At 42.4% G+C, this 72089-nt stretch overlaps 6 protein-coding genes and 1 long non-coding RNA gene across 7 annotated transcripts in view; 1 reads left to right on the forward strand and 6 right to left on the reverse strand.

Moving 5' to 3' along the window:
* Positions 1 to 7088: 7088 nt before the first annotated feature.
* On the reverse strand, positions 7089 to 8108 carry LOC131307015 (uncharacterized). The gene has a single exon (XM_058333442.1). It carries the CDS (start codon positions 8106 to 8108, stop codon positions 7089 to 7091), a length of 1020 nt encoding a protein of 339 aa, XP_058189425.1.
* Positions 8109 to 12094: 3986 nt separating this feature from the next.
* On the forward strand, positions 12095 to 12636 carry LOC131306586 (uncharacterized). Its single transcript, XR_009193936.1, has 2 exons — positions 12095 to 12408; positions 12502 to 12636. It is a non-coding gene; the product is annotated as an uncharacterized LOC131306586 (long non-coding RNA).
* Positions 12637 to 14015: 1379 nt separating this feature from the next.
* Positions 14016 to 14435, reverse strand: LOC131307016 (uncharacterized). The gene has a single exon (XM_058333443.1). It carries the CDS (start codon positions 14433 to 14435, stop codon positions 14016 to 14018), a length of 420 nt encoding a protein of 139 aa, XP_058189426.1.
* A 3623-nt stretch (positions 14436 to 18058) lies between these two features.
* Positions 18059 to 18979, reverse strand: LOC131307017 (uncharacterized). Its single transcript, XM_058333445.1, has one exon. The coding sequence runs from the start codon at positions 18977 to 18979 to the stop codon at positions 18059 to 18061; it is 921 nt and encodes a 306-aa protein (XP_058189428.1).
* A 9862-nt stretch (positions 18980 to 28841) lies between these two features.
* LOC131307018 (uncharacterized) lies at positions 28842 to 29762 on the reverse strand. The gene has a single exon (XM_058333446.1). The coding sequence runs from the start codon at positions 29760 to 29762 to the stop codon at positions 28842 to 28844; it is 921 nt and encodes a 306-aa protein (XP_058189429.1).
* Positions 29763 to 33069: 3307 nt separating this feature from the next.
* LOC131307019 (uncharacterized) lies at positions 33070 to 33896 on the reverse strand. Its single transcript, XM_058333447.1, has one exon. The coding sequence runs from the start codon at positions 33894 to 33896 to the stop codon at positions 33090 to 33092; it is 807 nt and encodes a 268-aa protein (XP_058189430.1). The 3' UTR covers positions 33070 to 33089.
* A 38172-nt stretch (positions 33897 to 72068) lies between these two features.
* LOC131307020 (uncharacterized) overlaps positions 72069 to 72089 on the reverse strand; it is a 1059-nt gene continuing 1038 nt past the window's right edge. The window contains exon 1 of the mRNA XM_058333448.1: positions 72069 to 72089. This exon is cut by the window's right edge and continues 1038 nt beyond it. Coding sequence (XP_058189431.1) covers positions 72069 to 72089 — 21 coding nt within the window.

Raw genomic sequence — 72089 nt, forward strand, 5'->3', positions numbered from 1 at the left:
AACTCAGCTCTGACATTGGTGTTTTGTCCGTTGGTTGGCTAAAAAGCGCCGTTTTTTGGTGTTTTTGTGCACCGGATATTCACGTGGGTGGAGTTTAAGGAGTTCTAATGGCGGAAGAAGAGTTTAAGGAGACCTCGGAAGTTTCTTCATCTGCAGAGAAGAATACCGAGCATCCCAAGGTCACTTCGAGCAGTTATGGGCAAAGGAATACGGTTTCCAATGCTAAGTTCGAGGTGGAGAAATTTGACGGAACAAGTAACTTCGGCATGTGGCAATGCGAAGTTTTGGATGTTCTGTATCAACAGGAGTTGGATATTACGTTAGAGGAGAGGCCGAACGACATTTCAGACAAGGATTGGATAAAGCTTAATCGCCAAGCTTGTGGCACCATCAGACTTTGTCTTACGAAGGATCAGAAATACTTCGTGATGAAGGAAACGTTAGCTAAAGAGCTATGGGAGAAATTGGAAAACAAGTACATGACGAAGAGTATTGAGAATCGGTTGTATCTCAAGAAGAAGCTCTACGGGTTCCAGTACGTGCAAGGTACGACTATGAACCAACACTTGAACAATTTCAATAAGATTTTGGCTGATTTGCAAAATCTAGACGTTTCCATAGAAGATGAGGATAAAGCTTTACTGTTGTTAAATTCATTGCCTGATACTTATGATCATTTGACTACTACTTTATTGTACGGTAAAGAAGAAATCAAGTTTAATGACGTTTCAAATGCTTTGATGAATAACGAGGTACGGAAGAGGGATCAGCAAGCTCACCGTGACCCGTCCGCATCAGCTTTGACAACAAGAGGCAGAACCGACACTAGGAGGACTGGTGGTGGAGGGCGAAGGAGGTCTCGCTCAAAATCAAGGGGGAAGTCTGTAGAGAGAAGATTGGGGAAAGACGAGTGTGCCCTTTGTCGTCAAAAGGGGCACTGGAAGAAAGATTGTCCGAACAAACAACCAGCTGCAAATGTTGCAGAGGAGACAGAGGATGATCTAGAGTCAGCACTATTAGTTTCATCATCACCTGACCATTCAGATGAGTGGATACTAGATTCGGGATGTTCTTACCACATGTGTCCCAACAGGGACTGGTTCTCGAGTTTTCAAGATCTCGATGGAGGAGTTGTTTTGCTAGGCGATAACACCGCTTGCAAAGTCCAAGGGATAGGTTCAATCCGTTTGAAGTTGCATGATGGGACGTTTAGGGTGCTAACAGACGTTCGGTATGTTCCGGACTTGAAGAAGAATCTCATTTCGCTTGGAGCCTTTGATGTGAAAGGATACAAGATTACGATGATGGGTGGAGTGCTAAAGATAGTTCGAGGGGCGCTCATTGTCTTGAAAGGTAGCCGAAAAGGAAACTTGTATTTCCTAGACGGTTGCACAGTCACAGGGAGAGTGGCCGTTACTACTAGCTCAGACGAAGACGATGCATCCAAGCTATGGCACATGCGTTTAGGGCATGCTGGCGAGAAGGCCTTACAGGGTTTAGTAAGGCAAGGCTTGTTGAAAGGGGCCAAGACAGGGAAAGTTGGCTTCTGTGAGCATTGTATATTGGGCAAACAAACTCGAGTCAAGTTTGGCACTGGAGTTCACCGCACAGAGGGGATTCTTGACTATGTTCATTCAGATGTTTGGGGGCCGACCAAAAATGTAACTTTGGGAGGCAAACGATGGTTCGTGACATTTATTGATGATTTCTCCAGACGTGTCTGGGTTTATACCATGAGGCACAAGTATGAGGTCCTTCCAATCTTCCTTCAGTGGAAGAAAATGATGGAGACGCAGACAGGAAGGAAAATCAAGAAGCTGAGGTCAGATAACGGTGGCGAGTACAAGTCAGATCCTTTTCTCCAAGTCTGTCGGGAGGAGGGGATAGTCAGACACTTCACAGTTGCGGGGACGCCGCAGCAGAATGGAGTAGCAGAGCGCATGAATCGTACTTTGGTGGAGAAAGTTCGGTGCATGTTGTCAAATGCCGGGCTTAGCAAGGCGTTCTGGGGTGAGGCTCTCAAATATGCCTCCCATCTTGTCAACCGTTTACCGTCAGCAGCAATCGGAGGGAAAACTCCGATGGAGGTATGGTTTGAGAAACCAGTTACAGATTATGATTCATTACATGTTTGGGGTTGTTCTGCTTACTATCATGTAACTGAGTCCAAGTTAGATCCACGAGCCAAGAAAGCTGTTTTCTTGGGTTTCACTTCAGGTGTTAAGGGATACAGGCTCTGGTGTCCCGAGTCCAGGAAGGTGATTCTAAGTAGGGATGTTACTTTCGACGAATCTGCTATGTTACAGCAGGTTCCTTCCAAGGAGAATGTGGAGCCGAATGCCCAGCAGCAGGTGGAGCATTCAGAACAGGTGGAGGTTGAGACTCCCCTTGTTCCAGCCAAGACTGTTCAGACAGTCAGCCGTCCTGAGGATCAACCCGTTGATCAGGATGTCATTATTGAAGAGGAGGCTTCATTACAGGAAATACCACAGCAGCCAGAATCCATTGCAACCAGCAGACCGAGGCGGGAAATCCGGAAACCTGCTCGATATGCTGATACAGTAGCTTATGCACTTCCAGTGACAGACGATGATGTCCCCTCCACTTACCGGGAGGCAGTGCAGTGTACAGATAGTAACAAGTGGAAAGAGGCAATGGATGAGGAGATGGGTTCACTCTCCAAGAATCAGACATGGGATTTGGTTCAACTTCCCAAGGGCAAGAAATCTATTGGCTGCAAGTGGGTTTATGCGAAGAAGGAAGGTACAGGATCTGAGAAAGTCAGGTTCAAAGCAAGATTGGTAGCCAAGGGTTACGCACAGACAGAGGGGATCGACTACAACGAGGTGTTCTCCCCTGTCGTCAAACATTCGTCGATCAGGATCTTGCTTGCATTGGTAGCACAGTTTGACCTTGAGTTAGCCCAACTCGATGTCAAGACCGCTTTTCTACACGTAGATCTGGATGAGGAGATCTATATGGCTCAACCAGATGGTTACAGAATTGCAGGAAAGGAGAATTGGGCTTGTAAACTGAAGAAGTCGCTATACGGGTTGAAACAGTCGCAGAGACAATGGTACAAGCGCTTCGATCGGTTTATGATGGAGCAGGGGTACACAAGAAGTCACTTTGACCATTGTGTTTACTTCTGCAAACTCCCGGATGGATCATTTGTCTATTTGCTCTTATATGTAGATGACATGCTGATTGCATGTAAGAGCAAGGTGGAGATTGACAGACTGAAGGCTCAACTCAGTAAGGAGTTTGACATGAAGGATCTCGGGGAGGCAAAGAAAATACTCGGCATGGAAATTCAGCGGGACAAGGCGAAAGGCACAGTTTGTCTGACTCAGACGCAGTATCTGAAGCGAGTGTTGCAGAGATTTGGGATTGACAGGAAAGCCAAACCTGTCAGTACACCTTTGGCCGCTCATTTTAAACTTAGTGCATCGATGTCGCCGCAGAAGGAAGACGAACGGAAGCAAATGGCTCAGGTTCCTTATGCCAATGCTGTGGGAGCTTTGATGTATGCTATGGTTTGTACGAGGCCGGACATTTCACATGCAGTTAGCATGGTCAGTCGATACATGCACAATCCAGGGAAAGAGCACTGGCAGGCTGTGAAATGGATTCTACGGTATTTTCAGGGTACTGTGGATGTTGGATTGAAGTACGAGAGAAACAGAAAACTTGGTCAGCATTTGGTTGGTTACGTGGATTCCGATTATGCTGGTGACCTAGATAAGCGACGGACGACTACAGGGTATGTGTTTACACTTGCTGGAGGGCCAATCAGTTGGAGGTCAACGTTACAGTCAACGGTGGCTTTGTCTACTACAGAGGCAGAGTATATGGCAGTGACAGAGGCTTTCAAGGAAGCTATTTGGGTACATGGTTTGATTGAGGACTTGGGAATTGTTCAAGAAAACGTGGAGGTTTTTTGTGACAGTCAGAGTGCCATCTGTTTGGCGAAAAACCAGGTTCACCATTCCCGCACCAAGCATATCGATGTTCGGTTTCATTTCATCAGGGAGATTGTAGAGGAAGGGGATGTTCTTCTTCAGAAGATTCCGACTGCAGATAACCCTGCGGATATGCTCACCAAAGTGGTTGCAGGGATCAAGTTCCAACATTGCTTGGACTTGATCAACATCTCTCGAGCAGTGCGCGCCTAAGGGCGCAGAGGGCAGTGTTGATTCAATGATTGTCGCCAAGGTGGAGATTGTTGACTTTTGTGGCTCCAACCCATGCCTGCATTTGCTCAGCAGACAAGGAGCCTCCCAAATCTTTGACTGATATCCTCCAGTATCCTTCAGCCTCCTTTGTGGAAAATGAAGGGAGACTACCGTGGCAAATGAACAGGGTCTCATCTGGCTATAAATGGAGACCTTTGGTTCAGAGTGTTGTATCAGAAATCAGAGAGAAGAGAGTGATACACGAGTAGATTGTGAGGCAATACTGTGTGAGTCTGAGTGATTGTTGTAATCCTCCTCCAGTAAATATAGTGAATCCGCTGCCCTTCCGTGGATGTACCCGATTATTGGGGAACCACGTAAATCCTTGTGTTTCTCTGTGTTGTGTGTTTGTGTTTGCTTGGTTTGACTCTGGTTTAGCACTACAATCACCAGAGTATCCAGCCTCGCCAGCCTCTTCCTCTTCGCAATCGTCGGCGAAGTAGTCGAAGCCCCGGCACTGTCCCCTCAGGACTTGTTCAGCCCATCTGCAGCCAAAACCTTAACGGCGAGGACGGAGAAGAGGATGGAACCCTAGCTGTGGAGAAGACGGGGGAGTTCGAGATTGCAACTGTACAAGACATTTTTGTTTGGGCTTTTTGTTTTCGTTTCTGTTCGAAATCTGTCGGAGCTTCGATCGGGGTCACCAGTCTTCCCGTGGGACTTTAATGGAACGTCTTTGATGGTCTACTGTTGCAGATGCTTCGTCCAAGCATAGTCGTCGAACAGCAGGGCAAAAAGTAGACTCAAAATAAATCTATTGTATTGAAGTCTACTTTTTTGTACACAAAGAAATCTACTGAAATCTATGTATTGTAGTGACGGGGCCTAATAATTTTTTTTTCTTTTATAAAAATCAACAGATAACACAAGCAGATAACATTATATATGTTACTTTGTTACACAAATAACATAAATAAATACGCACAGGTAACTGCATGTGTGACACAAAATAAATAGAAAACATTTTATATGTTATTTTGTCATCTTAATAACACAAAGCAGACAGATAACTGTATGTGTGTTTCTTTAAATATGGTTATATGTCCAAATTCATACATGTATTGTCTCAAAAGAAATTGACAAATAACATTTTATGTGTTGTTTTGTCGTATTAATAACACAAAGTAGCTGATCAACAAAAAAAAAAGTAACATAAAAGCATACCGATAACAATACGTGTGTTTCTTTAGATATGGTTATCTATCCAAAGTTATACTCTGTATTATCCCAGAATAAATTAACAGATAAGGTTTTTTTTTTTTTTTTGTCATACTTTAGGGAAGTGGATAGAAGTTAGATGTTGAGGGGAGGGTGGGATTAGAACCCCACACCTCTACATGAGGGCATAAAGTCGTAACAACTGCATTGGCGCCCCACTTATAATTAACAAATAAAGTTATCTATGCAATATTTAAACTTTTCAAGATCGCAACAAAACCAACAAATGTGGTTATCTTTGTTGAACAGTTTTTTTGTCACTCCAAATAAAGCAACAAATAATCTTATATGTGCTAATTTATTCTTTGTATCTTTCAAAATGAAAAAAAATATTTAATATCTCCAAAATAAAGTAAAAGATAACTTTATATGTGTTAATCTGTTTTCTTCACCTTTCAAAAAAAGCAATAGATAACGTTAACTGTGTCAATTTATTTTTTTTCTCTCCAAAAAATAAAGCAACAAATAATGGGTGAGTTTACACTAATTTTTTTTTTTGTCTTCAAGTAGACACCAAAATATCAATTATTTTCTCTAAAAAAAACTAAAAATACAATTTAGACAACACAAGTTAAAATCTCAACTTTCTAACGAATCAAACCAGATTCTAGTTTCAAAGAAATGATTGAACACTAAAATACAAAAATACACGAAAAGCTTAAAATCTCAACTTTTTCCATAAGGCCACTAAAGTTACAGAACCAAACCCAATTATTCGGCTCAAATCAGCTTCGCCGCCACCGTCTTCCTCAAAATCAAAGTCACCATCTTCCTCCTCAACTTCGCCGCCAACATCGGCCATCTCTCCGGCGACGATAACCACCATCTATTTGCGTCTTAAACATCGGCCATCTTAAGACATACCCAACCGGTCCAACCGTCTCTTCCCTCCTTCGTCGGCCCTCATCGTCTGTTTGCGTCGTTTTCTTCAGCTGTGTGTGGACTGTTTTGTTTGTTCTGAGGATATTTTTGAGAGACCGACTGCCAATTGTCCTAGCCACTATATTGAAAAAGTTGATGAACTAATTGTGGCATAAACCCATGTACTATGTCGTCCTCGCCGAAATGCAAAGCCCGAGTAAAGTTACGAGCGAAAGAGCAGATTTCAAACCCTGAGTCTTTTCCCATCAACTCTTTTCTACATTTTTAATCGTTTTAATTACTGTTTAATAATTTTAGAAAATCAACAATCAATCAATCCTTTCCTCGAATTTAATTTGAATTACACTAACTCAGCCTTATAACCTCTGTGAAGAGATGCTCGGAGTACTTACTACTATTCGTTTGAGTAGTATTAATTATTTTTCTTTATTAATTAATTATTTTTAATACAGTAACAACACGATTTTGGCCCGGATACGCCAATTGTCGACCAACAAAAAGAAAACGGCTAGAACTGGTATCCCTATATCAATAAACCATGACTTTCAGCTAATAACAGAACGCATAAGAAATAGCCAGACTCTGCCTTTAGGCATTCATATATTGATAAACATCTATAATTCTTTAGAAGTTTAATTACGTATATAATCTGGTATTAATATTTCATATGCTGATCGTCATATATATAATCATCCAGAAAAATCATTACAAACGAGTAATTATACCCAACAAAAACAAAATAGTTGTCAAATATCACACTTCGAATTGTTCAAGCTGAACATCCTTGGCCTTAAGAGGAACATACTCGCCTAGATAAACCTCGAGATGATCCGACAGCGACGACTTGTCGATGTTCTCATGGTGGTACGATTTGCACACGAAGTAGATCACCGTCTGGATAACGAGCCCGAACAAGAACACCTTGAAGAGCATCAATACGCACAGGAATCCGAACCCCAACCTGCCCGCGATGCCGAACGTTCCTCTCTCCGCAACGACGCTCTTGAAAAGTATCTGTATCCCCATCATGGCGAGATTCAGCTTGAAAAAGATGACCATGGCTATCCACATCTTGCCCTTGATCAAGTTTCTGCTCTTGATCATGGCCTTGAACCCTTTGATGTCTTCCAACACTGATACGACGCTGGCCAGTTGCCAGACCAAGGTCATGTACACGAACCCCACGGCGTACAAGATCATGATGACAAAAGAAAAAAATAGAACAATTTTGTCAGTATACTCAGTTGGGAAGCTCAAAATAATTATGAATAGCAGCACAATTATGGTTAGCCCAGCAACCACGTTGTAGAGGAAGAACGCTAGAAAAGCGCACAAGAAAGTCACCATGAGCCGTTTCCAAACCTTGGGAACGACGCTCATCACTTTTCTGAAGGTCACGTCGCGGCCAGTGTAGATACTGGCCACGGTGTAGACCACCGCGGAGGTGGAGAGGAGAGAGAAGACGAGGAAGAAGGTGAAGTAGGCGAAGTTGACGAGCCAGAACGCGGCCCGCTCGGAGGACAGGCGGTCGGAGAGCTTGGCGTACCGGTAAGTACCCTCTCGGACTCGGTATCTATAGTGCTCCGTGCGGATGATCTTGGAGAGGATGAACTCGGATACCTCGATGTGGGCGAGGAAGATGAGGGAGAGAGGGAGGATCAGGGCCAGGGTTATCTTGCTGAAGGTTCTTCTGAAGTTGAAGATGATCTTGAAGGACTCCAGGTAGATGCCGAAGAGGCCTAGGAATTGCATGTCTTCTTGTTCTCTGTCCATAGTGTGTGGTTTGGCTCCGATGAGTGGATGGAGAGAGATGGAGTGGTGAAGAAGAGGGTAAGGGGAGAGAGATGAAATGGGGATTGGAGAGTTGTTGGAAGGATTTTATTAACAAGTTAGGAAGATTGGTTTGGAGTTTTGTACAGTGAATAATTGTCCTTGGTCTTCGATGAAACTACAAGTCAACAATGACTCCCTGTTCAAACTTTATTTATTCTGGTTCTAAGACTTTTGGAGCAAAGAATTGACCTTTCATTTTTTAACTATGAATTCCAAGCTTAATATTTGTTGCGCTTGTTTTAAAATTAACTGTTAGGAGTATTACTTATTGTTTTTTTTTTAAAAACTACTTCTTTGAGCACATTGATACGGTGATGATCGGGATTTTTTTCTCCCTCATGCAAGGATGGACTGGACTGTACCAGCGCAACAATTGCCCAATTATTTGGTGATGATGACAATCAAAGTACTTGAAGAGATCTAAATGAGTTGATAGCTCCGTAATGTTAAACTTACGCGCCACACCTCAATAATATAAAAATATTTTCCTTTCGTATCTTTTTGAATATTCTGCCAATGATTAATGTATTTATCATTTTGAAAAGCTAGAAGATCTGCTCAAGGAATTGTTCTTCTTGAACTCGGAAGTGGATTCGTACTTTCGGGAAGTAGATTATCATGATGCAGAAGAATTCGTAATTGATAGAAGATATCTCTTAACACTTTCATTCATAGCGCGCTACCACTCCCTTCTTGACTAGATGCTCTAACTCAATCAGGCTGGCTTAGCTCTTGTCTCTCACGGCAGGCACTAGTAGCAAGAGTCCAGGCATAACAACAGGAGATCCCAACTCTCACTTCGAACTCGAGAACTCACTCGGGCACTCCCATCGCAGGAGAAGACATGCTAAATTTCTCATTAGTTTAAACTCCTCGAAGCCCGCGGTAGCTTGCTTACTCTCTTTAGAAACCTTTCCCGCAGCGGAACTGACTTAATTCGTTGTAGATGCTAAACTTACACGTCATACCTCACCAATGTAAACATATTTTTCTTTTGTACATTTTGTAATATTCTACGTATTATTAATGTATTTATCTTTTTTTTTTTTTCAAATGATTCCAGATAACGTGTATAAGATAAATTCTACTTATATTTTGTTTGTCAAGAAAAGGGTGTGACCAAAGAAAAAAAGGGGTGCGACAAGAAAAAGATGGGCGGAAATTTAACTGAGTTAAGGGCATAATCGTAATTAATCGAACATGCTGGGGTTGTTTTTGGAAAAAAAAACCCACAAAAGACGGCAACGACTTGGTCGTCGATCGGTTATTTTCACGCGGAGGCGAAGTTTCTGATGAAGTTCGAGTGGGGCGTCATTTTCACAAGTCTACGCCATTACATGAGTCCACACGGTCGGAAAAAATATTGGGTGCATGCCGGTAGGATACCACATAGGCGGTATCCGTCAGCGATCCGGATAGTCAAAACGTGTTTTTGACGGTTCGGATTTTAGAGAGGAAAAATGAGAAGAGAGAGTGGCGGGGTGAGAGGAGAGAGAGAAAATAAATCTGAGCAATTCAAAACACATTTGGACAGTCTGGATCACCGACTGGTGCGCCACGTATCACCCGCTCATCACCAAAAACTTCTCGGTGGGTCGTCCATTTAATGCGCAAGCACAATTATCACAGATTAATTACATAAATACCCCTGTGCCTCTTTATATTCTCGGATTGGGGATGGTGTTGTGCGCACCGTGCACATTCGGATCGTCCATCTCGGCAATCAATGATCCGGATGGAAGTTTGAGATTACACACAACACCATGTAATTCGGACTATTAATTGTCGAGACGGATGGTTTACGAATCATCCAACTTTACTTCAGAATTTAGGCTAAATTCTGAAGGAAAGTTGGATGATTCGTAATTGCTCTTACCGATATCGGATTGAGATAATTTTTTACAGGGACCCCAAACGAAATGTTTTAAACAAAATGAGCGACTCCGATCATCTTTGTGAGATCTGAGATGGGCGCAAAAGAGATTTGTACGCGGCTGCTGTACAGACTTTGCTGTACTCCTATCTTTACTGCAAATACTCGACATCACTACGCGGAGGTAAAGATATTTTCTTAATCTTCGTTTCAAAGTAAAATCTAAAGATTAGTTATTGTGTATGAGGAGAGATGAGTCTGGTGCCGTACGTCGTCCTCTTATGCCCAAAACTAGAAACAGTTTACCAAAACTTGATAAAAAAATAAAAAAGTGTGACAAAATTTGCACTATTGGTGGTCCAGTAATTGTCACTGACTCTGCGTTGTAGTGGTTGATTTCAAGTTTGAAAATCGAATAAAGTGTGTGCTACTTGAGGTGGTAACCCGGAGATGCTGTCGAGCAGCTCCTTGCCGAGCGGGTGTAGAGCGGCCGATCCGACTTTCATCTCGGTATGGATAACTCGGATCAAATCTGAGCACATGCATACCAATCGCATACAAATCTAAACCGTCCATTGCTCGGTTAAGATCCGAGTCGTCGATTAGCAAGATGAGCGGTTGGATCGGCCATTCTGCACCGCTCTACTAAGATATACTTCTCCCATTCCGGTACTACCCTACTAGTATAGGAATATCCGAATGGAAATCCAGGTAATTCAAGAAAGAAAGTACATCCAAAACCTTGAATAGTGTGTGTTTGATTACATTTTGAATTTTTAGATGTAGGACAAGATTTAGGAGTTTCACGGTTTTACTTTTAGTATTTTAAAAGTAGAATTTGATTGGGAATTTTTTTCTAGTTTAGAATAGTTACGTTGATTTCATTCTCCTATTTTATTTGGATTCATGATCTACAAGAATTAAAATTTTATTATGGTAATTTTCTTCCCGCTTATTTGACTAATCTCTACTAGCATCAGAATTACGTGTTTACTACTATGTATAAATAGGGATTTAAGTTTGCGGGCATATGATGATTAATTAGATCCAATCAATTAACTTTTCGAATTTCTCTATATCTATTTAGTGGTTATCCTAGCTAGGTGATTTTATGTTTTCTTGGGACTTCAAGAACCCATAAGTTCGGACGAAATGTAGCAAAACACACATGTAACAACCGCATCTGACTTATCAATTTACTAGAACGATATCCAAAAATACCATACAAATTACTACGAAAAACCTTCGCCGCGTTTACTCCTATGGATTGTCCGATCCCTAGCTATCATTTTGTTTCAAAGTGGGTCATAGAGTAAAAAGTACTCCAACTATTATTCTTTGGCTTGTGTGACATTTCTATGCTTGTTTTAAACTTTATACACATCCTCTTCAGAAAGAAAAAAAATGAAAAAAACTTTCCTACAGATGGCTTTATTAGGCTCCGTTCCAGAACACCTTCTTAAAAAATAAGTACTTATTTCACATTTTTAAATTCAAAAATAATATAAATGAAAAATTATTTTTCAATTTTTTTTTCAACGTATAAAAGATCTCAATAAAATTTATCAAAAAAGATTCATATTGATAGAAAAATTATTTACGTAAACACATAATTTTTGAGCTTGAAATTGTCTTTTTAAAAAATAAGTACTTATTTCCGTTTTCGGAACGGGACCTTAGATTGGGAGACCATTGTTGTTTACAATACCTGAATAGCTTCACAATTTTCTATAGTTTCCTTTTAGGCCCAAATCCAAGCCATATGGACATAACTTCTTCTTTTTTTAAGAATGAGATTTGTTTTTATTTCCCTTCGACTTTATGCGAAAGTTCAGTTTGGTCCTTTAAGTTTCAATTTCAACAAATAAAACCTTTAATTTACAAATTTATTTCAATGTCATCCATCCTTTAAGTGACGTTACTAATTTGAACAGAAAATGGGCACGTGCCCCAGCACTTGTGCTCTCCTCAAGGGCATATTTGCCCATTCCCCTCCTCTTTCTTCTTTTTCTTCTTCTCTCCATAAAACCCAGGAAAAAAAGAAGAAGAGAAAGACCCAGAATTCTGGGTTATGTTTCCCTAATTATTCTAAAACGAAAAAAAGCAAATTCTTCTTCTTCTTCTTCTCTCTCTCTCTCTCCCCAGCACTTTGCGGTGATCCGATGATGGGCAAACATAATCGACGGCGATGAAGCAGGGGAACAGGTCAACAACAAGGCACAAATCGACGACGACGGCAGGGTGGCAGTGATAGATAGCAGTGCAGCGAGAAATAGACCTACAGTGGATCTGATGATATCGCGAAGGGGGACGGTGGCGGTGGTGGGGTGGCTTTATCTGCGTCTAGAGAAAGAAAGAGGAAAAAGGGTGAGAAATTCTTTTTTCTATTGTATGTTGGAGTATTATTTGGCATCTTGAACCCTGTGGCTGTATGTTAATTGAAAAAATCTTGACATCTAGTTTTGCAGCTTCAAAACCATCCCCCATTGCTTCCGTAGAACCGGCAACATTTATATCGGCAGCCCGTTTGTTATGACTATGAGGATAAAAACAGGAAAACACAATCAATAGATATTAGTATCTGAGTTCTCTGTCAGCAATTATTATTATTATTATTATTTTTACCAAAGGTCCAAAACTAGAGAGTTTACTGGAATTGTTTGGTGAGAAAATACCCAATTCGAATACTCGGGCCAAATTTCAATTGTTCTTTGAGAGTTTATTGGAATTGCTTAATTGATTGGTTTGATTGGATGGGTTTGTGTAGAATTCGTGAGAGATAGAGGGGGGGGGGGGGGGGGGGTTGGGGGGTTTTGGGGGAGAGTTAAATTATTCATTTTGCTAATTTTTTTTTTCTGGGTTTTTCTCTTTTTTTTTTCCTAGGTTTTATGGATGGAGAGAGAGATTCATTTCGCTATTTTTTTTTTCTGGGTTTTTCTCTTCTTTTTTTTTCCTGGGTTTTATGGAGAGAGAGAGAGAGAGAGAGAGAGGAGGAGGAGGAGGAGGAGGAGGAGAAAGAGGAGGGGAATGAGCAAATATACCTATTGACCCCCTCTGTAGTCTTTGTTCTCAGCATAATGAATCAGCCAATCATCTATTCTTTCAATGTAATTTCTCAAGACATGTTTGGCGTTCAGTTCTAAGCCGATTTGAAGTTCACAGAAGCCCAGGAAATTGGGATGACGAACTTATATGGGCTATGGGTTATTGTAAAGATAATTCCTTTCGAGCACTCCTCTTCAAGCTGTCTTTAGCTGCAGGGGTGTATTATATTTGGCTTGAGAGAAACTCTAGGGTGTTTGGGGGAAGGCCAATGAATTCCGATGTGATTTTTGCTCGCATAGAAGACAATTTGAGATTTCGAGTCAGCTCTTGGAAACATATTCCTAATTCAATGGAAAACCAAAGATTTTGTCATCTTTGGAATATCTCTCCTCGAATTCTGGGTATTATCACTTGTTAAGAGTGGTTTGATTCTTTTGTAGTTTGTAATAGGTTTTTCTTTGTACAGTTTTTTTCCTGTGTAGTGGGTTATTCCCGTGGTTTTTGGTTGGTTGGTTATAAAATACATCATTTACCCAAAAAAAAATTAGTAACGGCACCCAACGGATGGATGACATTGGAACAAATTTGCAAATTGAAGGTTTTATTTGTTTAAATTGAAACTTGAAGGACCAAACTGAACTTTCGCGTAAAGTTGAAGGGATATATAAGCAAATCACTCTTTTTTTAATCAGCAAAGAAGAAATATCATTAGAGAGAAGAGAAAAGTACAAAAAAGGGCCGGAGGCCGAAGAAATAAGGATTACATCCCAACAAGGTTGGCAAGTAAGAGACGTAACTTGCTGAACCTTTACTTTTGACGGGCCTTTTTTTTGGGAGGACGGAGAATCAACACCATTTGTTAGAGCATATCGAAGCCTTTTTCTACCACATATTGGTTTGGCTCTCACACAAAAACATAGAGTTAAATATCACACATCGAATTCTTCAAGCTGGGCATCCTTTGCCTTGACAGGAACATACTCACCTAGATAAACCTCAAGATGATCTGACAACAATGACTTGTCGATGTTCTCATGGTGGTACGACTTGCACGCGAAGTAGATCACAGTTTGGATAACGAGTCCGAACAAAAACACCTTGACGAGCATCAACAAGCACAGGAATCCGATTCCTAACCTGCCCGCAACGCCAAACAATGACTCAGTATCCACAACGATGCTCTCGAAAAGTATCTGTATCCCTAACTTAGCAAAATGCAGCTTGAGGAAGATAACTATGGCGATCCACATCTTGCCCTGTATCAAGTTACTGCTTTTGGTCATGGCCTTGAACCCTTTGATGTCTTCCAAAACCGATACGACGCTTGCTAGCTCCCAAACCACGGTCATGTACACGAACCCCACGATGTACAAGATCATGATGGCAAGGAAAAAAAGTGACCCAACAAAGTCAACTTGATTAATGGAGACCCTCCAAAGGATTATGGTTAGCACAAGGACCAAGATGAAGACGAGGAACATTAGAAAAGCACACAAGAAAGTCACCATGAGCCTTTTCCAGACCTTGGGAACCACACTCATCACTTTTCCAAAGGTCACATCGCAGCGAGTGTAGACACTGGCCACAGTGTAGACCACCGCGGAGATAGAGAGGAGGGAGAAGACGAAGAAGAAGGTGAAATAGACGAACTTGACGAGCCAGAACGCAACCCACTCGGACGATAGGCGCTTAGAGAGCTTAGCATATTGGAATGAGCCCTCTCGGACTAGGTGTCTATAGTGCTCCGTGCAGACTATCTTGGAGAGGATGAACTCAGATACCTCGATGTGGGCGAGGAAGATGAGGGAGCGGGGGAGGATCAAGGCTAGGGTTATCTTGCTGAAGATTCTTCTGAAGTTGAAGGATGATCTTGTAGGACTCTAGGTAGATGTCAAAGAGGCCTAGGAATTGCATGTCTTCTTGCTCTCTATCCATGGTGTTTGGTTTGGAGAGATGAGGACAAAGAAGAGGCAAGGGAAGATGAAATGGGAGTTGTTGAGAGGATTTTATTACTATATATTTAGAATTCGGGAGATTAGTTTTGGACTTTTGTGTAGTGAATTACCCTTGGTCTTCAATGAAATTACAAAGTCAACTATTACTCGTTCTTTTGTTTTTTTTTTTTTTTGATCATAACGACTCCTTGTTTCTCCTCTATATTCTTTATCTATATCGTGTTTAAGATTATTGTACAAAGAAATTGACATTTTTTTTAAAACTATGAATTCCAAGCATAATCCTTCTTGCTATTGTTTTAAACTAATTGTTGGGAGTATTAGTTAGAGTTTATTTGCGAATCTTTCAATACAGAGATATGGTGATAGATGAGAATTTTCTTTTCTAATAGAGTGTTCTGACGCAGCAACCCCTAATCAATTGGTGACGACGGGAATCAAAGTACTTGAAATACATCTAAATTGCTCAAGAATGCCAAAATTTACATGTCTCGCCTCAACAATGTAAAGATAATTCTTTTTGTATCTTTTCTAATATTCTGCCTATTACTAATGTACTCATCTTTTTCTTCAAATGATTCGAGATAACGTGCATAATTTTACGTAGAGTTTGTTCGTCAAGAAAAGGGTGTGAGAGAAAAAAAAAAAAAAAAGGACGGAAAAAAGGGACAAATTTATTGAGGAAAGGGCATAATCGTAGTTACTCAAACATGCTGGGGTGTTTTGAGGAAAACCATGAAAGACGGCAACGACTAGGCCGTCGTTTATTTTAAAGCGGAGGCGAAGTTCTGAGGAAGTTCAATTTTTTTTTTTAATAATTGGAAGTTTAAAATTGGGGCGTCACTTTCATAAGTCTCCCCTTAGACGAGTCCAAACGGCCGTCCGTTTAATTTGCAAAGTACTATTGTGAACCACCGAGGTGGTAGCACAGTTGATGAGGCTCATGCCTCCCTTAAGGCAGACGGGAGTTTGAGTCCCAGTAGGTATTCGAATCTCATATGCGGATTAAATTAGAGAGTTTTTACCAGTTGTGTACTAAAGTGGTGTCGTGGTGATGATCCGTCCTCCCGGATGATAGCTATGGCTCGAACTGAATATTTTATTGACGGGTAGGAAGCCCCTATGATCACGCCCAAGGGGCCGGAGTTACTACGCTGGTCGCCTCCTCTCATCCTTTTGATTATAAAAAAGAAAAAGAAAAAGGTACGATTGTGACGTCACTGCAAAATTACAGCAATACCCGTGCCTCTTTATAATTTATATGCTAAAACCACAACCAAAAACAAAACAAAAAAAATTGAAATCTCAATATTCTCATATCAAATCAATTATGTTACGAAGAACTTTCTTGAATTTTTTACTCGAAGTAATTTCTTGACATTTTAGCCACAGTTGGTTGTTGTGTAAGATACCAAGATTATAATTTGCAATGTTTGCCGTACAATTTAAAGACAGTATTTGCCATATTAGAAATTGATTCCACGGGAGAGATAGAATGAAGACAAAAAAAATGTAAGAGAATCATACGTATCTCTGCATAATATCCACCCCACGATTGCGAGAGAAAATACAAAACAAATCTCAGTACGAGGAGTTAGAGAAGTTTTTCTTAATAGTCTCGTTAAATTTCAAGATTGTAACTACAAAAAGCTACTACATGTTAAAAACAAAGGCCACTATATGATTGGACTTCTCTTATGCTCAAAATTGGAAACTATTTCCAAACCTTGATAGAGTGACAAATTTGGACTATATATGGTGGTGCGGTGGTTGATCCCAATGGAAATCCATAGGTAATTCAAGACAGAAAGTATGGATGGTTTTGCACATGACGCTTTCTACTACGAATGGATGATCTTCACGAATTCAACTTTAGCAGCAAAAATAATACTATCTTTCTTTCATCAAGATTGTGTTTGACTGCATGTATTTTGATTAAGGAGTATCATGCATAGTTTTACTTTTAGTACTATATTTTAAAAGTAGATTTTCATTAGGAAAATTATTTCTAATCTAGAATAGATTTGCTCCGAAATCGGGTTGATTAATTTTGTTCTCCTATTTTATTTGGATTCATGATGTACAAGAATTAAATTTTTTTTCTGGTAATTTTTCTCTCTCTAATTTGACCAATCTCTATTAGCATCAGAACTATGTGTTTACTATTATATATGAATAGGGATTTAAGCTTGCGGGCGTATGACGATTTGATCCAATCAATTAATTTTTCAAATATCTCCATATATTATATTAGTCATTATCCTAGGTGATTTATTGTTTTCTTGGGACTTTAAGAGTCCGTAATTTTGGACGAAATGTAGCAAACACACATATGTAACAACCGCATCTGGCCTATCAATTTACTAGAACGATATCCAAAAATACCATACAAATTGCTACAAAAGACCTTTGCCGCATTGCTCCTGTGAATTGTCCCTATCGTTTTGTTTCAAAGTGGATCATAGAGTAAAAAGTCATTACTTATTTCTTGGCTCGGGTGACATTCTTGTTTTAACTTTAATTTATAAAGATCCTCATCAAAAAGAAAAAAAAAAGAATTTTTTTTTTATACAGATGGCTTTATTAGATTAGGAGACCATTGTTGTGAACATTACAAGGACTACTTGCCTTACACTACCTGGATAGCTTTACAATTTTCTCTGGTTGCCTTTAAGCCCAAACCCAAGCCATAAAAGTAAGAGACATAACTTCTTTTTTATCAGCAAAGAAGAAAATTACAGAGAAGAGAAAAGTACAAAAAAAAAAAAAAGAAAAGAAAGCCCGAGGCCGAAGAAATAAGGATTACATCCCACGAGGTTGGCAAATAAGAGACATAACTTGCTGAACATTTAAAAAAAAAAAAAAAAACTTGCTGAACGTTTACTTTTGACGGGCCTTTTTTTTGGAGGAGGGAGAATCAACACCATATATGTGTTCACATGATGTGTTGGAGTATATCGAAACCTTTCTCTACCACATATTGGTTTGGCTCTCACACAAGAACAAAGAGTCAAATATCACACATCGATTTTTTCAAGCTGGTCATCATTGGCCTTGGTTGGAATATACTCACCCTGAAAAACCTCATCAAGATGATCCGACAACGACAACTTATTGATGTTCTTATTGTGGTACGATTTGCACACGAAGTAGATCACCGTCTCGATAACGAGTCCGAACAAAAACACACTGAAGATCATCAACAAGCACAGGAATCCGAATGTGAACCTACCCGCAATGCCGAACGTCCCGGTATGCACGACTTGGCTCTTGAAAAGTTTCCGTATCCCGAAGATAGCTGCTTCCAGCTTCAACAAGAAAACTATGGCGATCCACATCTTGCCCTGTATCAAGTTTCCACTCTTGGTCATGGCCTTGATCCCTTTGATGTCTTCCAACACCGATACGATGCTTGCCAGCCACCAAACCACGGTCATGTGAACAATCACCACGACGTACAAGATCACAAAGGCACGGAAAAAAACTAAACTATTCATGTCAACATGCTTAATGATTTTCCTCCAAAGGATTATGGGATCCACAAGAACCACGTTGCAGTAGAAGATAACTAGAAAAGCACACAAGAAAGTCACCATGAGCCTTTTCCAGACCTTGGGAATCACACTTATGACTTTTCCAAAGGTCACATCATAGCCAGTGTAGACACTGGCCATGGTGTAGACCACTGCAGAGGTGGAGAGGATAGAGAAAACGAGGAAGAAGGTTAAGTAGATGAACTCGACAAGCCAGAACGTGGCTCCATCGGAGGATAGGCTGTCGGATACAGCGATGTTCGCAAGGAAGATGAGGGAGAGGGGGAGGATGAAGGCTAGGGATATCTTGCTAAAGATTCTTCTGAAGTTGAAGATGATCTTGTAGGACTCTAGGTAGATGTCAAAGAGGCCTAGGAATTGCATGTCTTTTTGTTCTCTATCCATGGTGTTTGGCTTGGAGAGATGATGAGTGAAGATGAGGCAAGGGGAGATGAAGTGAGGAGAGATAGGGGAGTTGTTGGGAGGGTTTTATTTGGAATTCGGGAGATTGGTTTTGGAGTTTTGTGTAGTGAAATTACCCTTAATCTTCAATGAAACTACAAAGCCGACGTCAACGACTGTACTCCTTGTTTCTCTTCTATATTTCTTCATTATCTATTTTAGTATTTTGTGTTTAAGACTATTGGACCAAGAAATTGACCTTTCATTTTTTAACTATGAATTCCAAGCATAATCCTTCTTGCTTTTGTTTTTACAAATGATTGTTAGGAGTATTACTTAGATTTTATTTAGGAATCCTTTATCACAGTGATATGGTGATAGATGAGAATCTTTTTTTTAAATAAATTGCATTGGATTGAACTAGCGCAGCAACTCCCAATCAACTGGTGACAACGAGAATCTAAGTACCTGAAATACATCGAAATGAGTTGCTAGTTCCAAAATGCCAAACTTAATTACATGCCACACCTCAACAATGTAAAGATCACTACAACAAAAATAGTATAAGGGGACGAATTTTTTGCATCGGCAAAGAGGCAAAATTCGTCGCCACCATTCATCGACTTTAGTTTCACACAAAAAGTCCCTCGACGAATTTGTTTTTCGTCGGCTTTTTGGCTTTTGGCGACGAATTTTTTCGTCATCAATTTTGGTTTGTGGCGATGAAATTTTTCGTCGACAATATTTTTTTTGACGACGAAAAAAAAATTCGTCGTAATTAGTGAATTTTCCAAAAAACCCTTACACCCTCTACTGTAGCGCCATTTTCAACCACTACCGAGTTTCGAACTTTGTACCTTTCGCCCGCACGACATAAACCCAACCACTACACCAGCACCCAAATTGTTAACAAAGGCATAATATTTTTTATATATACTATTTACAACTCGTTTTTTTTCCTAACCACCACCGCCACCACCATTCCTCCTCCTCCTCCTCCTCCTCCTCCTCCACCACCACCACCACTACAACACAAGCACCACAACCACCCACACCACCACCACTCCTGGCCTCCTACACTACCACCACAATCACTACTCCTCCACCACCACCACATCACCACTACACCACCACCACCATTCCTAAAACAACTCCACTACCACCCCTTCCACCACTTCACCACCACCACCACCCACACCCCACCGCTCCTCCTCCGCCTCCTCCACCACCACCACCACCACCACCATTCCTATAACAACTCCACCCTACTACCACCACTCCTCCTCCACCACCACCACCACTCCTATAACAACTCCACCCTACTACCACCACCATAGTTTTAAATATCGGCCGATACGTACCGTATCGGCCGATACGTACCGGAATTTTCGGCTTCCGATACGGATATTGGCCGATATATCGGTGAGATTGAAATTCACAGGCGTATCGGCCGGTTCCCGATACGTATCGGTCCGTAACCGATATTTGGACCGATACGGCCGATACGGCCGATACGTATCGGTGCTGAAAAAAAAAAAGAAAAGCAAAAAACAAAAAACTCCTTCCACACAGCTTTTTTCACAGCTTTTTTCACAGCTTTTTTGCAAAAATTTTGGATCTTGTCTTGGAAAATAAGTAAATGTGATAATTAAGCCAATGTTTGGGGTAAAAGTATATTTTTCAAGTTTTATACATGTTGCTGATGATTTTTAAAAATTCACGACCGCGACACCCGATTCCCGCGACGTATCACCGATATGTCCCGATACCGATATACCGCGACCGATACCGCGACGGCGACCGATACCGCGATTTAAAACTATGACCACCACTCCTCCTCACCACCACCACCATTCCTATAACAACTCCACCCCACTACCACCACTCCTCCTCCACCACACCACCACCACAATCAATAACCTACAAATCCCATTATTTAATTTTTTTTTTTATGGTATGGGCTCAGCCTTGCCAGTGTACCACCCAAACTAGCCACTCCACCTCTATTGAGCGTGAGAGTAAGGCTCCATCCGGATGAAAAAGACACTTAATGACTTATTTTGTCATTATTCAAAAAAAAAATTGCATTTGTTAATTTTGCGTCAAATTTCTTAATGACTTATTTGATTCGTCTCGATGAGAGGAATTGAAAAGGTATAAAATTTTAATCAAAATTTTTAGTTCTTTTTTAAAAAGACAACAATTAAGTCAAAAAACTAAGAATTTTCATCATAATTTTTTACTTGTCCGATTTCTCTCATAAAAAAAATGATAAGTCAAAAATTTAACGCAAAACCAACAAATACAATTTTTTTTGAATAAAGACGAAAAAATAAGTCACTTTCTTTTTCATCCAAATGTAGCCAATTCTTGGGCTCCCTAGTGACTAGTCCCCATCATTTTTTTCATTTATCTTTTTATGATCAGGTATTTGAGTTAGAGTTAATTACGCACATTTCAATTAGTTTTTAAAAATAAAATTTAATGTCCACTATCGACTACGAAATTTGAAATTCATCGCCCGAGGGTACTTATTGGCGAGGAAATATAAAATTCGTCACCTATGGGGTACTAATTGGCGAGGAATTTTAAAATTCGTCGCCTATGGGTACTTATCGGCGACGAAATTTAAAATTCCTCGCTTATGTGTGCTTATTGGCGACGAATTTTTTTCCTCGCAAAAAACATCACTTTTTACGACGAAAATCCAATTTCCTCGCCAAAAGGTGTCATTTGGCGACGAATTTAGATTTCGTCAACAGGTTTCGTCGCAATAGATCAATTTTGTTGTAGTGGATAATTCTTTTTTTATCTTTTCTAATATTCTGCCTATTATTAATGTAATTATCTTTTTCTTCCAATGATTCGAGATAACGTGCATAATTCTACTTTTAATTTTTGTTCGTGTCAAGAAAAAGGAGTGAGGAAAAAAGAAAGAAAGAAAGAGAGAAGGAGTAGGACACAAAAAAGAGGGACGCAAAACCATGAAAGACGGCAACGACTAGGCCGTCGTTTATTTTAAAGCGGAGGCGAAGTTTCTAAGGAAGTTCAAATTTTTTTTTTTGTTGTAACGAACGCTATGAATGCAAGCTAAGAACGAGAAATTGAAAACTAAACAAGAAATCACAAAGACACAAGATATACGTGGTTCCCCAAGATGGGTACGTCCACGGGCGAGGAGAGAGAGGATTCACTAACCAACGTGAAGAAGAGATACAAAGAGCCGGCTATAATCCGTAACTCTAGAAAGGCCACAATATGAAAGCCCAAAAGATCATTTCTAGAAGTACCCCAAAAAGCCTTATTTATAATAGGCTACAAAAACGGGAACAACATAATTAACCAATGTGGGACTAAAGAATACAAGGCATTCCTAACAATTCTCCACCTTGACTTGAATTCCATTGAACCAAATCACCAAATATAGTTATCCCCTTCTAACCTCTCACTCGCCAAATGCCCCCGAGGGGCGATCAACTGCAAATACCAAGCAAGCCCAAGCAATGCTTGAACTTGGCAACCGGAACCGGTTTAGTCAACATATCTGCTGGGTTATCTGCCGTACCCACTTTCTTCACCTCAACTTGCTTCTGTGAGATGATATCCCGAACGAAGTGATACTTGACATCGATATGCTTGGTCCTCTCATGATACATCAGATTTTTAGTCAAATGTATAGCACTCTGCGAATCACAAAATACTGAACTCACACCCTGTGTAAGACCAAGCTCACAAAGCAAACCTCTCATCCACAATGCCTCCTTCACAGCTTCAGCAATGGCCATATACTCTGCTTCTGTTGTAGACAGCGCAACTGTAGCCTGTAAAGTAGCTTTCCAACTAATGGCACTTCCGGACAGAGTAAAGACATAACCTGTCAGAGACCTCCTCTTATCGTGGTCACCGGCAAAATCCGAATCAACATAACCAACAGCATGATCACCAGAATTGACAATCCCAAACAATAGACCAACACCTGCAGTTCCGCACAAATACCGTAGTATCCATTTCACAGCCTCCCAATGTGCCTTTCCTGGACGCCCCATATAACGACTAACGACACTAACTGCATGTGAAATATCAGGACGAGTACATACCATGGCGTACATAAGGCTCCCAACTGCGCACAAATATGGAACCTGAGACATATACTTCTCCTCATCCTCCGACTGTGGTGACAACTCAGCTGAAAGTCGAAAGTGTGCTGCCAAAGGGGTACTTACTGGCTTCGAGTTCTGCATGGCAAAGCGCTCAAGTACTTTAAGAACATAAGACTTCTGATTCAAAAATAATTTGCCAGCTACTCGATCTCTGCAAATCTCCATACCCAAAATACGTTTTGCTGCACCCAAATCTTTCATCTCAAATTCACCACCTAACTGTTGTTTCAACCTGTTGATTTCTGACACACTCTTGGCAGCAATAAGCATATCATCAACATACAACAGTAGATAAACAAATGAACCATCTGGAAGTTTTCGAAAATATACACAACTGTCATACTCACTCCTAGAATATGACTGGCTTATCATAAAAGTATCAAACCGCTTATACCACTGCCTAGGGGATTGTTTGAGGCCATACAAAGACTTACGAAGTAAACAAACGTGATCCTCCTTACCAGAAACAACAAATCCCTCAGGCTGACGCATATAAATCTGTTCCTCAAGCTCGCCATGCAAAAATGCAGTTTTGACATCAAGTTGCTCTAACTCAAGATCATAACATGCAACAATAGCAAGTAAAGTGCGAATGGAACTATGTTTTACAACTGGTGAAAATACCTCATTGTAGTCAACACCCTCCTTCTGGCTGTATCCTTTCGCCACTAGCCGAGCTTTAAACCGAGCGTCTTCTACCCCTGGAATACCTGGTTTGCGCTTGAAGATCCACTTGCATCCAACAATCCTCTTCCCTTTCAGCGGTTCTACTAACTCCCATGTCTGATTCTTCTGAAGAGACTCAATCTCCTCATTCATAGCAACAAACCACTGTGCAGACTCAGCGCTCAAAATAGCTTCCGTATAGCTTGAAGGCTCTTCATACTCAACTGTTTCAGCAACTGATAAAGCATAGGCCACCATCTCAGAATAAGCCGAATACCTTTCAGGAGGTCGAATCTCCCTCCTTGGCCTATCTTTAGCAATAGTGCGTGGTTGCTCAACTAATGCATCAACCTTTGTGTCTGAACTCTTGAACTCCTCTTCAATTGGCTTCTCAATGTGCTTCTTCCCTGAGTCGGAAGATTCACCCAAAAACTCCACTTGCTTTGGAACACTATGTTCTTGAACTGTATCATCAACCTGCTTAGACCCCTTAATTAGATAATTTTCATCAAAAGTCACATCCCTACTGATCAAAAACTTCAAATCATCAGAGCACCACAACCTGTACCCTTTGACACCTGCTGCATAACCCAAGAAAATACACTTCTTGGCTCGTGGCTCCAATTTACCCTCATTCACATGAGCGTAAGTGGGACACCCAAAAACACGCAATACAGAATAATCAGCTGGATGACCTGACCATACCTCAAACGGAGTCTTACACTCAATAGCAGTCGACGGAGACCTGTTCACCAAATAGCATGTTGTGGAAACGGCTTCAGCCCAAAATTCTTTGCCCAATCCGGAATTGGACAACATACAACGTGCCTTCTCCAAAAGAGTCCTGTTCATTCGTTCAGCCACACCATTTTGCTGAGGGGTTTTTCTCACTGTGTGATGCCTCACAATGCCCTCATCACTGCAAAATCTATCAAACTCGCCAAGACAAAACTCCATACCATTATCAGTTCTCAAACGTTTTATTTTCTTACCAGTCTGATTCTCAATCAAAGTTTTAAACTGTTTGAATGTATTAAAAGCGTCACTCTTATGTTTCAACATATACACCCAAACCTTACGAGAGAAATCATCTATAATACTCATAAAATATCGAAAACCACCTTTAGAAGTTACCTCTGCGGGACCCCAAAGATCCGAGTGAAAATAATCCACCGTGCCTTTGGTGCGATGAACAGCTGTACTGAATTTTACCCTGCACTGCTTGCCGTAAACACAATGCTCACAGAAATCCAGTTTCTCAATTTTCTGGCCACATAGCAAACCCTGTTTGCTCAAAACTGTCATCCCCCTCTCGCTCATATGCCCAAGGCGCATATGCCACAAACGAGTCAAGTCTGAATCTGAAACCTTGGATGAAGCAACCGTTGCTGCAGCACCTAAAACTGTACTGCCCTGGAGTGTATAAAGGTTACCACGCTTTTGACCCTTCATCAGTACTAATGCACCCCTTGAGACTTTCAAAACTCCACCTTCACCGAGGAATTTGCAACCATGAGAATCAAGAGCACCCAGGGATATAAGATTTTTCTTCAAATCCGGAACATGTCGAACCTCAGATAAAGTCCTAACAATACCGTCATGCATCCTAAGCTGAATCGTTCCTGAACCAACAGTCTTACAGGCCATGTTGTTGCCCATCAAAACTGTACCACCATTGACCGCTTCATAAGTAGAAAACCACTCTCTATGCGGACACATATGGTATGAACATCCAGAATCTAGAACCCACTCGGTATTAGAGCGAGAATCGCCCTCTGTAACTGATAACACATTATCTGACTCATCTGAACTTTCAGCAATTCCAGCAATTACTTTACCCCCTTTCTGGTCTTCTTTTTCCTTCTCCTTGAGTTTTAAACAGTCACTTTTCCAGTGCCCGGGTTTCTTGCAATAATTGCACTTTCCCTTCTTCTGACCTGATGATCTGGATCTTCCCCTATTACTCAACTCCACCCTTTCTGTTGTTCTTCCCCTAACAAACAAACCCTCCGCATGTGCATCACCCTCACCTGACACTTTTTTCCTCAATTCTTTCGAATATAGGCTGGCCTTAACATCCTCCATGGATATCGTGTCTTTGCCATACAATAGGGTTGTAACAAAGTGCTCATACGAAAGTGGTAAAGAACATAGCAAAATTAGGGCTTGGTCCTCATCCTCAATTTTACTATCAATATTTTTCAGATCCATAATAATACGGTTGAACTCGTCTAAATGATCTTTAACAGGTATACCTTCTCGCATACGAAACGTATAAAGACGTTGTTTGAGATATAACCTGTTGGTGAGCGACTTCGTCATATATATGCCTTCCAACTTCAGCCAAATTCCTGCTGCTGAAGTTTCTTCTTCCACCTCGCGAAGAACGTCATCTGCCAGACTCAACTGAATAGAACTCAGAGCTTTGGCATCCGTATCATCCCAATCTTCCTCTTTGATTCCAGAACTAGTCTTGCCTAACAAAACCTTGTGCAATCCTTGTTGGGTTAGCAGAGCCTTCATCTTTACTCTCCAAAGATTGAAACTGCTGCTCTGCCCATCAAACTTCGCAATCTCAAATTTAGCCGCCATAGCCACAATCGGAAACGAAACCCTAGTTTTTGCAACCTGGCTTTGATACCAGTTTGTTGTAACGAACGCTATGAATGCAAGCTAAGAACGAGAAATTGAAAACTAAACAAGAAATCACAAAGACACAAGATATATGTGGTTCCCCAAGATGGGTACGTCCACGGGCGAGGAGAGAGAGGATTCACTAACCAACGTGAAGAGGAGATACAAAGAGCCGGCTATAATCCGTAACTCTAGAAAGGCCACAATATGAAAGCCCAAAAGATCATTTCTAGAAGTACCCCAAAAAGCCTTATTTATAATAGGCTACAAAAACGGGAACAACATAATTAACCAATGTGGGACTAAAGAATACAAGGCATTCCTAACATTTTTAATAATTGGAAGTTTAAAATTGGGGCGTCACTTTCACAAGTCTCCCCTTAGACGAGTCCAAACGGCCGTCCTTTTAATTTGCAAAGTACTATTGTGAACCACCGAGGTGGTAGCACAGTTGATGAGGCTCATGCCTCCCTTAAGGCAGACGGGAGTTTGAGTCTCAGTAGGTATTCGAACTTCATCTGCGGACTAAATGGAAGAGTTTTCACCAGTTGTGTATTAAAGTGGTGCCGTGGTGACGATCTGTCCTCCCGAATGGTAGTTATGGCTCGAACCGAACATTTTATTGACGGGTAGGAAGCCCCTATGGTCACGCCCAAGGGGATTTACTACGCTGGTCGCCCCCTCTCATCCTTTTGATTATAAAAAAAAAGGTACTATTGTGATGTCACTACAAAATTACAGCAATACCCGTGCCTCTTTATAATTTATATATATGCTAAAACCACCGCCAAAAACAAAACAAAAAAAAATTGAAATCTCAATATTCTCACATCAAATCAATTATTTTACGAAGAACTTTCTTGAATTTTTTACTCGAAGTAATTTCTTGACATTTTAGCCACAGTTGGTTGTTGTGTAAGATACCAAGATTATAATTTGCAATGTTTGCCGTACAATTTAAAGACAGTATTTGCCATATTAATTAGAAATTGATTCCACGGGAGAGGTAGAATGAAGACAAAAAAAATGTAAGAGAATCATACGTATCTCTGCACGTATCTCTACACAATATCCACCCCACGAATATAAGAGAAAATACTAAACAGACCTCAGTATGCGGAGTTAGAGAAGTCTTTCTTAATAGTCGCGTTAAATTTCAAGATTATAACTACAAAAAGCTACTACATGTTAAAATTAAGGCCACTATATGATTGGACTTCTCTTATGCTCAAAATTGGAAACTCTTTCCAAAACTTGATAGACAATTGAGTGTGACAAATTTGCACTACGGTGGTGTAGTGGTTGATTGCAAGTTTGAAACTAGAATAAAGTGTACTACTTGAGGTGGTACTACTACTTGTGTTTGACTACATATATTTTGATTTAGGAGTATCATACTTTTACTTTTAGTATTTTAAAAGTAGATTTTGATTAGGAAAATTAATTCTAGCTTAGAACAGATTTGCTCCGAAATTGGGTTGATTTTGTTCTCCTATTTTATTTGGATTTATGATCTACAAGAATTCAAATTTTATTCTGGTAATTTTCTTCTCTCTAATTTGACCAATCTCTATTAACATCAGAACTACATGTTTACTATTATATATGAATAGGGATTTAACCTTGCGGGTGTATGACGATTTGATCCAATCAATAAATTTTTCAAATTTCTCCATATATTTAGTAGTTATCCTAGGTGATTTATTGTTTCCTTGGGACTTTAAGAGCCCTTAATTTTGGATGAAATGTAGCAAACACACATGTAACAACCGCATCTGACCTATCAATTTACTAGAACGATATTCAAAAATACTATACAAATTGCTACAAAAGATCTTCGCCGTGTTACTACTGTGAATTGTCCCTATCGTTTTGTTTCAAAGTGGGTCATAGAGTAAAGAGTAATTACTTCTTCTTTTTTTTGGCTCGGTGACATTCTTATTTTATCTTTTAATTTATACGGAACCTCATCAGAAAGAGGAAAAAGAAAAAGAAAGAAAAAAGTTTTATACAGATGGCTTTAGTAGAATAGGAGACCATTGTTGTGAACATTACCCGAATAGCTTCACAATTTTCTTTGGTTGCCTTTAAGCCCAAACCCAAGCCATAAAAGTAAGAGACATAACTTCTTTTTTATCAGCTAAGAAGAAACATCATTACAGAGAAGAGAAAAGTACAAAAAAAGGATTACATTCCACGAGGTTGGAAAATAAGAGACATAATTTGCTAAACATTTAAAAAAAAAAAAAACTTGCTGAAAGTTTACTTTTGACGGGCCTTTTTTTTTAGGAGGACAGAAAATCAACACTATATATGTGTTCACATGAAGTGTTGGAGTATCTCCAAGCCTTTCTCTACCACAGAGTTATTGGTTTGGCCCTCACACAAGAACAAAGAGTCAAATATCACCCATCGATTTTTTCAAGCTGGACATCGTTGGCCTTGGTAGGAATATACTCGCCCTGATTAACCTCATCAAGATGATCTGACAACGACAACTTGTTGATGTACTCATGGTGGTACGATTTGCACACGAAGTAGATCACCGTCTCGGTAACGAGTCCGAACAAAAGCACACTGAAGAGCATCAACAAGCACAGGAATCCGAATGCTAACCTGCACGGAACGCCGGACGACGCGTTACGCACGACTTGGCTCTCGAAAAGTATCCATATCCCGTAGATAGCGGCTCCCAGCTTCAACAAGAAAACTATGGCGATCCGCATCTTGCCTTGTATCAAGTTTCTGCTCTTGGTCATGGCTTGGATCCCTTTGATGTCTTCCAACACCGATATGACGCCCGCCAGCCACCAGACCACGGTCATGTAAACAATCACCACGACGTACAAGATCACGAAGGCACGGAAAAAAACTAAAGCATCCCTGTCAACATGCTTAATGGTGACCCTCCAAAGGATTATGAGTACCACAAGAACCACGTTGCAGAGGAAGATAGCTAGAAAAGCACACAAGAAAGTCACCATGAGCCTTTTCCAGACCTTGGGAATCACACTCATGACTTTTCCAAAGGTCACATCGGAGCCAGTGTAGACACTGGCCACAGTGTAGACCACTGCAGAGGTGGAGAGGATAGAGAAAACGAGGAAGAAGGTTAAGTAGACGAACTCGACAAGCCAGAACGCAGCTCCTTGGGAGGATAGACTGTCGGATACCGCGATGTTGGCAAGGAAGATGAGGGAGAGGGGGAGGATGAAGGCTAGGGATATCTTGCTAAGGATTCTTCTGAAGTTGAAGATGATCTTGCAGGACTCTAGGTAGATGCCAAAGCGGCCTAGGAATTGCATGTCTTTTTGTTCTCTATCCATGGTGTTTGGCTGGAGAGATGATGAGTGAAGCTGAGGCAAGGGGAGATGAAGTGAGGAGAGATAGGGGTGTTGTTGGGAGGGTTTTATTTAGAATTTGGGAGATTGGTTTTGGAGTTTTGTGTAGTGAAATTATCCTTAATCTTCAACGAAATTACAAAGTCAACTACTGTACTCCTTCTTTCTCCTCTATATTTCTTTATTATCTATTTTAGTATTTTGTGTTTAAGACTATTGGACCAAGAAATTGAACTTTCATTTTTTAACTATGAATTCCAAGCATAATCCTTCTTGCTTTTGTTTTTAAAAATGATTGTTAGGAGTATTAGTTAGATTTTATTTACGAATCCTTTATCACAGTGATAAAGTGATAGATGAGAATCTTTTTTTTTTAATAAATTGCATTGGATTGAACCAGCGCAGCAATCCCAATCAACTGGTGACGACGAGAATCAAAGTACTTGAAATACATTGAAATGAGTTGCCAGCTCTTGAATGCTAAACTTACACGCCACACCTCAACAATTAATGTAAAGATAATTCTTTTTTATCTTTTCTAATATTCTGCCTATTATTAATTTACTTATCTTTTTCTTCCAATGATTCGAGATAACGTGCATAATTTTACTCATAATTTTTGCTCGTGTCAAGAAAAGGGGGCGAGGAAAAAAAAAAGAAAAAGAAAGAGAGAAGGAGTGGGACACAAAAAAGAGGGACATAAATTTATTGAGGAAAGGGCATAATCGTAGTTGCTTGAATGTGCTGGGGTGTTTTTAAAGAAAACTTTGAAAGACGGCTACGACTATGTTTTCGTTTATTTTCAAGCGGAGGCGAAGTTTCCGAGGTAGTTTAAAAGCGGGGCGTCATTTTCACAAGCCTCCCCTCAAGGCTCAGATTGGAGAAACTTTTAAGTGTCGAGCGGGTGTCAAGTGGCAGTATCTGTCAACGATCTGGATCATCCAAATATATGTTGAACGGTCCAATGTATTCCCTCTCTCTCCCATCATCCCACAACTTTCTCTCTTCATTTTCTCTCAAATTCAGACCGTTCAAAACACGGTCCGGATCGCTAACAAAGTAACACATGTTTGGTACCCTGCCGGCATCCAAAAAATTACTCCCTTAGATGAGTCTAGACGGTCATCCATTTAATTTGCAAGTACTATTGTCACTGCAAAATTACAGCAATACCCCTGTGCCTCTTTATAATTTATATATGCTAAAACTACCACCAAAAACAAAAAACAAGGGTACTGAGATCGAGTATTCCTTAATCTCATTGCTGTATAAAATGAGGTCGAGTCCAACAACCAACCGTGGCTAAAATGTCAAGAAATTTTTTCCCGTAAGAGAGGTATTGAGGTCGAGTATTCCTTAATCTCATTGCTGATCTATTTTAAATAGTAAGACAAATATTGCAAATTATAATCTTGGTATTTTATGCAACAACCAACCGTGGCTAAAATGTCAGGAAAATTTCTTCCTGTAAAAAATGTACGTACGTCATGAATATTTAGCTCTCATATCTTTCATAAAATAACTGATTTGATGTGAGAACATCATTCGCATCAAATTTCAAGATTATAACTACAAAAAGCTACTACATGTTAAAGACAAAGGCCACTATATGATTGGACTTCTTATGTTTAAAATTGGAAACTATTACCAAAATTCGACAAGGCTAAAGGAACGGGGAAAGGAAATTGGAAGCAAGAGTCGGTGGACAAAATGTTGGGCATTTTTAAATCTAAGAAGAAATTAGTGGGAAGAAAGAAAGGAAAATGCGTTGTGGTTAGATCTGCGGTTGTTGCTGCGGCTTTATGGGCTTTTTCCGAAGGCACTAACAGGTTTTACCTTGATGATGCAAAGGCTGTTCGATCTATTGAGACAATCTTTGGCGAAGTTTATTTGGGTGTTGATGAGAAAGTTTTAAGTAAATACATGATTACGGATGTAAAAAAATGACGCATGGGCCAAAGTTCAGGGTCTCAGTATAACGATTGATCCTTGGCGATCTCAAGAGCAATAGGTCTTCTTTTAGGTGCCTTTTGACTGTGGTTGGGTCTTGGTTGTGTTGTCTCTTCTTTGGGTTTTTAGGCCTTGGTTGGCTTTTTGCCATTTAAGAGTGGTTATTTTTCTTTCTGGTTCTTGGCAGCATATGATTGTCGGAGTTCTTTTTTGCTCTACTTGTTGCCTCGTGCTTTGGATCTTGTTAATCTTTGTAATTTGTTCCCAAAGATTAATAAACTTTCTTTGCTATTAAAAAAAAATATATCGTGTTTTTTTTTACTACATTTTGATTTAGGAGTATCATAGTTTTACCTTTAGTAGATTTTAAAAGTAGATTTTGATTAGGAAAATTATTTCTAGTCTAGAATAGATTTGCTCCAAAATCGGGTTGATTTTGTTCTCCTATTTTATTTGGATTCATGATCTACAAGAATCAAAATTTTATTCTGGTAATTTTCTTCTCTCTAATTTGACCAATCTCTACTAGCATCAGAATTACGTGTTTATTATTATATATGAATAGGGATTTAAGCTTGCCGGCATATGACGATTTTATCCAATCAATTAATTTTTCAGATTTCTCCATATATTTTGTTGTTATCCTAGGCGATTTATGTTTTCTTGGGACTTTAAGAGCCTGCAATTTTGGACGAAATGTAGCAAACGCACATATGTAACAACTGCATCTAACCTATCAATTTACTAGAATGATATCCAAAAATACCATACAAATTGCTACGAAAGATCTTCGCCATGTTGCTCCTGTGAATTGTTCCTGTCGTTTTGTTTCAAAGTGGGTCATATATAGAGTAAAGAGTAATTACTTCTTCTTTTTTTTGGCTCAGGTGACATTCTTATTTTAACTTTTAATTTATACAGATCCTCATCAGAAAGAGGAAAAAGAAAAAGAAAAAACTTTTATACAGATGGCTTTAGTAGAATAGGAGACCATTGTTGTGAACAATACCTGAATAGCTTCAAATTTTCTTTGGTTGCCTTTAATCCCAAACCCATGCCATAAAAGTATAAGACATAACTTCTTTTTTATCAGCAAAGAAGAAACATCATTACAGAGAAGAGAAAAGTACAAAAAAAAAAAAAAAAAGATTACTTCCCACGACGTTGGCAAATAAGAGACATAATTTGCTGAACATTTAAAAAAAAAACTTGCTGAACGTTTACTTTTGACGGGCCCATTTTTTTGGGAGGAGGGAGAATCAACCCTATATATGGTTCACATGAAGTGTTGGAGTATCTCCAAGCCTTTCTCTACCTCAGAGATATTTGTTTCCCTCTCACACAAGAATAAAGAGTCAAATATCACACATCGATTTTTTCAAGCTGGTCATCGTTGGTCTTGGTAGGAATATACTCGCCCTGATAAACCTCATCAAGATGATCTGAGAACGACAACTTGTTGACGTACTCATGGTGGTACGATTTGCACACGAAGTAGAACACCATCTCGATAACGAGTCCGAACAAAAACACACTGAAGAGCATCAACAAGCACAAGAATCCAAATGCTAACCTTCCCGCAATGCCAAACGACCCAGTATGCACGACTTGGCTCTCGAAAAGTATCTTTATCCCGAAGATAGCGCCTTCCAGCTTCAACAAGATAACTATGTAGATCCACACCTTGCCCTGTGCCAAGTTTCTGCTCTTGGTCATGGCCTTGATCCCTTTGATGTCTCCCAACACCGATATGACGCCCGCCAGCCACCAGACCACGGTCATGTAATCAATCCCCACGACGTCAAAGATCACAATGGCAACGAAAAAAACTAAACCCACTATGTCAACATGTTTAATGGTGACCCTCCAAGGGATTGTGGGTACAAAAGCCACGTTGCAGAGGAAGAGAGCTAGAAAAGCACACAAGAAAGTCACCATGAGCCTTTTCCAGACCTTGGAAATCACACTCATAACGTTTTCACAGGTCACATCGTAGCCACAATAGACACTGGCCACGGTATAGACCACTGCAGAGGTGGAGAGGACAGAGAAAACGAGGAAGAAGGTTAAGTAGACGAACTCGACGAGCAAGAACGCAGCTCCTTCAGAAGATAGGCTGTCGGATACCGCAATGTTGGCAAGGAAGATGAGGGAGAGGGGGAGGATCATAGTTTTAAATCGCGGTAACGGTCGCCGTCGCCGTATCGGTCGCGGTATATCGGTATCGGGACATATCGGTGATACGTCGCGGGAATCGGGTGTCATGGTTGTGAATTTTTAAAAATTATCAGCAACATGTATAATACTTGAAAAATATACTTTTGCGGCTTTTGCCCTCAACATTGGCTTAAATTTGCTAGAATTAAGGCTATGATTTGGTCAATATTTGATTTGGTCAATATCGTTAATTGTGTAATCTTATTTTATGCCGTAGTTATAGAATATTTCTATGTAATCTTGTATTCTTTCCTTGTTAATGTTTGTACTATATATATTATACAACTACGATGAATGGAATTATCAAAAAATTACTCCACAATTGTGTTTATTTTCATGGTATCAGAGCCACCTTCAATCTCCTTTTCTTAAACTCTAGGAATTGAAGTAGGTCCTGTATTCACAATTGTTGGTGTTTCTGTTCATATCATTCCGCTGTAAAATTTTCTTTTAGTGCCACCATGACTGAAGTAAGTGGTGCTAAATCACCAAAGAAGAACGAATCTTCGACTATTGTGTCTGGTCTCCATATGCAGGAAACATCCTCTCTCATCACTCCGGAACGGCTGGACGGTACCAATTATGTGGAGTGGTCTTTGAATGCCCGAAATAAAATCTGTGGGAGAAAACGTTGGGGTTATATTTCGGGTACCAAGGCTGCTCCATCAAATAAAAAGTCTGAAAAGTATGAAGAATGGGAGGATGAAAACTGCTTGGTCAAATCTTGGCTTCTTGATGCGATGACAAAGGATATTCGGTCTCTCTTTCTTCGATTGTCTACGGCAAAAGAGATATGGGAGGCAGTTAAAAACACGTATTCAGTTGATCAGGATGCGTCAAAAGCCTATCAACTTCATTGCGAGGTATTTTCTGTCCGCCAGAATGGAGGTTCTGTTATTTCTTACTTTGGCAAACTACAGAAAATATGGCAGGAACTTGATGATATTGATGCATGTATTATGGAGTGTGCTAATGATATTGCTATATACACCACAAAGGTTAATTCCGAACATGTGTATAAGTTTTTGGCTGGTCTTGATCCTCATTTAGATGGGGTTCGAGGTTGTGTACTGTCTACAAAACCACTTCTTGATATACAGGCAGCTTATGCTATAGTGTGTTCGGAAGCTAATCGCCAAGATGCTATGCTTGGAGAAAATATTGGAGAAGGGACTGTAATGGCTTCTCGGAAGATGACCATCTCAAAGAAAGATAAAAAATGTACTCACTGTAATGGTACTGGTCATACGGTGGACACGTGTTTCCGACTTCATGGGTATCCAGAATGGCATCCAAAGGGTAAGAAGGCATCTCATAAGGAGGCGAACTCTGATCCAAAAGCAAATCTAGCCACAACCGTTGCATTCACTGCTAAGTCTGGTATGTCTTTTACTAGAAATAGTAATTGGATAATTGACTCTGGCGCAACAGACCATATGACTTGTGATCGTTATAAGTTTAGTCATTTATCTCCTAAATGTTCCAAAGCCACTATTACCACTGCTAATGGTGTATCATCTCCGGTTATTGGAGTTGGTACAGTTCCATTATCTTCCACGTTAGAAATCCAGGATGTCTTATTTGTGCCGTCGTTAAATTGTAATATTCTCTCTGTGAATCAATTAGCCAAATCTCATGATTGTGTTGCTCTATTTTTTCCTACTCACTGTGTCTTTCAGAACATCCATACTCGGGAGAAGATTGGCAGTGGTAGACAAATGGACGGATTGTACTATCTTGAAGATGGATTCCAACAATTCGATAAAAAAGGGCACGCTCTTGTGGTAAATGGAGATTCGATGAATAAGAAAAAAGAGGAAATTTGGTTATGGCATAGGAGACTGGGACATCCTTCCTTTGGCTATCTTAGGAGATTATTTCCATCATTGTTTCATGGATGTAATCTTTTAGATTTTGTTTGCGAAACTTGTGTGAAAGCAAAAAACCATCGTACTACTTTTCATTTGAGTGATCATAAAACAGATTTACCTTTTTCATTAGTTCATTCAGATGTTTGGGGACCGGCCCCAATTTCTACTCTTAATGGGATGAGGTGGTTTATAACTTTTGTTGATGATTGCACTCGCATGACTTGGGTTTATCAAATGAAACACAAGAGTGATGTTTGTTCAATTTTTCGCATGTTCCATCAAATGATAACTACTCAGTTTGGTGTTCCAATAAAAGTCTTTCGTTCTGATAATGGTGGTGAGTACGAAAAGAAAGAATTGATGGAATTTATGCACTCTGAAGGGATTATTCACCAAACATCTTGCACAGATTCTCCTCAACAAAATGGTGCCGCAGAGCGAAAAAATCGACATTTATTGGAAATTACTCGGTCTCTTTTAATTGGGGGTCATGTTCCTATTTACTTGTGGGGTGAAGCTTTGAATTCGGCGGTCTATTTAATGAACCGTACGCCATCCAGTGTTCTTAATTTTTGAAGACCATTGGATGCCCTTTCTGACCATTGCACTCTCCCACCTGTAGTACTTCTGGCTCCACGAATTTTTGGGTGTGTAGTTTATGTTCATTTGCATCCACGCCAACGGACTAAGCTTGAATCTCGTGCTTTGAAGTGTGTTTTTGTGGGATATGGGAACAATAAAAAAGGCTACAAGTGTTTTGATCCAAAAACTCGAAGGCTTTATGTTTCCATGGATATTACCTTCCACGAGACTGAACTTTTTTACAGGGCGCCAGCTCCTAATTTACCATTTCCAGGGGAGAATTCAGACGAAGTGATAAATTATGCAGAACTGGAAGCATTTTTTACCTCGGAAAAAATTTCTTCGTCCGGAGATTCTTCAGGACAGGGTGAATTTTCAGATGAAAGGGAAGAGTTATCGGTTGTTGAACCAGAGACGTCTCATACTGAAGATAATGCTTTTCCTGATAGTACAATGCCTCCCAACAATTCAACACAACCACTGAGCCAGTCTTCTTCTGAGATTCCTCCAGAGGTATCCACTAACCCTAACTCTACTTGAAGTGATGATCTTTTTTCTGAATCTCAAGTGTCTCAGTATCGTCTTCCGCCTCGTTCTAATCGTGGTGTACCACCTGTTAAATATGAGCCTGATCCTAAATCCAACGTTAGATACCCCATTAGTAATCATGTGTCTTGTCAAAAACTGTCCAAGTCATATGCGTCTTATGTGCTACAGTTATCATTTGTTCCTATTCCTAGTAAAATGCAGGAGGCTCTAGCAGATGATAGATGGACTCAAGCCATGGCAGAAGAAATGGCAGCGCTTGAGAAAAATGATACTTGGGAGCTTGTGACTCTACCGAAAGGAAAAAAGACCGTGGGATGTAGATGGGTCTTTGCGGTCAAGCATAAAGCAGATGGGACAATTGAGAGGTATAAAGCTCGATTGGTTGCGAAAGGATATACGCAATCTTATGGGGTTGACTATCAGGAAACTTTTGCACCTGTTGCCAAACTTAATACAGTTAGAGTGCTCCTGTCTTTGGCGGTGAACCGAGATTGGCCACTTCTTCAGTTTGATGTAAAAAATGCTTTTTTTACATGGAGATCTTACAGAAGAAGTGTATATGGATCCCCCTCCAGGTGTGGAAAAATACTCAGATATTACAATGGTATGCAAACTTAAAAAGACATTGTATGGGTTAAAACAGTCTCCAAGAGCTTGGTTCGGTAGATTTACCAAGTCTATGAAGAGCTTCGGATATAAACATAGCAACTCAGACCATACGTTGTTTTTAAAGCATCGAATGGGTAAGATTACTGCTTTGATTATATATGTTGATGACATGGTGGTGACAGGAGATGATCAAGAAGAAATTGAGAGCTTACAACGACACTTGGCCTTAGAGTTTGAAATGAAACAACTTGGAGATTTAAAATACTTTCTCGGAATCGAGGTAGCCCGATCAAAGAATGGTATTTTCTTGTCTCAACGAAAATACATTCTTGATTTGTTAACTGAAACAGGTATGCTTGGATGTAAGCATGCAAATACCCCTATTGAACAAAATCACAAGTTGTTTAATTGTTTACATGCAACTTCTACTGATAAAGCAAGGTACTAAAGACTTGTGGGAAAATTAATTTACTTGTCTCATACTAGGCCAGATATTGCTTATTCAGTATGCGTAGTAAGTCAGTTTATGCATGATCCTCGTAAACCTCACATGGATGCTGTGGAACGCATATTGCGATATTTAAAGTCTGCTCCGGGTAAAGGGTTATTGTTCAGCAAGAATAATCGCTTGAAGGTAGAAGGCTACACTGATGCAGATTGGGCTGGTTCATCTGACGACAGAAAATCTACATCAGGATACTTTACTTTTGTAGGGGGCAACCTTGTGACTTGGAGGAGTAAAAAACAACCGGTGGTAGCAAGGTCAAGTACAGAAGCTGAATATAGAGGCATGGCTTTTGGAGTATGTGAGTTACTATGGTTGAGGAACTTGCTCAAGGATTTGGGTATTCACTCTCAGGAGACAATGAAGCTGTATTGTGATAACACTTCTGCTATAGAGATTGCTCATAATCCAGTCCAACACGATCGGACGAAGCATGTGGAAATTGATAGACACTTCATTAAAGAAAAACTTCAAGCTGGAATCATTGCTTTTCCGTTTGTGAAGTCTGCAGATCAACTAGCCGATGTCCTTACCAAAGCTGTTGCCAGCAGTGTTTTCAGTCACTCTTTAGACAAGTTAGGCATGTGCGATATACATGCTCCAACTTGAGGGGGAGTGCTAGAATTAAGGATATGATTTGGTCAATATTTGATTTGGTCAATATCCTTAATTGTGTAATCTTATTTTATGTCGTAGTTATAGAATATTTCCATGTAATCTTGTATTCTTTCCTTGTTAATGTTTGTACTATATATATTGTACAACTACGATGAATGGAATTATCAGAAAATTACTCCACAATTGTGTTTATTTTCAAAATTATCACATTTTAATTAATTTACGACATGTAATAGCCCATTCTCTTCATGTGAAATATCCGATAATTTATCAAAACCCGCAAGTCAATAAGATTTTACAAATATGAGAATAATGTTGCAACATGTGTATCAATAAAATATGGTGTTTTTCTCTGTAGACACCCCAATCTGACTTTCCGATCGTTTTACTTTGTTCTTCGGTTTCTTGATTCCCCGATGATGAGTCAGGTCGAAACAGTCCCGAGAACTTGGAATGGCTTGAGTTTGGCATGTGAGGAACCCATCCTTAGCCTTAAAACCTTAAATCAGAACCTGAACCTTGGGTTTTAATGTCGCGCGACATACTGGAACCCTTGCGCGATGGTTCATTTGCCAGGTGGTGGTCAAAGTCAAAGCTTTGACCATTGACCCTCGCGGGGTTGGCTGGACCCTCGCGCGATGGTCTCACTTCATCGCGCGATGGTCAACACCTGTCATTTTCACACAGATTGCGTGTTGGTCAGGGGGCTACAGACCCATGTGACCCCGTTTTCTCGGCTGAACAGCGTTCTGGGGGGGCTTCCCTTGCACCACCTCACCCCCCATTCTCCCATCACCTTTGCCACCCACTCATCCATCAAGCATTTGTAACCAGCATTGTTGGCTGGTTACAAGGGCTTGGTTAGCCATCCACTAACCCCCTTCTCCTATAAATACACCCCCTATGCTCCCTTGCAAAGGGTTACAAAATCTCACTCTAAAAAAGAAGAAGAAAAACTCAAGCACAAACACAAACACAACTCAAACCCACATAATCACCCTCCAAATCTCACCATCTCATCATTCAAGCCATCTCCAAAACACTCAAAGCAAAGGTATAATATCTTTCTGCTCACTGTTCGAACCCCTGAGGGGGGCTGGCAGGGTCAAGGCTGGTAATCGATACCAGTTCTGGCCCTAAAGCCGGCAGAGTTTCAAGGGCTGTTGGCTGGGAAACCCTCACGCGATGGTCCCGTATCCTCGCGCGACGATTCTGTCTGCGTGAGAATGGACCACGTGGGGAAGGGACCCTGGTCTTTAAGTTTATTATTGTGCATATGGCTCTTTTAAAAGTCTCTAAAGGAGATTTAGCCCACTGCTTTGCTGTTTTGCATGTTGAAAATCATTGTTAGGCTTAGTTTATAACACCTCTTGGTTTGGAATGCTCTTGGGATGCTCTTGAACATGTCTCAGAGCCCTAAGTATGCAAAGCAATTCCTGGAAGTCCAGTCAGAACAATCGAGCGGCTGTCTCATACTGCCGCGCGATGGTTCTCTGTTTCCCAGGTACTGCCCTTGCATGAGCAACCTGGCATTGGCCTCTGTTTAGACACCCCCACTGTTTAGGGGTTGCATTTTCATAATATTTCTATCTGTTGGCTGTAATATTGTTTACTTTCAAGTACCCATAAACTGCTTGGTTTGCACCTGGGTGAGCACTGGTCCTTCCAGAGCCCAGAAAGGAATGAAATTCAAACCATTGGTGAAACATGAATACTCGCGCGAGTGTATGAGAATGTCGCGCGACGGTTTGCTTGCATGCGGATGGACTCACGCATGCAAGCTGGCTGTTACTTCGTGCCAAAATCATACACAGCGCTGTCTTGATGTATGATCGATGTTTTGAACTTCGTTCTATTTATTACTCGTCTTCTCGCTCATGCATGCTATCCATCACATCCTGCAAACTGTTACAGTTTTAATCCCCGATTAACTGTTCCCCCGCCCTAATTGGCTAAAAATTGATTAATGAAACAGAATCGCAAACAAACATTTTTCGCAAATGCCTAAGTAGAGACTAATCTCCGGATTGGGCGAGAGGGGTGCCATAAAACCCTTCCCCTCTCGTAACCTGGCTCCCGAGACCAGATATGGTTATGACGGACTAGTTCCTTAACTCTTTCAAATCAAACAGCGCGGCAAGTGCTTCGAAATACGGTTCCTTGGGTGTCGGACTTTCAAACCCGAGTGGCGACTCTGTATTCTGCGAGCGCTTGCTTCCCCGCTCGCGCTCCCTCGACCCGGGCCTCTCACGTCTCGGAATTCGGAAATTTCGAAAAAAGGGCACCCATGCCCACAGTGGCGACTCTGCTGGGGATGCGAACCAATATTGGTCTATGTTTAGATTTCAATACACTTGAGGAACAATCCCGCAAAAGTTTGTCAAAACGGTGAGCTTCGCGCTGCCGAAGGTTGGAATGGTGATTTAACGGGACCTCGTGTCCGGCCAATCCAATCTGGGACTTTTCCGATTGTTCTCTCGTGTAGTTTCTTCTAAGCATTGATTAAATAAAGTGAGCCAAATTTGAAAAAGGCGTTTGCGAATTTGCGATTCTATTTTCATTAATCAACTTCTTTAGCATCTTCATTTGCATCGATGTGGGATAAAGCCTCGTTGGATCGTTTTGGCAATCCGGCACGGTTTACCGGAGCTCGGGGACCCCGAATGACCAACAACCTTCGACGATGATGAGTCATTCTACCGTTTGACTGTTGCTCTGCGATTACGCGGGCAACGGGAGGTATATCTTGGCTTTAGTCCGAGGAACCCGTTACAAGCCAAAACCAGTCTTTGCATATATAAAACACTAGAACTCTCCAAACTAGGACAGGTATCTGCAGGGTAAGATCTACTTGCATCTAACCCCCATATACTGTCTATGTGTTACTGCTTTTCCTATCGCATGCACTGTACATACATACCGTTTTGCGTAGGGGCATGTTTAGGGTGGCTTCTAGGTTGTCTCTCTTTCGAGTCTGTCTTATGTTTATTAGGACGCTGCTAGGTCCGATGAAGAGTCATGCATCTTCGCGGTGCATGTTGTCAGATTTTCAAAAGTCCTAGGATCAACAAGGCTTCGAGAAATCGAAACTTTCTAAGTCCTTGTCCATGTCCCGATTGAAGTCTCAAACAGAAAACAAGGAACGACGAAGAGAATGCCGTGATGCTCACACCACCTTGGTTATCGTGCGCAGCACGTACACCGCTCAGGCTATGGCACTGTGTTGCCTACGCCGCCCCGGTTAAGGTGTCACGTCATTCACCCCGAGTCATTCCAAGTTCAAAGTTGGAACTTCAAGAGCGGAAAAATCAAAGGCCTAGACTATTTTCGACATCTCTTAGTATTATTCGATTCAAACGAGGATACGCTCTCAAAAAGAAATCCGAGGATTTTAGCAGCGTCCGAACATCATGAGACAGACCCGTCTGTAGTCTTAGAGTCTAAGGGCGACACTGACGACGATGGCTGCATTATCACTTTAAAGTCTTTTGCTTAGAGTAAGGTTGCTGCAGGGCCCTTATCGAACCTTTTCTTACAGCAAAGCAAAACAGAATTCTGAACCATTGCGCCGCCAAGGAAAGTATCGAGGCAGAAAGCCAAACCCACTTGGGAACGTCTGCATCAGAATTCCGTTCAAAGGCTAGTCAGGTTGCAAGCTCAGTCAGTCACAACGGAAGACTCTCCGGGCTCTCTTTTGGCCGCTTTACGATCAGGATCACCGTCAGTTCTCCAGGAAATTGAATCTCCGGCGTTACCAACCTCCCCGTCCTCATCAAGTTCATCCGGGACCTCCATCATGGCAGATCATCCGCAACCACTGAGTCTCGAAACCATGCTCATGAACATCCAGAATAGCATCGCCACCATGCAGCAAAGGGGTGCTCAGACTGATGCAAATCTCGCTAGGGTCAATGACCTTATCAACACTCGTCTTCCACCAGCTGCAGAAGTGGGAGGCGAGGTCGATGAGGACGACCATGCGGAACAGGTCTTTGTTGAAGACCCTAACCATGCGGGGCGGATCATAATTCAGCCCAACCCGAGAGAGGCTCACCCGGAGGTTGCGAATCTGAATCTCGCTGTGGCAAGACCCGTTCTGGATCCTAACATGACTGCTCTCATGGCAAAGATCGTCAAGCTAGAGGAATCTGTGTCCAAGTCTGAAAAGATCAGCGCCGGGGGAATTGATTTAGATCGCTTCTGCTTGTATCCTAATGCTAAGCTCCCCGACAAGTTCAAAATGCCTGATCTCGCCAAGTTTGATGGAAGTGGCGACCCGAAGACTCATCTCTATGGCTACCATGCCGCCATGAAACTCTTGGCTGTTGAACCCGAAGCCATGTCCCAGCTCTTCCCTCAGACTCTCTCAGGACCTGCCTTTCACTGGTTTTTGTCGCTCGACATTGCTAAAAGGAGGACGTGGGAAGACATCGGTGCTGCGTTTATTTCGCAGTATAGTTACAACTCCCAGCTCAAGATGACAACCCGAGAGCTTGAGTCCACGAAAATGGAGGTTAAGGAATCCTTCGCAGATTTTGTCAAAAGATGGAGGACGAAGGCTGCTCAGATGACCGATCGCCCGAGTGAGAGAGATCAGCTTCGAATCATCTCTCGCAATCTTCAGCCTGATTACGCAAGGCATTTGGTTCTTGTCCAAGCCTCCTCGAACTTTGATACTTTCTTCGAATCTGGGTTGGCCATCGAGGATGCGCTACAAAGCGGGATTCTGTCAAGAGGGGAGTCTTCTAACCCTTCGAAACCAAAGCCTCGGGTTTACTCAGGAAACACCAATGCGTTGTTTGGCAGTGGGACATCTTCCAACACAGCAACTAGCGGCACTAATGCTTCCTCTTCCAATACAACCAATCGCGTCGCTAAGATTAACCAGGTGCAAACCCCACAAAATAACCGGCCCCGCGGTCAGTCCCGCAGTTTCTCCGCGTTCGAAGCTCCACTGTCATCCGTCATGGAGAAGTTAATCCAGTCAGGGCATCTGAAGCCCCTTGACCCGACTCCTTTGCCTAAGAACCCTTCACCCAACTTCAAAGCCAACCTTTATTGTGCCTACCACCAAGGGGTCGGACATCTTACGGACTCCTGTTTCCGCCTCCGACATGCGATCCAGGATCTCATAGATGAGGGAACTCTCCATGCTCCACCTCCACCAACCCAAAAACCAAACATCCTCTCCAACTCCCTGCCAAAGCACAATGCTGCTCCCCGCATCAACCAAATATCCATCAGCTCCACTCATATCAACCCTAGCTCCACTATATTCAACCCCACTGACCATATAACCTCAACAAACCAACCCAGGCCGGTCGTGCCCATCCCTTCTCAGCCCGAAGCCGAGATTTTCTACATCCATCTTGAAGAAGGACAGTCGTCCAATCCCGATGTGCCTCTCGCACGCTTGCAGAATGGGGCGTTTGTGTTCAACGCCTCCATCAGCGAGCTGTTTCACCAGTCCATTCCTGCCGTGCAGCTCAACTCTGCTTCTTCCTTGGACAGCCCGTATTTTGATGTGACGGATCCAAACTCCTCTCCGAATTTGATAAGCCGCTTTAGGTCTGCCGTCCCTTTTCTACCAGAACAGCAGGTTGATATGCAAGCAGTAGGATGGGCTATCGCCGATAATGATGATTATGCGGCCCCCATAATCAATGAATGGACGGAGCTAGAGTTAGACGGTTTCCCCCAGAACCCCGAATATGTCCCATTTAACTATGCTTGGTATGACGCCTGGATGGCTAATTATGAGGCAGGCATGCTTGACCCTTTGGATGGATTCTCTTTGAACATGCTTTTTCAACAGCCTGAGCCCGTTCTGCCTGAGGAGGAGTACTATTGGGATCCCGAGCCCGCGTGGCAGTTTCCATTAGAATTCGACCTTAATCCTCCTCAAGGATATGCTCTGCCCGATCACGAGATTCAATTCATAGAAGAAGGTTTCGTTCAGGAGGAAACTCGCGTCTTGGGGGAATGCTTTCTCCCTTCTACTCTTGACAGGCTGGTGGGCTCTGTAACCAACACTGAGTACGATCCTACATTCTACATCATTAGCGAGGAGCTCTCGCGCCCCGCACCGCCTTATCCGACCGAGGAAGATCACAGCATTATGGTTACGGACCTTGTTCCGCCAGCAGATCTCTGGGATGTAGATGATGTGGTTAATATCCAAGTTGGGTCTGAGGTTTGGACTGTCAACCGCTCTCTTGCCGATGGGGGACTCTGGGACGTCCCGTTTATTGCTAACACGGAGCCTGTTGGGGAGGCTGTAGCTGTTAAGAAGCCAGATTTCTGGGAGTTGCTGCTGTGGAATGATTTAGCTCAAAACCTCGACCTAGGCATGGAAGCACCTGTAGCCCCACTGCCTTCTGACAAAGGAAAACGCAAATTGGGGGAAGTCCCTGCTGATCTTTGGGATGACCGTCAAGACCTTCAAGCGATACCCTCTTCAGAGAACGTTCACAACGTTACGAGGAGTGGACGAATTTTTCAGCCTTCCAATCTTCAGGCTGGGAGCTCGTCCAATCCTTCTAACAAAAGGAACGAACCTTCTGCATTCTCAAGGTCTGCACCGTTTGAGGCACCTCCTAGCTCCCCGAATGATGACATGATTCAGAGGCAGCTGGAGCGGATTCCTGCTGCTATATCACTTTGGGGACTAATCTGTTCCTCCCGTGAGCATCGCCAGAAGTTTTGCCATACTCTCTCTCGCCTTGAGATTCAACCGGATGTCACGCCTGAAGCCATGATATCCATAATTCTCCCGCCTACTTCGAAGCACACCGTGGTCTTCACTGACAAGGATCTACCAATCGAAGGGGTCGATCACAATCGCCCCTTGCACATCACTGTTAAGTGTAAGGGACTCTGGATTCCAACTGTTTTGATAGACAACGGATCGGCGATCAATGTTTGCCCGTTGAGAGTGGCTTACCGCTTGGGGCTAGCCAAGAAAGACTTTGCACCTTCTAATCTGGCTGTTAAGGCATACGACAGCACTCGTCGCGTGGTCGAGGGCACTCTCGTGCTCAAACTTGACGCTGAGGGGTTTGAGATGGATGTTGAGTTCCATGTGGTCGACATCCCCGCCACCTTCAATCTTCTGCTAGGAAGGCCGTGGCTTCACCGATCTGACATCATGGCTGTACCGTCTACTCTTCACCAAAAGGTTATGTTGGGACTGCCTACTGGAACTTTGACTATTTACGGGGACTCGGGCATTCGCCCACTTAAGGAAGATGGCACACCTGTTCTGGGGATTGCACACGGCGAGGAAGATGTTGATCTCGGGGGTTTCTCTTTCGACACTTCTGGTTCGGTTTTGGCTATCAACGTGGATGGGGACTTCATCATAAGCTCTGTTGCTTTAGACATCATGAGAAGGATGTCCTATCTGCCTGGTCTTGGCCTTGGGATTCACCAACAAGGGATCCCTGAGTTCCCTGCTTTTCCTTCCTGCGAGGGCCGCTTTGGTTTGGGGTACTCTTCCTCTACCAAGGATGCCAAAAGAAGGAAATGCACGGGAAAACCTCGATCTCTCTATGGTGAACCCGACAGCTACTTTGTGCGCGAAATGGGGAATGACGTCTACACCGGACAGCCTGAGCCTTTTATCGATTCAGTCACTGGGGATTTGCTGCCTGGGTTTGAGGTTTTCGCTGATGACACTTGGTCCTCTAGTGATGAAGAGCCAGCAAGGGCGGAGTTCAAAAGGAAGCTTAGCCAGCCTAAGCTAAAGACTGATTGGCTGATGTCTTTTGATCAAGGGAGCTTGGAGCAGCTATTTTATGAGTTCTCCCAGGTGGGTTTGGCCAAGGAAGCTGAAGAGGCCGAGGTGTTCATGCTCGGTTCCGACGATCTCAAGGATCCCCTCTCCCTCATCACAGAAGCAAAGGGTAGTCTTAAAAATTGCATTTTCAAGCCACGCCTTACTTGCATTGATGATGTATCAGGGTCTGACACTGAGTCTGTTGAGTCCTCTGAGTCTAAGTCTAGCTCTGAGTCGGAGTTTGAGCCTCTTGGCCCTCCACGTCATGGCTTTTACTTTGAGTTTGATTCCCTTGTACTTGGCGACCCTGCAGGGTCTTATGAAATGAAGGAATCCTCTTCTGACTACTTGAATGATCTTTATATAAACTGTGTCGACCCCGACGATGAAGGGATAGATTTCGATGGGAACATTCCCAAGGAAATCCGTGCCCTCATCGAAAGGGAAGACGAAAGGCATGCTCAGCCGTTAAAAGAAGAAATAGTCTTAATAAACTTGAAAGACGAGAATGATCCCCGAATGGTTCAGGTGGGCTCCACTTTATCTCCAAAGGAACATCACGATTTCAAAGAGCTGCTCTCAGAATTCAGCGACATCTTCGCGTGGTCTCATCAAGACATGCCCGGCATCGACCCAGAGATAGTGGAGCATCGAATCCCCTTGCTACCGAATGCCAAACCTGTGAAGCAGAAGTTGAGGCGGATGAGGCCAGATTGGGTGCAGAGGATCAAGGAAGAGGTCACTAAGCAGATCGACGCCGGTTTTCTCATGGTTTCTCAATACCCTACGTGGGTTGCCAACATTGTTCCAGTTCCTAAAAAGAATGGGCAAATTCGAGTGTGCGTGGATTTCAGGGATTTGAACAAGGCGAGCCCCAAGGACGATTTTCCCCTGCCTCATATCGATGTACTGGTTGATAATACGGCGGGCCATGCCCTGCTTTCGTTCATGGATGGTTTCTCCGGATATAACCAGATTCTTATGGCGTCGGAAGACCGTGAGAAGACGACTTTCATCACCGAATGGGGGACTTATTGTTACTTGGTCATGTCGTTTGGTTTGAAAAATGCTGGTCCCACCTACCAGAGAGCCGCTACGACCATTCTGCATGACATGATGCATAAAGAAGTTGAGGTCTATGTGGATGACATGATTGCTAAGTCAAAAACTCGGGAAGGGCATGTTCCTGTATTGAGAAAGTTTTTCGAGAGGCTCCGAAAGTTCCGCATGCGTCTCAATCCACAGAAATGCACCTTCGGGGTCACGGCAGGTAAGATGCTCGGTTTCATGATCACTTCGCGTGGGATTGAGGTCGATCCATCCAAGATCAAAGCGGTGCTTGAAATGAAGCCACCAGAGACTGAAAAGGGAGTGCGGAGCTTTTTGGGGAAGGTTCAGTTCATCAGCAGATTCATCGCCAAGTTAACTTTGACTTGCGAGCCGATGTTTCGTCTACTCAAGAAGGACACCCCGTTCGTATGGTCGGACAGATGTCAGGCAGCCTTCATGTCCATTCAGAACTATCTGCAAAACCCGCCTGTCTTAATGCCACCGGTGCCTGGAAAGCCCTTGGTTCTATACTTATCTGTGAGTTCTACATCCATGGGATGCTTGCTAGCTCAAGAGGGTGACCAGGGAGTTGAGAAGGCCGTTTATTACTTGAGTAAGAAAATGGTTGGGTCTGAAGAGCGCTACACCGCCTTGGAGAAAACGTGTTGGGCTTTGGTTTGGGCTTCTAAGAAGTTGAGACACTACATGCTGGCTTACCCAGTGAAATTGATTTCTCGGATGGATCCACTCAAGTATCTGTTTGAGAAACCGGCTCTCACTGGTAAGTTAGCACGCTGGTTGCTCCTTCTGGCAGAATTCGACCTCGAATACGTCACGAGGAAGTCGGTAAAGGGGCGAGCCATTGCTGAGTTTTTGGCTGATCACCCCGTGGATGGACCGGAAGATGCGGATTTCGTGTTCCCGGATGAGGAGGTGCTAGCAGTTGTCGAGGACGTCTGGACTCTGTACTTCGATGGGGCAGCCAATCAGAAAGGATTTGGGATCGGGGTCTTGCTAATCGCCCCCGATGGTTCTCATATTCCGCTTGCATTCAAACTTAACTTCGATGTTACAAACAACCAAGCTGAATACGAGGCCTGTATCGTGGGTATGGAGGCTGCACTCACGCTCGGCGTTGAACGACTCGAAGTCATCGGGGACTCCAATCTCGTTGTATCTCAAGCCAATGGGGATTGGAAGGTGCGTGAAGAGGGGTTGAAACCTTATCATCAAGATTTGGAGGGGTTAATTCCTCGCTTTAACAAAGTGACTTTCACCCACATCACCCGTTTGAAGAACCAGTTTGCCGATGCCCTCGCGACTTTGGCTTCCATGGTCGAACTACCCTTCGGAGTCAAACTCCGTCCAGTCTTAATTGAACAACGGGACCGCCCCGCTTATCAATATGTCAACGCCATCGATGATGTCGATGATGGCCTACCCTGGTACCATGACATATGGAATTTCGTCGAGAATGGCACGTATCCGGCTGAGGCCTCTAAGAAGGATCAGACTGCATTGCGAAGAATAGCCGCCCAGTACATCATTTGTGGGGGAAAGTTATATAGGAGGTCTCATTGCGGAATGCACAAGCTCTGTGTCAACGGGGCCGAGGCCGTCAGAATCATGGAAGAGATCCACGAGGGGGTCTGTGGCCCACACATGAGCGGCGTCATGCTGGCTAGGAAAATCTTGCGCCAAGGCTATTTCTGGTCTACTATGGAATCTCAGTGTGTAGATTATGTGCGGCGATGTCACAAATGCCAAATTCATGCTAATCTAATGCATGTTCCACCCTCTAACCTATTTGGCATGGCTTCGCCTTGGCCTTTCTCTGTGTGGGGTATCGACGTCATCGGCATGGTTAGACCGTCTGCATCAAATGGCCATAGATTCATCCTCGTGGCGATAGATTATTTTACCAAATGGGTGGAGGCCGAATCTTATAAGACCCTAACCGCGGTTCAAGTCGCTCACTTCATCAGGAAAAACATCATCTACCGATATGGGGTTCCGCAAGCGTTCGTATCAGACAACGGGAGTCATTTCAAAGGCAGGGTCCTGGAGCTCTTTGAAGAATTCAAGATCCAAGTCCATCACTCAACGGTCTATCGTCCCCAAACAAACGGTGCGGTTGAAGCGGCCAACAAAAATGTCGAGACAATCATCAAGAAGTCTGCAGAGTCCGCCAGGGACTGGCACGAGCAACTGCCTTTAGCTCTTTGGGGTTACCGAACGTCAATTCGAACATCAACGGGGGCAACCCCCTATTCCTTGGTCTACGGGATGGAAGCAGTTCTCCCTATAGAGCTTGAGGTGCCGTCTTTGAGGATCATGGTGGAATCGGAACTCTCGGAATCTGAATGGCTCAGTGGGAGATTTGTTGAACTCATGCTTTTCGATGAAAGGAGGCTTCGGGCCCTGTATCATGTTCAGGGGTATCAGCGGAGAATCGCCCGGGCATTCAACAAAAAAGTGAAGTCTAGAGACTTGGTCGAAGGGGACATGGTTACGAAAGAGATTCGGGCACCAGTTTTTGACCCTCGTGGCAAATTTCGACCCAAGCGTTCCGGACCTTACATCATCAAGACCATCATTTCTGGGGGAGCAGCTCAGCTCATTGATCTTGACGGCAACGAATTCAGCTCTCTGGTTAACCTGGATCAACTCAAACGATACTATCCCTGAGAGAAGCTCGTTGGGCCGAAAACCACAAGGGTGGGCGGTTCCAAGCAAAAATTAGAGCAAGCCTGCTAGACCGAAAACCTGAGAAGGCGGTTTAGGCAAAAATAAATAGGCATCAATCAAAGCTCGCTAGGCTGAAAACCCGAAGTGGCAACACTAGGCAAAATTTAGAGCGCAAAAGGTGAGGTAAAATACTCGAGTGAACCTTAGCCTGAACTACGTGCTGACCTGATTCCCTGAAAGGGGATACGTAGGCAATCTCTCTGTGAGATTCGGTCACAATCCATCAACTTGATCCACGGTTTCCCATTACCAGGGGTTGGCGCGATACTTGGTTGACACGGCGGTTCAACACCTGGATCAAAAGGGGACAACTCTCGAACCTTCATGTTTATTCAAATTATAACTTCTATTACACAGGCTGAGCAGTCTTAAAAAGATTAAAGCATAAAAACAGAACAAAGTGCACGAGGCCTTAACAGGCTCACGGTTTATTCTAGATCATCAGGATTCGTCAGAAGTCAATTGTTGTTTTGCCTGCTTGCGATTTCCCTTCTTAGCCATGTTTGATATCGGTGCGTAAGTTCCGTGCTGAAGTCTGGGTCAGCTCCTCCGAGTTGCCGCAGGCCCCAGTCGTGCTCATACCCTCTCAGATTCTGGGCAGTGAAAGCGGGGACTTGGAAACCTTCGGTCCCAGCTCGGTGGAGTCCTTGGCTCATTCCTAGTTGACGAAGGATGTGTCCGGGGATGTAGAATGTGAAAGCAGTTAGCCCAGCTATCACTACCCTCTCGAATCCTGCAGAACTCAGCGCCATGTCTGGAATGTTTAAAGCTTCATGCCGCCATATGATCTCGTTCGGCCGCATTTCCCTCATAAATGCGCACCATTGATTCACAGACATTTCCGGGTAGATCATGCCCCGCTGGTGCATTCGGCCGAGCAGATGAGGCCAATTTGCTTCCGGTGCTGTGAGCAATCCCAATTTGTCAGATAGCCAGAGCTGCATGAGTGGAAAAACAAGTGAGAAGCCACATAAAGCTTGAGAGAAAAGACAAGTAAGGAGCTTTGATACAGCCTTAGCTGAGAGATGAGGTAAAAACAGAACGTGTGAAAGCCGAAAAAAGGAGAGCTGAGTGAGAATTAAGCTAACCTGCAGTAGTAGTGGGCTACCGCCGAACACGTCTGTTTGGCTGGAAGAAACCAAATCCAAACCTATGAGTGTCTCTGCCAGAACCAGTGGTACCACATTTCTCCGGGCACCCATTTGAGCGGCGACGCTCACCAGCATGGGGTTGGCTTGCCCATTTGGAGATACCAGTAAATAAGCAGCCAGCACGCCAATTGCCAGGGCAAATCGACGTCGAGCCTGCGCGGCTATATTCTCTACGTCCCCTTCTGGCCCATACCACTCCATTAGGCGCATGATGTTGATTTGCCCTCCAGTTAGCAAACTTTCGGCCGCCCCTCTAGTAATATCAAGACTTGACTGTAATAGCTTTGGCAATGCTCTTCCTATAAGGCGGCACGACAATCACGCTCGAGGCGACTCCTTGGAGGTATGCTTGGAATTCCTCCACGGTTGGGCACAGCTCGTCAACCCCAAACCTGAACACGTGAACCTCTGGGTCCCAGAATTGTAGGGCTGCCCTCAGAAACTCTGGACGGACCCTCACATTGCGAAGGAAACGGAATGCGGCCAACCCGTGAAACCGGAATGACAGCCAATCTCCAGCGACAAAGGCCGTAAGCCAAGGGCTAATCAAGGCCGGAAGATTATTTGCCATTCTGCTTCCTCGTGGGACTTTCAAACTGTGGGAGAAATGCCTTTCATTTGCAGGATATTGGCCTCTTTATAGGCAGAATGCATAGAGTGTCGTCCCTCCCCAGTACAAACATCCAGGCCATGTGGTGTTTTCTTCTTCAAAGTGAGGGCATCTCTGCACTGCCCCCCCCTCTCTGAAGTACTCTGAGCAGTTAAAGGTTGATGACAAGGCTTGGACGTCCAAAAGCCTGTGATGGTCAAATAAAGGAGGCCTGGCACAGCCCAACCATCGCGCGATGATCTCAGTCCATCGCGCGACAGAGCACCATCCACTCCATCGCGCGACATTTTCAAATCCTCGCGCGATGGTTCAGTCTGCATTTTGACAGATTTCACCAGCTACTGTCCAATTTTGGTCGCGTCCTATTCCAAGGGTACTTTTGCAACTTTGGTGGTTCTGGCAAGTCAATGTGAGCATATGCAACCATATCCAAGCATCGGATTCGAGTTATCACGTTTAACGAGGTTTTTGAACCCTCGGTGGCTCGTTTCAAGGCCAAATGTGTGTTTCGGAAGGTCGAAACTCGTTCCGGAGGGTCGTGTCCTTTTCTCTCAGGCCGTACAGGACATGGTGACCTATTGTGACTGTACGGAGGTGTCGGTTTCGGTCCGGGACATAATAGAGTCTTGTTTTCCCATCTCGTGTCCCTTTTGTGTCCTTCGTAAGGTTTTTGGGCAATTTTGCGTTTCGGGAGGTATTCCTCGAGTCCGTCGGCTCTCTTGAGTCATTTTGTGTTTTCATGACCTCACGGAAGCGTCCCTTTTATACGAGTTCGGGTATTTTGGGTTTTGGCTTTTAAATGTCCAATATTTCGTATCCTCGTATCCTAACCGTATCCTGGGGTTCATTTTCGTTTTTCTCTGAAATTAGTTCTGTCCGCATGTATGTGTGCGTTTGTGAACAGTCTCGGTACATTATCAATGCAAGCATGGTATTAGTGGCAAGCGTTTATTTATTCTAAGATCATTACAAGAGTAAAATAAACTGAAAATGAAAATTTTATAGCTAATCCATATCTATCCATGTCAAAGCAAGGAATACTACTATGCATGCGGCACTTCGGCCGGTCAAAAGTCATCATGTCAGCTCGGGCACACTCGCCCATCAAATCAAAAAGGCGCACAGGCCCCGAAAACATGTATCAAGTATCAACTAAGGCACTCTGGCCTTCCATCTATCTACGCGGGCACGCAGGTCCAAAAGCAAAAATCAAAGATGCGGAGAGACAAGTGAGGCTTCTTAGTAGCCCTCAGTCCTCCCCGAACCAGTCACCATCCCCGTCGTCGTCGTCGTCGTCGTCTCCCTCTCTAGGATCCTGTCTAAAACCAGGGTCATCGGCTGAGTCGTCTGAACCACTGCTGTCAGGCACCTCCCCGCCCTCCCCTTCTTCTTCTCCCTCCTCTTCCTCTTCTTCCTCAGAATCCTCGGGCAGGATCAGCCGCTTCTTGCGGACCGGCTCATCTTGCGAGGGCCTCTGGCGCATCTTCAATTGATACCTCTCCTCTGCGCGCGCCACGGCCTCTCGGGCCGCCTCCTCACTCGCGACGGGGGGCTGTACGCCCCGCGTCTGTGGTCTAGTAGTAGGTGGAGGAGCAGGAGTCCTGCTGGCTAGATTCTTCTGCGAAGGCTCTCTCGCACTCTTCCTCTTAGGAGCTGCCTGTCCCTGTGTCTGCATTGTAAAAATTTTGCACATTTAATATACATTCTATATGTTGTATATTTGCAAGAAGGTACAATCTATTTCAAAGTTGACGGCAATTAAAGTACACTATGTATCGAGCAGAGCATGCATATGTCAAGTATCGAATGCAGGAATGTATCGTTTCTCTGAAGGGTATATACCTGAGATCTCTGAGCTGCCGGTGGTGGATAGCGCAAGTCCAAAGGCAGGCCACTTGCCGCCCGCCTTATCACGTTCTCCAGTGCAAGCATGCGCCGAACGGCCTCGTTCGCCCACTCATTGGGCACCTGCAAGAATAACCTGAGCATAAGTTATGGAGCAATATCTCAAAGCTTTATTGGAAGTACAATGATGAAGGATACAATGCCTTACCGACACAGTGACGGGCGCTGGCTCAACTCTGGCAGGAACTAGGTGTAGCTCGGCCGGATTGCCCTGAGAATCCACCACGGCTATACGCCATGTCAACTCTGGTGGCCCACCTCTCACAGGTCCACTCGGACCCCGCCTCGCGCGACTCTCGCCACTGCTCTGCCTCGCAGTGACGGCCCTCCTCTCCTCAGCAGCTCCCCGGGCCTGACTCCGGACCTCCCTGAACTCTCGTACTCTCAACGGCCCCGCCAAGCGCTCTCTCTGGTAAACCGCATAGTCCATGCCGGGACGCAGATAGCGTGTCAAGTCAGTGTCGGGCCGTGTGAAGACCTCTAGCTCGGCCAACGTGTACTCCCCTGTGTGTGAGGCCCGTGGTGGAAGCGGTCCGGGCACCTGGAACCTTGCGTGGCCCAGCGACTGGCGTGTCACTCGGTCACCCAAGTACCACTGCCAACCGAAAGCTGACTCCAGCAGCACTCTGCTCGCCGTCACGGCCCTGCTCCTGGCCAGGTACTCAGGCTCTGACTCTGCCACTTTCCAAGGATCCCACTCTACCTGCGCAAGCAAGCAGCGCAAACGTAGGTCAGCGACAGCATTAAAGCAATAAAAGGGACTCATAGTTAAAATTGATGAAGTTGTGACATAACTGTGAGGGTCGGAGCTCGTCTAGGTATACTCTGAAGCCGTTCAGGTCGCCTCGCCCTCTTTTCTCTCCCATATTCTTCTTGCTCCAGATATGAGCACGTGGGAGGATCCCCAGGTCCAGGCTCTTTGTCACTGGACGGCACATGTTCAGAACTTCGTAGGCCCAGAGCTGCACAGTTATCAAGGTTCAAATCATTAGTACAATGCAGGAATGTATTTAAGCAGTTTATGTTTTCAAACAGATAAGTGCATATTGGAAATGTGTTTTACTCAATTATGATCATACCTCCCAAATCCGCCAGTATCCGGCTGTGCTCATCTCGGTCCTCGACGAGTCCCCCATGAAACCATAGGCCGCGCCGAGCGCAGCTCCTCCCCAGTCAAAACGTGAGGCCGTCCTCAGATCCCTCAGTGCAGGCAAGTACGATAGGTGGACCTTGCTTCGCCTGTTCGGATACAAGGTGGCACCAAAAAGGTACAACAGGTACGCCCGGGCCATCTGCTCCGCATCTTGCTCCGTCGCCACCTCCTTTGCAAGGTACCGGGTAAACTGCCCATATCTCGCCATCCCCTCCTCAACCTTGGGCACTTCTCCCAAGAACCACTCCAAGGCCGCCTCATCCTCCTGAATGCCCGAGTCAAACGGGATAGGGTCGCCTCCAACCCTCAAACCAGTAATCGCTGCGAAGTCAGTAGGCGTCACTGTCATCTCCCTGAGCGGCAGGTGGAAAGTGTTGGTGGTATCTCTCCATCTCTCTGCGAGTGCAACCAAGACCGCGTGGTCATTCCTGGCCCGAGTCAGGGTCTGTATGAACTCCCCAAAACCTGCCATGTCCACCAACTGCCTCACACCCTCCGGCAAACCCTGGTACCAAAGAACTTCAGGCGCCCCCGAAGCCCCGGATGTCCCTCTGTCTCGCTCTCTCCTGCATTAGACACGGAAACAAGCAACAGGAAATATATCAGCATGTGAGGCTTTCATTCTCAAGTTCTAGGTAATCAATACAACTTGGCAGTGGATGGTTGGTTCAAGTTATTATGTTTCATGCATGGTGTTCAACGTGAAACTATAGTCCCACTATTCTTACCTACTTCAAAGGATTGCGCTATGTTCCTCAGTTTTCAAGCACATGCATTGTATTGAGATGACTAGCACAAAAGTAAATGAGGGATTTTTAGAAATTTACCTCAGCCCAGCTGCTAGAAATGTGGGTATCGGGGTCTCTCAGAACGAGCTCGGGGTCGTACTCCGCTTGCCGTGGCTTGTATGCCGCAAATCTTGACGGTACAAACAGGTGTGGAACTGGTAACCTGTACCCCTCTGCTGAAAACGGAGCACGAGTCAAGCTCTCCGCCTCTGACACTGCGGTCACTCTGGGTCCCTCCCCCCTCGCTCCAACCCGCTCCTCGGCCTCCGCGTCCCTCAAAACCTCCTCCTCACCGGCTCTCGCCCTCTCGGCCCTCGCCGTAGCCTCTGAAGCGGCTATCTCCCGCTCTCGCTCCTCTCGAGCCTCCAAAACGGCGGCCCCAATCATGGGATCCTCCTCAAGCAGCCGGGCTAGCCTCTCGTCACTCAGGAACTCCGCAAGATCCTGTCTTATGATCGGCCTGTGGCCCGATGACGTGGCCCCCGGCCGAAACAGTACCTCCTCCAGTGGAACCTCCGTGGCTTCCTCTTCCTCGCTCGCTACGCCCTTACCCTTCGCCGGATTCCTTGGCGGAGTCTCGCTTGGCTCGGCACCACCATCCTCGGCACCTCCACTGCCTACACCCTCGGAACTGCTACCAACCACCACCGAACCACTCACGGCCTCGCTCGGGTCCAATTGCACGACCCCAGCCCTCACGGCCTCGATCTCAACTGTCGCGCGATGGTCTGACTGCATCGCGCGACGATTCTCGCCGCCAACCGCCTCCTGCTCGTGACCCCGTTCGCCATCACCGCCGCCCGCTACCTCTGCACTGGTGTCTACAACAACCCCCGTCGCCGGCCGATCCTCTGTTTCGACCACCATTGGTCTTCCCTCGTTCTCCGGACGATCAACTACTTCCCCACTGCCCCGAGTAACGTCGTGATCAGCCATAGATGATGATACGCACGTGGGTTTGCTTGGTTTGGGACGAAATCAAGGGTTGGAGAGGAGGAGTTTGGGAGAGAATAGTGTTGGAGGGAGTTCGAAACTGCTGTGAGCGGTTTTCGAACGTCCCCGTCGGTTGTATGGAAGAAAGCAGGTCCGGGCCGGGTCTGGGCTCTTAACAGATCCGGGCCTGAACAAGGAACCCTCGCGCGATGGTATGAATATGTCGCGCGATGGTTTGGTTGGGCCTCCCGGCCCAATGCAACTTCTGGATAGGCCCAATCATGCTTATTCACCCTTAAGGGCCCATAGGTTCTCACTTAGGCGCTGCAACAATTTTGAAGTTTATTGCGAGTTGATGTCTTTTTAAAGACCGAAACACATTTATATATCCCTAGCGACGATCCATCCGTCCGACTTTCAATCAGCGACGATCTATCCGTCCAACTTTCAATCAGCGACGATCCATTCGTCCTATTATCAATCAGCGACGATCCATCCGTCCAATTATCAGTCAGCGACGATCCATCCGTCCAATTATCAATCAGCGACGATCCATCGGTCCTATTATCAATCAGCGACGATCTATCCGTCCAACTTTCAATCAGCGACGATCCATCCGTCCGACTTCCAATCAGCGACGATCCATCCGTCCAATTATCAATCAGCGACGATCCATCCGTCCGACTTCCAATCAGCGACGATCCATCCGTCCGACTTCCAATCAGCGACGATCCATCCGTCCCACTTTCAATCAGCGACGATCCATCCGTCCGACTTCCAATCAGCGACCATCCATCCGTCCGACTTCCAATCAGCGACGATCTATCCGTCCAACTTTCAATCAGCGACGATCTATCCGTCCAACTTTCAATCAGCGACGATCCATCCGTCCGACTTTCAATCAGCGACGATCTATCCGTCCAACTTTCAATCAGCGACGATCCATCCGTCCTATTATCAATCAGCGACGATCCATCCGTCCAATTATCAGTCAGCGACGATCCATCCGTCCAATTATCAATCAGCGACGATCCATCCGTCCAATTATCAATCAGCGACGACCCATCCGTCCAATTATCAGTCAGCGACAATCCATCCATCCAATTATCAATCAACGACGATCCATCCGTCCAAATTCGGATCAGCAATCAATCTGCTCACCGATCCGTTGGTGCACGGTATTTGTATATACTTGCTAGCACTTTTCGTTTAAATCGGCTTTTGGGTGGATTAGATGGGTGTCTAGAAATCTTTGACGTTACCCGTACCAGCCAATGGTGCTCCGCGTGCCGTCAAAGAGGGACTACTGTAGACACCCCAATCTGACTTCCCGATCGTTTTACTTTGTTCTTCGGTTTCTTGATTCCCCGATGATGAGTCAGGTCGAAACAGTCCCGAGAACTTGGAATGGCTTGAGTTTGGCATGTGAGGAACCCATCCTTAGCCTTAAAACCTTAAATCAGAACCTGAACCTTGGGTTTTAATGTCGCGCGACATACTGGAACCCTCGCGCGATGGTTCATTTGCCAGGTGGTGGTCAAAGTCAAAGCTTTGACCATTGACCCTCGCGGGGTTGGCTGGACCCTCGCGCGATGGTCTCACTTCATCGCGCGATGGTCAACACCTGTCATTTTCACACAGATTGCGTGTTGGTCAGGGGGCTACAGACCCATGTGACCCCATTTTCTCGGCTGAACAGCGTTCTGGGGGGGCTCCCCTTGCACCACCTCACCCCCCATTCTCCCATCACCTTTGCCACCCACTCCTCCACCAAGCATTTGTAACCAGCATTGTTGGCTGGTTACAAGGGCTTGGTTAGCCATCCACTAACCCCCTTCTCCTATAAATACACCCCCCATGCTCCCTTGCAAAGGGTTACAAAATCTCTCTCTAAGAAAGAAGAAGAAAAACTCAAGCACAAACACTTCACACAACTCAAACCCACATAATCACCCTCCAAATCTCACCATCTCATCATTCAAGCCATCTCCAAGACACTCAAAGCAAAGGTATAATATCTTTCTGCTCACTGTTCGAACCCCTGAGGGGGGCTGGCAGGGTCAAGGCTGGTAATCGATACCAGTTCTGGCCCTAAAGCCGGCAGAGTTTCAAGGGCTGTTGGCTGGGAAACCCTCGCGCGATGGTCCCGTATCCTCGCGCGACGATTCTGTCTGCGTGAGAATGGACCACGTGGGGAAGGGACCCTGGTCTTTAAGTTTATTATTGTGCATATGGCTCTTTTAAAAGTCTTTAAAGGAGATTTAGCCCACTGCTTTGCTGTTTTGCATGTTGAAAATCATTGTTAGGCTTAGTTTATAACACCTCTTGGTTTGGAATGCTCTTGGGATGCTCTTGAACATGTCTCAGAGCCCTAAGTATGCAAAGCAATTCCTGGAAGTCCAGTCAGAACAATCGCGCGGCTGTCTCATACTGCCGCGCGATGGTTCTCTGTTTCCCAGGTACTGCCCTTGCATGAGCAACCTGGCCTTGGCCTCTGTTTAGACACCCCCACTGTTTAGGGGTTGCATTTTCATAATATTTCTATCTGTTGGCTGTAATATTGTTTACTTTCAAGTACCCATAAACTGCTTGGTTTGCACCTGGGTGAGCACTGGTCCTTCCAGAGCCCAGAAGGGAATGAAATTCAAACCATTGGTGAAACATGAATACTCGCGCGAGTGTATGAGAATGTCGCGCGACGGTTTGCTTGCATGCGGATGGACTCACGCATGCAAGCTGGCTGTTTCTTCGTGCCAAAATCATACACAGCGCTGTCTTGATGTATGATCGATGTTTTGAACTTCGTTCTATTTATTACTCGTCATCTCGCTCATGCATGCTATCCATCACATCCTGCAAACTGTTACAGTTTTAATCCCCGATTAACTGTTCCCCCGCCCTAATTGGCTAAAAATTGATTAATGAAACAGAATCGCAAACAAACATTTTTCGCAAATGCCTAAGTAGAGACCGATCTCCGGATTGGGCGAGAGGGGTGCCATAAAACCCTTCCCCTCTCGTAACCTGGCTCCCGAACCCAGATATGGTTATGACGGACTAGTTCCTTAACTCTTTCAAATCAAACAGCGCGGCAAGTGCTTCGAAATACGGTTCCTTGGGTGTCGGACCTTCAAACCCGAGTGGCGACTCTGTATTCTGCGAGCGCTTGCTTCCCCGCTCGCGCTCCCTCGACCCGGGCCTCTCACGTCTCGAAATCCGGAAATTCCGAAAAAAGGGCACCCATGCCCACATTCTCTAGTCCCACATTGGTAAGTTACAAAACTTCTATATACTTTAAATGAATTTGCACTTTAGTGGGTTTGTGAATGAGGACTCAAGAAGAGGTCTCGCGCGCTCAGGAAGGATGAAGGCTAGGGATATCTTGCTAAAGATTCTTCTGAAGTTGAAGATGATCTTGTAAGACTCTTGGTAGATGCCAAAGAGGCCTAGGAATTGCATGTCTTCTTGTTCTCTATCCATGTTGTTTGGCTTGGAGAGATGATGAGTGAAGATGTGGCAAGGGGAGATCGCAATGATGTGAGGGTTTTATTTAGAATTCGGGAGATTGGTTTTGGAGTTATGTGTAGTGAATTATTCTTAAATTATCCTTAATCTTCAATGAAACTACAAAGTCAACGACTGTACTCCTTGTTTCTCTTTTATATTTCTTTATTATCTATTTTAGTATTTTGTGTTTTAAGACTATTGGACCAAGAAATTGACCGTTCATTTTTTAACTATGAATTCCAAGCATAATCGTTCTTGCTTTTGTTTTTAAAAATGTTTGTTAGGAGTATTACTTAGATTTTATTTACAAATCCTTTATCACAGTGATATAGTGATAGATGAGAATCTTTATTTTTTTAATAAATTGCATTGGATTGAACCAACACAGCAATTCCCAATCAACTAGTGATGACGAGAATCAAAGTATTTGAATGCATCGAAATGAGTTGCTAGTTCCAGAATGTTAAACTTACATGCCACACCTCAACAATGTAAAGATAATTCTTTGTTATCTTATTCTGCTTATTATTAATGTTCTTATCTTTTTCTTCCAATGATTCGAGATAACGTGCATAATTTTACTTATAATTTTTGTTCGTGTCAAGAAAAGGGGGTGAGGAAAAAAAAGAAAAAGAAAAAGAGATGGAGTGGGACACAAAAAAGAGGGACATAAATTTATAGAGGAAAGGGCATAATCGCAGTTGCTTGAATGTGTTGGGGTGTTTTTAAAGAAAACTTTGAAAGACGGCTACGACTATGTCATCGTTTATTTTCACAAGTCTCCCCTCAAGGCTCAGATGGAGAAATTTTTAAGTGCTGAGCGGGTATCACATGGCAGTATCTGTCAACGATCTGGATCATCCAAATATGTGTTGAACGGTCCAGTGTATTCCCTCTCTCTCCCCTCATCCCACAACTTTCTCTCTTCATTTTCTCTCAAATTCAGACCGTTCAAAACACGTTTGACGGTCTGGATCGCTAACAGAGTAACACATGTTTGGTACCCTACCGGCATCCAAAAAATTTCTCTCTTAGATAAGTACAGACAGTCGTCCATTTAATTTGCAAGTACTATTGTCACTGCAAAATTACAACAATACCCCTGTGCCTCTTTATAATTTATATGCTAAAACTACTACCAAAAACAAAAAACAGATGTACTGAGGTCGAGTATTCCTTAATCTCATTGCTGTATAAAATTAGGTCGAGTCCAACAACCAACCGTGGCTAAAATGTCAAGAAATTTCTTCCCGTAAGAGAGGTACTGAGGTCGAGTATTCCTTAATCTCATTGCTGATCTATTTTAAATAGTACAACAAATATTGCAAATTATAATCTTGGTATTTTATGCAACAACCAACCATGGCTAAAATGTCAAGAAATTTCTTCCTTTAAAAAATGTACGTACGTCATGAATATTTAGCTCTCAAAACTTCATAAAATAACTGATTTTTTTTATAGGCAACAAGATTTTATTATAAACTTGACAAAGGGTATATCGAGAAAAGACCAAATACAGACCACTGAGAAAGAGGTACTGTATAGGCCTAAGGGAAAACAAAAATAGAAAAGAAGATTACATTCAAAGGATATTGAATGTTTTCCAACAGATAGACTGAAACATCAGTCTCAATAGAATGAAACTCAGCAGAAGGATCTTCCATAAGAATTTGGTAAAGCAATCCCATTGTATCATGAAATCCCACCAAACTAGTTTACAGCATACATCATCAAATGCTGTAGAAGTAGATCAGCTCCTTATTCAGCCATGACCCGATCCTTATTCAACCATGACCAAATGCAATATGAGCATCAGCAGTGGGACCAAAAAACATGTTAAGAGCAGCAAAGACTCAGCTATCTCTTAGCCCTCCTCACAGTTAGGAGTTGAAAAGAGATAATGGTATACACCACGAAACACAGCCCCAACACATCTAAGGCTCACCACGAGAAAATTCAGCAGTATATCAGCAAAAATCCTTTCTCATTCTGATCAGGTCTAGTCATAGTAGCAGATTCAGCAACAGTTGAAATAGAAAAAAGCCTACTCAGAATATCCATAACCCATCAAACAATATTGGCTCACAACTAGTAAACCTCTTAGCCCTCCCTAGACTAAGGAGTTGGAAAGAGGCGAATCCACACCAATCAGCTAACTTAACTTAAAACCACAGTTACACTTAACATTTTAGCCACAGAAACAAAGAAAGCTAAAAAACTGATAGCATACTCTTAGCCCTTCAAACTGTGAAGTTGAGAGAGTAAAGAAACTCCTATCAATAGCACACCTATACCTCAAGCTCTCTTCATATTGCACCCAATTTCAGAGAAAATCAGGCCAAGACTAATGTAAGACTCTTAGCCCTCCATAAAATAACTGATTTGATGTGAGAACATTATTCGCATCAAATTTCAAGATTATAACTACAAAAAGCTACTACATGTTAAAGACAAAGGGCCACTATATGATTGGACTTCTTATGCTTAAAATTGGAAACTATTACCAAAATTTGATAAGGCTAAAGGAACGGGGAAAGGAAATTGGAAGCAGAAGTCGGTGGAGAAAATGTTGGGCATTCCTAAATCTAAGAAGAAATTAGTGGGAAGAAAGAAAGGAAAATACATTGTGTTTAGATCTGCGATTGTCGCTGCGGCTTTATATTCTTTTTTCGAAGGCACTAATAGGTTTCACGTTGATGATGCAAAGGCTGTTTGATCTATTAAGAAAATCTTGGGCAAAGTTTATTTGGGTGTTGATGAGAAAGTTTTAAGTAATACATGATTATGGATGTAAAAAAATGACGTGAGGGCCAAAGTTCAGGGTTCTCAGTATAACAATTGATCCTTGGTCATCTTAGGAGCAGTAGGTCTTCATTTAGGTGCCTTTTGATTGTGGTTGGATCTTGATTGTGTTGTCTCTTCTTTGGGTTTTTAGACTTTGGTTGGCTTTTTGTCATCTAAGGGTGGTTATTTTTCCTTTTGGTTCCTGGCGGCATATGATTGTCGGAGTTCTTTTTTCTCTACTTGTTACCTCGTGCTTTAGATCCTTTTAATCTTTGCAATTTGTTTCCAAAGATTAATAAACTTTCTTTGCTATTAAAAAAAAATAGATCGTGTTTTTTTTACTATATTTTGATTTAGGAGTATCATAGTTTTACTTTTAGTAGATTTTGATTAGGAAAATTATTTCTAGTCTAGAATAGATTTGATCCAAAATCGGGTTGATTTTGTTCTCCTATTTTATTTGGATTCATGATCTACAAGAATCAAATTTTATTCTGGTAATTTTCTTCTCTCTAATTTTACCAATCTCTACTAGCATCAGAATTACGTGTTTACTATTATATATGAATAGAGATTTAAGCTTGCCGGCATATGACGATTTGATCCAATCAATTAATTTTTTAGATTTCTCCATATATTTAGTTGTTATCCTAGGTGATTTATGTTTTCTTGGGACTTTAAGAGCCTGCAATTTTGGACGAAATGTAGCAAACGCACATATGTAACAACCGCATCTAACCTATCAATTTCCTAAAACGATATCCAAAAATGTCATACAAATTGCTACGAAAGATCTCCGCCATGTTGTTCCTGTGAATTGTTCCTGTCATTTTGTTTCAAAGTGGGTCATAGAGTAAAGAGTAATTACTTCTCTTTTTTTTGGCTCGGCAGACATTCTTATTTTAACTTTTAATTTATACAGATCCTCGTCAGAAAGAGGGAAAAAAAAAAAAGAAAAAACTTTTATACAGATGGCTTTAGTAGAATAGGAGACCATTGTTGTGAACATTACAAAGGACAACTTGCCTTACACTACCTGAATAGCTTTACAATTTTCTCTTGCTGCCTTTAAGCCCAAACCCAAGCCATAAAAGTAAGAGACATAACCCATTTTTTTTAATCAGCAGACAAGAGAAATTAAAGTACGAAAAAAGTCCGAGGCTGAAGAAATAAGAATTACATCCCACGAGGTTGAAATAAGAGACATAACTGGCTGAACATTATGATGAAAAAAAAAAAAAAAAAAAACTTGCCGAACATTTACTTTTGACGGGCCCTCTTTTTGGAAGGACGGAAAATCAACACCATATATATGTTCACATGATGTGTTGGAGTATATCCAAGCCTTTCTCTATCACATATTGGTTTGTGTCTCACACAAAAACAAAAAATTGAATATCACACATCGAAATTTTCAAGCTGGTCATCCTTGGCCATTATAGGAATATACTCGCCCACATAAACCTCGTCAATATGATCCGACAGCGACAACTTGTTGATGTACTCTTGGTGGTACGATTTGCACACGAAGTAGATCACCATCTCGATAACGAATGCGAACAAGAGGTCACTGAAGAGCATCAACAAGCACAGGAATCCGAATGCGAACCTGCCCGCAACGCCGAACGTCTCCTTATGCACGACTTGGCTCTTGAAAAGTATTTGTATCCCGAACACAGCGAAATTCAGCTTGAACCAGATAATTATGGCGAATCCACATCTTGCCCTGTATCAAGTTTTTGCTCTTGTTCGTGGCCTTGATCCCTTTGATGTCTTCCAACACTGATACGACGCCCGCCAGCTGCCAGACCACGGTCATGTAAACAAGCCCCACGACGTAAAAAAAACTGAACCAGCTATGTTAACATGCTTAATGGTGACACTCCAAAGGATTGTGGGTACCAAAACCACGTTGTAGAGTACGTAAGATAGCCAGAAAAACACACAAGAAAGTCACCATGACCACTCTCATGACTTTTCCAAACGTCACATCGCGGCCAGTGCTAGTAAAGACACTGGCCACGGTGTAGACCACCGCGGAGGTGGAGAGGACGGTGAAAATGAGTAAGAAGGTTAAGTAGACGAACTTGACGAGCCAGAACGCGGCCCATTCCGAGGATAGTCTGGCGGAGAGCTCAGCGTAGGTGTACGTGCCCATTCGGAATCCGCGTCTATTGTACGGCGTGTCTTTGATCTGAGAGAGGTGGAACTCGGATACCCAGATGTTGGCGAGGAAGATGAGGGAGAGGGGGAGGATCAAGGCCAGGGTTATCTTGCTGAAGATTCTTCTGAAGTTGAAGATGATCTTGTATGACTCTAGGTAGTTGCCAAGGAGGCCTAGGAATTGCAAATCTTTTTGTTCTCTATCCATGGTGTTTGGCTCGGAGAGATGTGGAGTGAAGAAGAGGCAAGGGGAGATGAAATGGGTTGTTGAGAGGATTTTACTATATATTTAGAATTTTAGAGATTTGGTTTTGGAGTTTTGTGTAGTGAATTACCCTTAGTCTTCAATGAAACTACAAATTCAACACTGGGACTGCACTCCTTGTTTCTCTGCTATAGTATTTTTTATTATTACTATTACCTATTTTAGTATTTTGTGTTTAAGACTATTGGACCAAGAAATTGACCTTTCATTTTTTAACTATGAATTCCAAGCATATATAATCTTTCTTGCTTTTGTTTTAAAACCAATTGTCAGGAGTATTACTTAGATTTTATTTACGAATGTTTCAGCACAGAGATACGGTGATAGATGAGAATCTTTTTTTAAATAGATTGCGTTGGATTGAACCAACGAAACAACCCCCAATCAAGTGGTGACGATGGGAGTCAAAGTACTTGAAATACATCTAAATGAGTTGCTAGCTCCAGAATGCTAAACTTACACGCCACACCTCAACAATGTAAAGATAATTCTTTTTGTATCTTTTCTAATATTCTGCCTATTATTAATGTACTTATCTTTTTCTTCCAACGATTTGAGATAACGTGCATAATTCTACTTATAATTTGTTCGTGTCAAGAAAAGGGGGTGAGGGGAAAAAAAAAAAGGAGTGGTATATGAAAAAGAGGGACATAAATTTATCGAGGAAAGGGCATAATCGTAGTTGCTAGAATGTGCTGGGGAGTTTTTGAAGAAAATCTTGGAAGACGGCTATGAGGTGAAGTTTATGAGGAAATTTAAAAGTGGGGCGTCATTTTCACTCCCCTCAGGGCTCAGATAGAGAAATTTTTAAGTGCCGAACGGGTACCTTGTGGCGGTATGTAACGATCCTGATTTTCAGTAAATAAAAATTTCGTTAAAAATTTGAATTTTATTTTTATTACTTGGATTTGCTTTTAAAATTTGTTTTTAATTTCTATAATCCGTCATAATTAAGTTTTAGTCCTTTTAAAATTCTTTTTTTATTAAAAGCCCTACTTGGCTAGTAGAGTTAGTTTCCAACCGACTAGTTGGACAAATCAAACTACCATGTCTCCTAGTTACACTTTTCGAATCCTAATTGGACCTTTTTGACCGTCTTGGAGTCTTTTGAACCCCCCGAACCCTAATTGAACCCTTAGACTTTTAGGGGTAATCATTATACCACATGACAAGTCATTCAAGCCCATACTTGTCATCTTTAATCCTTTACCCTTTGGTCCACAAATGCTAGGAAAATTTTTGACCATTGGTCATTGATTATTAAGTTGCCAATAAAGCTTTGATTTGACCATAAAAAATCATGGGCCAAAGAATCTCATCATTTTGCTTCCAAAACTAGCTAATCTAGCCATGCATGCATGCAACCCTAAGACTTTAGCCTTAAACCTAATAATCCTAGACTTACTTTCTTAGACACACATATATATATGTACCACGAGAGAGAGAGAGAGAGAGAGAGAGAGAGAGAGAGAGAGAGAGAGAGAGAGAGAGAGAGAGAGCGAGAGAGAGAGAGAGAAAGCCGAGAGGGAGAGAGAGGCCGTGAGAGAGGGAGAGAGAGGGAGTGTGTGGGGTGTTTTGTACACTCCCACAAGCTACCCTTTGTAGCCTTAAGCCTGTTTATGACCATTTCTAGCCTTCCAAAGTACAAAGTTAGCCAATGATGTTGTTCTTTCTTGCAAGCAACCTCCCCATAGACTTGACTTGACTAAAAACCCTTCATAATTACCTAAGTCATGGTCTAAGATGGATGTGACATTGCTTGGCATGCTTGGAAGGCTTGCCATGCTTGAAATGACAAGTCCATGGATCAAAATCCATATATGGGGTAAAGAGAGGAGAGAGAGGCTGGCCATGGGGGAGAAGGAGGAGCCCAAGTTTTGCTATAAATAGCACCCCCCATTCACCATTTCAACTCACACCTTCATCCTCCAACTTCTCTCTAGAAAAATCTTGTGTTCTTGCTTTGTTTTCTTAAGTTCTTGAAGTTCTTGAGAGCTACCACCAAATCACCTCCAAAACCATCCATAGATCTTTAAAGTAGTCTAGTTTTAGTAACAAAGTTGTTTCTAGGAAGAGAAAAGCCATCTCTCTTCCTTTGGAAGCACTTCGGAGCCGTTACGCCGCCAATCCGCGAAATCGACGACCAAATCTCAAAACCGACCTACCGCTAAGAAGAAAGGTAGAATTCCTAGTCTACTAACTCTACGTATAGTATAGAATCACATGTTGGAAGGTAGAATGTCCGTAAGTTCAAAGTACAACTTTCTTGATCGTTTTCTTGGAATAGATAAGGTTATCTTTCGTTTATATTGTTTGAAATGCATAATAGTTAACGAACTTATTTTCGCTAATGGAGGTATAAGTACGTTAGAACAATTGATTGGTAACTCCAAATAAACATATGTTGTTTAGAATTTCTCAAAAAGTAAGATGGAACAATTTTCGAAAGATAAGATTTTAATGCTTGATTTGAAGTATTCATATTTTGATCTTTTCAAGCATGTTTAGTAATATTGAGTTGGATAATCTTGTTGGTTTAGCTTCATGATTTCAAAGAATGATTTATGTTTACCTTTGTAAATGTTTACTTTTGTGATAAGTCCTACCGCGAAGTCTATGCATGAAAATGAGACACGAAAATCAAAAAAGTTAGAAACATGACACCTAGGGTGTGGTTACTAAAAAGGCGTGTTTTGAAAAGGTGAAATGTTTTGGAAACCGCAATGTGGCCAGACATGGTAGCCCATTGTGTGGTGTGTGTTTTGTGTGCCAATGGGAACCCGGTGCGGCGGAACCATTGTGAGGATACTCGGGAGACCGGAACTGCAGAACCGAGGTTGGGTGTGTGGCTTGGTTATCCGTCGAGAGGAGCCAATGCAATGTGTGCCAATGGGAACCCGGTGCGGCGGAATCATTGTGAGGATACTCGGGAACCCGGAACGGCGGAACCGAGGTTGGGTGTGTTAAAAACGGATTTTGAAAATGTTGATTTGGTAAACGGAAAGTGAAACGGTGACACGGTTTACGAGATGTCGCGTAGGAGGAACTCAAAAATTTTGGACACCAACGTTAGTTCGGATAATGAATGCAGATGTGTCATTGTTTACTATCTTGTTAGATATGCATGTTCTAAGTAGAAATTGTTGAATTTTTGGGTATATTGTTGTTAAGTTAAGGTTAGAGGGTTAGGTTTTCTATTGAGCCTTCGTAGCTCACGGTGTTACCTTTGGGTGACCCTGACATATTATATTGGTGGCGACGCCGGTATAATGTGTCAGATCTTATAGATGAACAGAGTGAACTTTACACCTTGGAAGCGTTTGGAGCCGAAGAGCTGGCCAGAATGGAAGAAGAAGCGGAGCAATAGATAGGAACCCTAGTCTACTCTCCTTTTGTTTAATAAAGTATTCTTGGGAGAATTATGTTGTAATATTGAGTCAGACTCTATTTAGATTTTGAATGAAAATGTCTTATTTAACGTACACAAAATTGGGGGCGTTACACGGTATCTCTTCGTGATCAGGACTATCCAAATGTGTTTTTCATGATCCAGTTTATTCTCCCTTTCTACCTTCACCTGACCACTTTCTCTCTCTAAAATCCAAATCGTTCAAAACACGTTTGACGGTACGGATCCCTGATGGGATACCACACGTGTGGTACCCTACCGGCACCTAAAAATTTATCCCTTACATGAATCCACACTGTTGTCCATTTAATTTGTAAGTACTATTGTCATCGCAAAATTACAGCAATACCCATGTGCCTCTTTATAATTTATATGCTAAAACCACCACCAAACACAAAAACAAAAAAACAGAGGTACTGAGGTCAAGTATTCCTTAATCTCGTTGCTGTAAAAAATGAGGTCCAGTCCAACAACCAACCGTGGCTAAAATGTCGAGAAATTTCTTCCTATAAATTGTACGGCAAATATTGCAAATTATAATCTTGGTATTTTATGTGACAACCAACCGTGGCTAAAATGTCAAGAAATTTCTTCCTGTAAAAAATGTAAGTCATGAATATTTAGCTCTCCTATCTTCATAAAATAACTGATTTGATTTGAGATTAGTATTCACATTAAATTTCAAGATTACATAACTACAAAAAGCTACTACATGTCAAAGACAAAGGCCACTATATGATGGAACTTCTTATGCTCAAAATTGGAAACTATTGCAAAAATTTGATATAGAATTCATGAGTGTCACATATTTGCACTATGGTGGTACGGCAGGGGCTTACGCTTCGGCTCAGGTCGAACAGTTTGAAATTCGGACCTACGTTTTGCATCAACATGAAAGTTGTTGATTGATTTTGCCAATAAAAAAAAATGTTTGAAATTAAATAGAATATTAAAGTGTGTGCTACTTGAGGTTGTACTACTAGTACAGGAATATCCCAAGGGAAATCCATAGGTAATTCAAGAAAGAAAGAATGTATGGATGGTTATGACGCTTTCTACTACGAATGGATGATCTTCACGAATTCAACTTTAGCCACAAAAATAATACAGTAGCTTCCTTTCATCAAGATTGTGTTTGACTACAATTTGATTTTTTTTTATGTAAGACAAGATTCAGGAGTTTCATATTTTTACTTTTAATAAATAAAATTTGGTTTTTGATTAGGAAAATTATTTTTAATTTAGACTAGTTCAGTTCCCGAATCAGGTTGGTTTCGTTTTCCTATTTTATTTGAATTCATGATCTACAAGAATTAGAATTTTATTCTTGGTAATTTTCTTATCTCTTATTGATCTCTTCTAGCATCAGAACTACGTGTTTATTGTTTATATGAGTAGGGATTTAAGTTTGCCGGCATATGACGATTAGTTAATCCAATCAATTTTAACAGATTTCTCCAATCAATTGATCTTTTCAAATTTCTCTCTATATTTCTTGGTTATCCTAGGTGATTTATGTTTCAGAAATGCTAGAAACAAATAAAATTTACTCCGAAAGTACCCCGAAAACAGCAATCAATGGTTGAGATTCACTTTGATATGTGCGACCCAATCATCAAAGTGATTCTCAACCATTGATTACTGTTTTCAGAGTACTTTCGGGGTAAGTTTTCTTTGTACGTAGCATTCCCCTGTATGTTTACTTGTGAATTCAAGAAACCCGTGAGTTTGGACCAAATATAACAAACACATGTACGTAACAACCATATCAAACCTATTAGTTTACGAGAACACACGATATCCAAAGTTTTCTTTGTACGTAGCATTTTCCTGTATGTTTACTTGTGAATTCAAGAAACCCGTGAGTTTGGACCAAATATAACAAACACATGAACGCACGATATCCAAAGATACCATACTTTTTAGTATGAAAACTGCGAATCCGCATTGGCATTAATGCTATATGAATTAATTGTTCCTATCGTTTTGTTTCAAAGTGGGTCATGTTTCCTATATGATATGCCAAAGTGTTAATTTGTTACTTCTTGACAAGTTGTAAGCCCTATATATAATAGAAACTAATTAATATTTGTTGGCTTGTGTGGCATTTGCAATGCGAAAACTGCTTGTTTTAAGTACTTTTATATACAGATCCTTCAAAAAAAAAACTCTAATTATTTCTAGTCTAGAATAGATTTGCTCCAAAATCGGGTTGATTTTGTTCTCCTATTTTATTTGGATTCATGATCTACAAGAATCAAAATTTTATTCTGGTAATTTTCTTTTCTCTAATTTGACCAATCTCTACTAGCATCAGAATTACGTGTTTACTATTATATATGAATAGGGATTTAAGCTTGCCGGCATATGACGATTTGATCCAATCAATTAATTTTTCAGATTTCTCCATATATTTTGTTGTTATCCTAGGCGATTTAAGTTTTTTTGGGAATTTAAGAGGCTGCAATTTTGGACGAAATGTAGCAAACGCACATATGTCACAACCGCATCTGACCTATCAATTTACTAGAACGATATCCAAAAATGCCATACAAATTGCTACGAAAGATCTTCGCTGTGTTGCTCCTGTAAATTGTCCCTATCGTTTTGTTTCAAAGTGGATCACAGAGTAAAGAGTAATTACTTCTTCTTTTTTTGGGGGGTGACATTCTTATTTTAACTTTTAATTTATACAGATCCTCATCAGAAAGAGGGAAAAAAAGAAAAAGAAAAAAACTTTTATACAGAGGGCTTTATTAGATTAGGAGACCATTGTTGTGAACATTACAAGGACTACTTGCCTTACACTACCTGGATAGCTTCACAATTTTCTCTGGTTGCCTTTAAGCCCAAACCCAAGCCATAAAAGTAAGAGACATTAACCCCTTTTTTTTTTATCAGCAGAGAAGAAATATCATTATAGAGAAGAGAAATTAAAGTACGAAAAAAGCCCGAGGCCGAAGAAATAAGGATTACAACCCACAAGGTTAAAATAAGAGACAACTGGCTGAAAATTATGATTAAAAAAAAAAAAAAAACGTTTCTGAATGTTTACTTTTGACGGGCCCTTTTTTTGGGAGGACGTACGGAAAATCAGCACCATATATATGTTCACATGATGTGTTAGGAGTATATCCAAGCCTTTCTCTAGCTACCACATATTGGTTT

Source organism: Rhododendron vialii, chromosome 11a (assembly GCF_030253575.1).
Source record: "Rhododendron vialii isolate Sample 1 chromosome 11a, ASM3025357v1".
Taxonomy (NCBI): domain Eukaryota; kingdom Viridiplantae; phylum Streptophyta; class Magnoliopsida; order Ericales; family Ericaceae; genus Rhododendron; species Rhododendron vialii.

What these genes read in the sequence shown, in the direction of transcription:
- LOC131307015 (XM_058333442.1), bottom strand. Translation starts at nt 8,108, where the DNA reads ATGGACAGAGAACAAGAAGACATGCAATTCCTAGGCCTCTTCGGCATC.
- LOC131307016 (XM_058333443.1), bottom strand. Translation starts at nt 14,435, where the DNA reads ATGACCGTGGTTTGGGAGCTAGCAAGCGTCGTATCGGTTTTGGAAGAC.
- LOC131307017 (XM_058333445.1), bottom strand. Translation starts at nt 18,979, where the DNA reads ATGGATAGAGAACAAAAAGACATGCAATTCCTAGGCCTCTTTGACATC.
- LOC131307018 (XM_058333446.1), bottom strand. Translation starts at nt 29,762, where the DNA reads ATGGATAGAGAACAAAAAGACATGCAATTCCTAGGCCGCTTTGGCATC.
- LOC131307019 (XM_058333447.1), bottom strand. Translation starts at nt 33,896, where the DNA reads ATGATCCTCCCCCTCTCCCTCATCTTCCTTGCCAACATTGCGGTATCC.